The sequence below is a fragment of the Orussus abietinus genome, unplaced genomic scaffold (assembly GCF_000612105.2).
Source record: "Orussus abietinus isolate OABI.00-Male unplaced genomic scaffold, Oabi_2.0 scaffold57, whole genome shotgun sequence".
NCBI lineage: Eukaryota > Metazoa > Arthropoda > Insecta > Hymenoptera > Orussidae > Orussus > Orussus abietinus.
Genome location: NW_019394270.1, coordinates 162547 through 234635, shown reverse-complemented (window position 1 = coordinate 234635; position 72089 = coordinate 162547). Strand labels below are relative to the sequence as shown.

At 44.0% G+C, this 72089-nt stretch overlaps 1 protein-coding gene across 1 annotated transcript; it reads left to right on the top strand.

Annotated features, from left to right (window-relative positions):
• Window positions 1-12285: 12285 nt before the first annotated feature.
• LOC105697090 (B-cell lymphoma/leukemia 11A) lies at window positions 12286-67549 on the top strand. The gene is made up of 3 exons (XM_012420102.1): window positions 12286-12428; window positions 49036-49476; window positions 64782-67549. Exons 1-3 carry the CDS (start codon window positions 12392-12394, stop codon window positions 66905-66907), a joined length of 2604 nt encoding a protein of 867 aa, XP_012275525.1. The 5' UTR covers window positions 12286-12391; the 3' UTR covers window positions 66908-67549.
• The last annotated feature ends 4540 nt before the right edge of the window (window positions 67550-72089 follow it).

The following is a 72089-nucleotide window of genomic DNA, read 5'->3' as shown; positions in this document are numbered from 1 at the left end:
ATCAAAATCCTCTACTACCCAGCCTCCTAGAATCAATCCAAAGCCTTTCCCGAGTGATTTCACGAGGAATTAATGTAAATAGGAGCCATTACGATCAGACGAGGGACCAAGTCTGGATGGAAACGTCCAGTTTTTCCATTCCATTTCCCGAACATCCAGGAATTTTTCGGTAACCCAATTAATGCATGATACCTAAAAAAGAAGCACCATCATCACAGTATATCGAAGTTTCGGACGGGACAGAAGGAATAAAAATAACACCTCCATAGGAGCACCCGTTTATTTTGCCCCATGGTTATCTTCATAGTCAAGTCAGCATGCGGCGTCTATACATCCAGCTCTTCGATATTGAGCCAATCTCCAAAAAATCCTGCATCAAAAGCCTCTACTACCCAGCCTCCTAGAATCAATCCAAAGCCTTTCCCGAGTGATTTCACGAGGAATTAATGTAAATAGGAGCCATTACGATCAGACGAGGGACCGAGTCTGGATGGAAACGTCAACGGCGAGATCAGTAGCGACGTCTTGGGGCATTTTCTCGTTGGAGAAGGTTTCGGGCAGAGAGCACGATCTCCTGCGGACACGTAGTGGTCCAGAGTGGTCTATTTTGGGTGTCGGAAGCTCCGACGAAGTCAGTCGGGCCTGTTGGTTCGACACACCCCGGTACCGGCGCTCCAGGGTACATTTGGTTTATCGGCCCCTCCTCGTCCCCTGACCCCCCTGACTCCTCTGGTCCCCCTTCGGTCCTGGCAGAGGGGCCTCGCAAGTGATAAACTCCCACGACGCCTCCTGGCCGCTGCGACGCTGGACGCTGGAGCGCCCGGCAACGCTCGGCGTCGCTCACATGTGTTCGCCACCGAGTCGCCAGACAGATCTTTTTTGTCCCGAAGTAAAAATAATCTTTAAAATCCCGAACAGGATGCGTTCCTGGGACGGGGGCGCGAGGGGCCGAGGGCATCGTCACCAAGATGGTCCACGCTCCGTTTTTTCACCCTTTGGACGTTTGTCTCCCTCTAACGGGTGGACGGATTTAACGTGGACACGCTGGAAGCGACGGAGATCCGTGCCGGATGCGAGGCGGGCGATCTTGGCTGGGAAAACGCGGATGATCTGGAATAAAAAACCCAACTTCCTCGTCGAAATTTTCGGAATTTCACCCCAAATGATGCCCCATTTCTCCGGGATTCGTTTTCTTGCGTTTCCATATTTATGCAAATTATTTGCCATTCAAACTAGGGTACAATTTTATGGTCGAATAATGTAGGACTTGGGATTTTGTTAGGTATTTCCGAAAAGACCCTACGTTAGAGAGTGGGGTTAATTATTTAAAATATATACGAAGAAATAATGTATCATGGGTTATTTGATTAGGTACTTCAAAAAGAATTCGGTGTCGAGGTGAAAGAAAGTATCTCATACTCCGATGATTGAATGATATATGGTTGCATTTTTATTGGGTATTTTCAAAAATATGCAATAAAGGGTTGCGGGCAACAATAAACCCAACTTCCTCGTCGAAATTTCGGAATTTCACCCCAAATGATGCCCCAATTCTCCGGGATTCATTTTCTTGCGTTTCCATATTTATGCAAATTATTTTCCATTCAAACTAGGTTACAATTTTATGGTCGAATAATGTAGGACTTGGAATTTTGTTAGGTATTTCCGAAAAGACTCTACGTTAGAGAGTGAGGTTAATTATTTAAAATATATACGAAGAAATAATGTATCATGGGTTATTTGATTAGGTACTTCAAAAAGAATTCGGTGTCGAGGTGAAAGAAATTATTTTATACTTCTACGATTGAATGATATATGGTTGAATTTTTATTGGGTATTTTAGAAAATATGCAATAAAGGGTTGCGGCCAACAAATCGTGTGATTTCCGAGGTAGTCAGCTTCGGTTCTGCCACCCTTTTGACGTTTGTCTTTCCAGGAAGGGTGCACAGATTTACCGTGGACGTGTTGGGGAAACTGCACCCCTACCGAGTGTCGTCCGTTGCGTACACAAGTTCAAAGAATTACAACAAATGAATTTCCTCCCGACTTGGACCGGGTCGGAGGACGTTCTCCGAAATTGTAAACATCCTCTTCTCTTATAAACATCCCGATGGTCCAGAGAAAAAGGGGAACCCTAGGATTAGTGGAATACTTATCAGTTTATCTGCGAAAGGTCGGGTAGAGGGAAGGAGAGGAAGAGTTTATACAAGATAAGTTATCCCTGTTAAAAGTATCTTTCGTAATTAACTCTCACGCTCTTTCCCCGGAAATTTTTTTTTCTTCTCTACCTAATTTTAACTTCCGCAAAAAGCTGCGATATAGGAAGTGCATTCGTTTATTGAATGAGACGTTTCCTTTTTTTGCGGAAGAGTGCATTTACCGGAACCGTCAAGAGGCAGCGTGCGTCTTTTCACGCCTTGGACACGTACCCTCCTACGGATAAATGGTTTATGAATTTAAAGTGGACACGCTGGAAAAGCTTAACACTCGTGCCGGATGCAAGCCCGTAGATCTCACCAACGGATATTCAAACGAGGAACTAAAAAACTAATTTCATACTTGGAGGACCTAGGACCATTCAAAAGAAGTGCTTCGTGTCTTAAAACACCCTCGCCTCTGATAAACGTCTTCGTCGATGAGAAGAGACGGAAAGTACTCGGGATGAAAGAAGCTCGTTCCTAAATTCTTTGCGAAGGAACGACGAACAGAAATTCCAACGCAAGGACAAGGACGAAGCTCCAAGAATTTTCTTCAATTTTATTCATAAACACCGCAGCATATGATTCGGGATTTACATTTGTTTTCTTTGCTCGTGTCTGCGAAATTTCTGATTGGGGCGGTAATGGGATTGTCAATTAATTTGAAGGCAATTCATTGACCCCAACTCAGAGACTGAGCTGGAAACACCCGGCAGTACAGCTGAATGCCACTTGGTATCATTTCGCCTTCGCCAACAGTTCGGCTGCAGCAGTCTGCAGCGGTCTGCAACTCACAGCAGTGTAAGAAAAAGTTCTCGTAAAAGGGAATCGAAAGGTACTAAAAATCTGCATTTTTTTAGGTGATAATTCCAGGGATCGAATCTCCAGCGCGACACCTGATTAGCCACGAAATTTAGCGCGAATGCCTGCAAACAAATGCGATTTGAAGCGAATCTTTCCTCCAAGCAAGATCAAGATAGACTATGAACGCGGTGAATCAACTGAAACTGGGTAAAATATTCAGCTAAATTTGATGAAGGTTGCTGCGAGGAAGTAGTACACGACCCAAGGCGAGCTCCAGTCGCGCGGTGCATTAAAATTCCATACTCTCTGGTACCGTCGAAACTGTTTCCAGACTCCTTAAAATCCCCTATGTTCAGTGAACGTAACTATTCTCATAAACTGCGCTTCATACCGGATTCCTCGCTAAAGAAAATGAAGATTCTTTATTCAAAATCATTCCTCCCTACATTTCCACCGTTTCTATCGAACACCGGGATTAATTCCACACTGACGTTGGCCTCGTTTCGTTCGTAAGCAATTGAGAGTCCATGTGTAAACTCGGTTTAAAAATGAAATCTTTACCGCAAACTTAATTTAAAACAGCAAACTATATTACAAATGTATTTAAAAACTCAACATTTTCCGGGGCATTCGTTTAAAAATGCAAAATATATGCGAACGTATCTAAAAATTCAAAACTTACACGTGAATATATTTGAGGAAGGTAAAAGTCGTTGCGAACTTATACAGTTGAGAAAGGCCCTGCATNATCGGCTACTACCGGGTCGCGAGATATCTCGTCAAAAGCGTTAATCGGCCAGTATTGGGTCGCGAGATATCTCGTCCAAGGTAACGAAAGGGTTAAAATGAAATTCATCCCGGCAAAGATCCTCACGAGGAGCAGTGCGCGGGCCGAAGGCGCGCGCGGTAGTGCGGCTCGGCGCCGTGTGGCGTCGCTGCAGCAGCGAGTCGCGCGACCGCAGCGCCTCGCGGGAAACGGGGCGCGAGCCGAGTGGGGCCGAATGGGGCCGAGCCGAGCCGAGCCCAGGCCTAGCAGAGAAGTGAAAGGCAGAGGCTCGACGCTGACCACGTCTCACCGAGCCTGATGCGATTGTCGTAGCGCGGAGCGATCCCGGAAAACGGTCCAACGGGAGTAGCTGCGAGTTCCGTGGGAGTCCGAGTCGCTCGCGGCTTCGTTGAAACTAAAGTTTACGGGTGCGCCGCCCGCGAAGAATACAAATGACCTTTGACCGCGACCGAGCTTCTCCCGACAAAGAGACCGAGCCGAGCCGAGGGGGAGCCGGAGAAATTTCCAATCGGCGACCGGCCGACCTCTCGAGAATTAATCGACGCATGCAGGTCGAAACGCGGAATCGCTCGAGATGCACTCGAGGGAACGGAACTCGAGGCCTTAAGAAGAGCATTAGCGATCCGGTTACGATTTGCGAACGCGACCCCGGACCCTTTTTGTCGCGGAATCGATGACAGTCGTCGATAAGCCGATTGACAACGCGATGCATCGGTTGATTGGTAACGAGTAATGAGAAGTTCCTCGTGGGGATTTCGTCCAATCGGTGTCTCTTCTTTTTTAATGTCGCGAAAAAAACGTCATGTAAATATAGTCCGGGCCAAAAATCTGAAATATAAATTAAATTATCCCATATTTCGGGGTATATCGATTTAAATTAGAATAACGTGAGGTTAGTTTCGCAATGAAAAAAAGGACTTAGGCCTAATTTGCCTGCATAGATTGGAATCTTTGCCACTCCGTCAAGTATAGAGGTGAAAAGGAAGATAATAAATGCGGTTAAGAGAATAATTGAAGAAAATATTTTAACGGTAAGGTTATAGATGAAAGAGAAGGGATCGGACCTGGGACCTGATTCTCGAGTTCATGCCACTCTTTCCGCGTAGGAATAGATTCGGATGAAAAATTTGGTATTATTGCGAAGTCCCGTCATTGGTCAACTTTGAAAATTGTATACGAAGGTTTCAATTTCGCCTGCGAAAATTGATCGGGGGAACTCGAGAATCAGGATCCTGGTTGAACGATTGATGGTAACTAAAGGAATTATCTTAAGGGCGATGTTTTCTCGCAGAACCGTCGAAGCTTTTACCCCAAGACTGCCGGAGAATAGCTGGAATCGGTGAGCTCTCTTTTCAGTAGCGGGAAGAAGGGAAGGTTTTATTGCTGCTTTAGAGCCGCCTGAAACATGCACTTTTATTTGATTACATGCTGCCACTATTTGCTCCGAGTGAAGAGGCTAATGCACGATTACTGGATAAGGGTTCGGCATTAAACTCGAGACGCTGCAGTTCGTTGACGGAAGGAATTATGAAGTCTTCCGATACGCGTTTCAAACTTCGGAGTTTTACGTGGAGCCATGAATTATTAACACTCCGCCAAACGACCGTGTTCCACGAGTTGGATGAAATGAAAATTGACGCGTTTTTAAAGGACGACCTTGTACGCGATGCCTAATTTTTTAGGTGAACAATTTTAACGAACAATATCTTTATGATATAACTAAAAACGGATTAGAAATAAACATCAATTCGAATCGGATTGTTTTCTGGCATCAAACGATGAAAGTGTTGCTTTATGGAACGAAACAATGAAATTCAACAATAAGTTTTGAAGCAAAAGACGGACAATATCTTAAAAATATAACTAAAAACGGTTTAAAAATGAACATCAATTCGAATCGAATTGTTTTCTAGCATCAAACGATGAAAGTGTTGCTTTATGGAACAAAACAATGAAAATCAACAATAAGTTTAGAAGCACAAAACGGACAATATCTTAAAAATATAACTAAAAACGGTTTAAAAATAAACATCAATTTGAATCGGATTATTTTCTAGCATCAAACGATGAAAGTGTTGCTTAATGGAACAAAAAAATGAAAATCAACAATAAGTTTGGAAGCAAAAAACGGACAATATCTTAAAAATATAACTAGAAAGGGTTTAAAAATAAACATCAATTCGAATTGGATTATTTTCTAGCATCAAACGATGAAAGTGTTGCTTTATGGAACGAAACAATGAAATTCAACAATAATTTCTGAAGCAAATAAGACGGGTGAAATGAAAATTGGCGCATTTTTAGAGAACAACCTTGTACGCAATGCCTAATTTTGAAGAAAACAATTTCAACGGGCTTCTTAAAATTATAAATAAAGACGGATTAAAACTCAATTCGAATCGGATTATCTCCTAGAATTAAACAATGAAAGTGATGCCTTACGGAACGAAACAACAAGTTTCGATAATAAATTTCGAAGCGAATAACTTCAGCAGATAAGATCCTAAAAACAGAATCAGAAAAAAATCAAAGAAATTTAATTTTCGGCTTGTTTCATGAAACCAAGCAGTGATCCAATTAACAACGAAAATGGTGTTTCATGGAACTGAACGACAAAATGTGACAATAATTTTTCAAGTAAATAATTTCAAAGGATAACATACTAAAAACAAATTGAGATTGTTTCAGGAAACCAGACCATGATTAAGTTGACAGTGAAAACGTTAGACTATTGAACTAAACAACGAAGTATGACAACCACGGTTTTCCGTGTGACGTACCACATTCGCGGTAAATCTGGTCATTAAGTGCAATGACAGTGATGCTTTAACCGTTGTTAATTTCGCATTTAATTACGCAGCGCTTTCGGCGTAAATTCAACATGTTAGATATGTCGACCGGCCGCGAAGTTCCGACTCCTCGACCGACCACGGGAGAAATCGATGGGGCGGCAGAGCGACGAATCTCGATCGTAAATTGATCGCTGGTGCTCGATGCGAGAGCACCGGTTCGTAACAGTTTCGGTGCCCTCGTATCATTTGCCTCGGTTGGCGCAAGATCGCCGTTTTAGGTCCGCGAGAGATCGAATGCTCGCGATATCGAACTGCTCCAAAGAGACAATGTTTAGGTCCCCGCGTGGCGATTGATTTCACCGATTTCTTTTTTGCGAACCTTAAACACTAGCTACGATTTAATAAATTCCTAATTTTCTGCAAAATCAAGCTCCCAATGAAAGGGTATATCGAACAGATTCGAAATGTAGGGTCCAGACTGAAATTTCTTATGACGGAATTAGTCAAGGATACGACGATTTGTTCTTAGCGGGTATTTAGATCGTAGATCGGCATGACACAATAACTACGATTTAATAAATTCCTAAGTTTCCGCTGAATCAAGTTCCGAATAAAATGTAGCGTCCAGACTGAAATTTCTTATAACGAAATTAGTCAAGAATCCGACGATTTGTACTTCGCGGGTGTTTAAATCGTAGATCGGCATGACACAATAACTACGATTTAATAAATTCCTAAGTTTCCGCGAAATCAAGTTCCGAATAAAAGGGTATATCGAACAGATTCGAAATGTAGGGTCTAGACTGAAATTTCTTATGACGGAATTAGTCAAGGATACGACGATTTGTTCTTCGCGAGTATTTAAATCGTAGATCGGCATGGCACAATAACTACGATTTAATAAATTCCTAACTTTCTGCAAAATCAAGCTCCCAATGAAAGGGTATATCGAACAAATTCGAAATGTAGGGTCCAGACTGAAATTTCTTACGACGAAATTGATCAAGAACTCGACGACTTGTTCTTCGTGGATATTTAGATCGTAGATCTGCATGGCACCGTAAGTGCCCTTTTGATTTATCGAAGTGGAAGATATGTACACGTGTCCAAGAAGAAATTTCATACGACGAAATTGGTAAAGAATCCGATGATTTGTTCTTCATTGGTATTTAGATTGTTGTGCATGGCACGATAAGTGCCCTTTTGGTTGATCGAAATGGAAAATAGTGTCCATGAAGATATTATCCGGGCAGGGTCGTACCCTTCATGGCAACTCATTTCTGACCTCTGATTTGCAACATTTGCATCTGGGTCACGAGTTGATCGTTACACCCAACTTCGCATCTTCCGATTTGGGTCCATCGAGGTCATGCGCTGAAGACATCAAACGGACCTAGGATGGCAGTGCCCATTGTCCAAGATCAAACTCCTCCAATGGGTCTCTTTCTCAACGTACATAGGTCTCTTGGGTAAATCTCTCTTTCAACGATTTGCATTTCAATTATAGATTCGATATAGATAATTACAACAATGCAGGTTTCGCCCTTGAGCGAAAAAGTTACTTTCTATTAAAAAAAAAGGGGAATTCCTGGGACAAGTAGGTTTCTACTTGCTATTATCCACGAGATATGTTGGGGGGTGTACGTGCGATTGAATGAAATTTATACCAATTTAAAACGATTTTTAATTTTCTTCAGCTCGGCTTCGTCAACTTTTTATTATTCATCATTAGATTTTCAATATACAAACGTCTTGGAAAGAAAAATTTATTCGATTTATAAAGTAAAAGAATTCGAAAGAATTAATAATATTCTTGCACTAAAGTAGAATTTCATAGACTTACTAATCCATTTGAAATAATATTTATTCGCCATTAATAATTATTTATACCGAGAGTTAAATTGTTTCGCGGGAACAGGTTGTATCCAAAAAATTACCCGCCCTCCATTCATATTTCCAATGCCTGAAGTCCTTTGTACATGACGTTTTATTCCCGCATATCATTTCCACTCGATACAAAACTATCATCGCCGAACTTGCATTGCCGGTGATTCCTACAAACTTAATTTCACTGGAGCCAAGGAATTCCTTTATCAAGAAGCATTTAGATTGCCGCAAGTACTTAGTTTCGCCTTTGGAAATAAACATTTCGCTCATGATCGGTGCAAGTGTTCCAAAATCAAGCATTCAAAAAATTAAGAAACAAAGGACGTCACTTCCAGCACCCAGGATCTTCTCTCTTCAACAAACTAAAATAAGATGAGAATTCCCCCGAAAAGTGACCATTCCTTGTAACCAGAATTTTCCACCCTGAGTCAAGAGCAAGTATGGTGCAAACATCTTAAAATCAAGCATTCAGAAAATCAAGAAACCAGGGACACCTCCAGCATCCAGGATCTTCTCTCCACGACAAACTGAAACAGGATAAGAATTCCCCCGAAAAGTGACCATTCCTTATAACCAAAATTTTCGACCCCGAGTCAAGAGCAAGTATGGTGCAAGATTCTTAAAATCAAGCATTCAGAAAATTAATAAACCAGGGACGCCTCCGGCATCCAGGATCTCTCCACGACAAACTGAAATAGGATGAGGATTCCCCCGAAAAGTGACCATCCCTTGTAACCAGAATTTTCCACCCCAAGTCAAGAGCACGTGTCCGAAAATACAACGTTTCGTTTCGGTGCGGGACCGAATTCTTTGCGCCATTAATTGTTGGGGACCATCCGAAGATCCGCATCTTCCGAAACGCGATCGTAAATCGTCGTATCCCAAAGAACGGCACAGGTTCGTAACAGTTCCGACGACCCCGAACCGGTGTATCCGTGCATGCATACTGCTGTACCGTTTTAGGTTAGTTCGAGATCGAGCGCTCGAGATATCGGACAGGTCCAGGAAGACATTGTCCAGGCGCCCAGGGTCGAACTCTTCGCGGGAGATAATTTTCGAGACCATCGAAGGAGTCGTTTCGGCAAAGCCATGGCCACTTCGAGAAGCCGCATGGCCTGGGAAATATTTTTGGCGCCCCTGCCCCCCGTGCCCCTCCGCTCCAACCCCTACGGGCGACGCCCTTGTCGAGCACTGCTCCTACCCGTCACCCACGAAGATTAAAGGGCGCTAAGGGAAACGTCCGGTGGATCCAGAAGAGCCCTCTTCGACCTCCACTTCGACTTTCCTTCAAATTATATTCGAATTTTCGGGGACTCCGGTAATAGAGAGATAATTATTAGAAATTAAGAAAATAAAAATGAATTAAAGGGTTCCAAAACTACCGTGAACCATCATACATGGCTAATTGTCGGTATTTAAGGAAATGATTGTCCATTTGGACGCGTTCAATTTTTTGTACTCATGAAAATTCTTGTTAACCCGGGCGTGGGAGATTTTTAGGATTTTGCATCCTTGCTGATAATTATTAGAAATTAAAAAAATAAAAATGAATTAAAGGGTTCCAAAACTACCGTGTGCCATCATACATGGCTAATTGTCGGTATTTAAGGAAATGATTGTCCATTTGGACGTGTTCAATTTTTTGTACTCATGAAAATTCTTGTTAACCCGGGCGTGGGAGATTTTTAGGATTTTGCACTTCGACTTTCCTTCAAATTATATTCGAATTTTCGGGGACTCCGGTAATAGAGAGATAATTATTAGAAATTAAAAAAATAAAAATGAATTAAAGGGTTCCAAAACTACCGTGAACCATCATACATGGCTAATTGTCGGTATTTAGGGAAATTATTGTCCATTTGGACGTGTTCAATTTTTTGTACTCACGGAAATTCTTGTTAACTCGGGCGTGGGAGATTTTTAGAATTTTGCATCCTTGCCGACCATTGCTCTTACCCGTCACCAACGAAAATGAAAAGGTGCTGAAGAAAAACAAATTTAAAGAAAAAATGCCATAGGTGCTAGGACTTTCTTTGGGGGCTCCATATTAACACATTTTCGACCGATCACGAGTTAACTCGTGCCGGAACGACTAGCGTTCCATAATCGCCGATCAACAATGTGTTAACGTGGTAAAATTTCAAAAATTATTCGGTATACCCAGTTGGGAGAAACATTTCATATAAAAACTCCTCGGACGCCAATTTTAATATCACCTTAAGGGATTCCAAGGCTACTCCGCTTCATCTCCTCTTAATCCGAGTACGTTTTATTAACGGCAAATGAAGATTATCGTTAAACCGAACCTGTTAGATTTTTAGAATTTTCGTAATTGTGGAATTGTGTAGTATTTTGATTGGAGTCGTTCGTCGATCGACATGGTTTTATATCACGAAAAGGGGAGACAGGATATTATACGATTCTAACGATTTCTCGTTAATTTCAAACGGCACGTCGATCCATCGAGTGCAGTTTTCTCTGACCACTAATGATCTATCCGATCCATACGCGCACGAGTCGATGATTCGAATACCAGTGTCCGGAAATGGCGAAAAATTTTTGTTGAATTCCCTTAAATCCGCAGCACGTATATTCAGCTATTTCGATTATCGCTTCTCGCCCTCTCGAAGGAAAGAGGTGTTTATTATCGCGCGAAAGGAGTCGGCCGAAGCGACGAGCCTCGTTACCAAATACCGAAATTAGAAATTATCCCGATACTACTTTTACCTCAAATGAATGTAGTTCGAAGGGAGCAGATTCCTCCTGGAGTACATGGAGAACTGGAGTACGAACGTCGATTGCACCGAATCCGCGAACTTCCTTCTAGACCACCTCCGCAATATAATCAACCCCTGCAAAACAATGAACCCTTACGTCGTCATCGAGAAGAAACTCCGGCAACGGCTCTTCGATCGACTCCTCTCCTATCCTCGCGTCTTCGAACCGCTCATTCGAGAATAACGCATCCTATCCCCCGAATGTAAAGAAAAAAGAGGGCAACGAGAGTCGAGAGAGAAAGCTCGTCCGGGCGCCGCGGCGAAGCTCTGGTTTCCAAAAAGCGCGCTTTCCCCGCTCGGCGGCGGCGGAGGCGTCGGAGGCGTCGGCACCCCTCCCTGGCCGGCGACTCCCCTCCCTTGCGGCGGCGCTCCCTCCCGGCGCAGGCTCCCCCCTCCGGGCGGCCCGGCGTTCCCCCACCAGCCGGGGGTGAAAACCACCCCAGGACGCGTGGGGTGTCCGGCCTTGCCGAGGCCCGCCGAGGTTGTCCGAAGCGAGCGCAGTGCCCGCCACCAGGTCTCGAGCGGCGCGACTAGGCGCACGTCCGGCACAGTCCACTCGGAGATACGACCCATGCTGGACCATTGCTGGCGTCGCTCTTCCCCGAGCGGCCCCGTCCGAGAGCACCGGTCACCGGTCGTCGCGGCCCCGTCGCGCCGCGGACAATAGCGCGGCGAGCGCGAGGGCGAGCGAGAGAGCGAGAGAGCGAGCGAGCGAGCGAGAGGAGGAGGACCGAGAGAGCCAGAGGAGGACGTAGCTCGGAGCGGCGGGCCCAGTGGAGCCGGAGCGGTCGCAGCGCGCCAAAGGGCGGCCCGGTGATGAGGGACCGCGCGTGACCGACCGCGAGGGAGTGCGCGACCCATGGGCCCGACCCTCGGAGGGGCCCGCGGCGGCCAGCCGCGCCGCGCCGAGTGAGATAACGGATTGACGGCCGCCCGGCCGGCTGTCACCGTCGCGTGCGTTCTCGCGCGTCCTCGCGCGTCCTCGCGCGTCCTCGCGCGGGCGCGCGCCACCGGCGCGAGTCACCCGCGAGCGGCCACCGAGCCCGGACGTCCGTTGCGACGACATGGCCGGACCCGGCACCTGACCCGCCGGCGCCCACGAGGACTCCTCCGCCCGCCCGAGTCGAGATCTCGACCTCGCAACCATGAGGATCAAAATGCCCGCCGTCAGGATCGCCCAAGGTGAGTCCTTCGCCCAAAGGCCCACGTGGCGTTGTTTCGCGACGATGGGGGTTGCGCTCTTGGATTGCGACGGTCGTAGGGCGAGATTGTGAACGACTGTGTGGTGCGATGGACACGGATCGCGGGGTGATGTGCCGAGGAGACCGGTGTCGGGAAGTGGAGCCCCTGCCCTGGCCCTAGGGTTTGTGGACGGGATTTTGTTTATCGCGGGGAACGCGTTGTCGCCTTTATCGTCGTTTGTCCCGGGTCGCTGTTTTCTGCCCGTCGCGATTCACCGGCCGCGGTGGTCCGCATTTCGCTGATGTAAATGGTCCCGGGAGTGTTGCCTTGTCCTCCAAATTTTCTTCGCGAGGGGTGGGTTTATTAGGAAAATTGGAAATAATTATTCGCGAGGGATCGCCCGGTTCCTTTATTTCATTGTTGGGGCACGCGGGGAAGTTTAGGAAGCGCAAAGTTCGAAGCCGATCGCCTTGATCGCATCCAACCGGTCGTGTTCGTTAAATGTCACTTCGTACTTTGCATTGTGCCCGTTGGAAAGTCCGGGGACTGAAAGAAATTGCGCTGGAAAAGTTACATCCTCCTTCTGCTTGCCGCTGGTTCTTCGGTTGAAAGGTTCAATGATTTTTTTCCCTTTTGCTTCCTTCCTTCGATTGTCCCGGGGAATCATTTCGGTCGGAGGAAACCGGAATGATCGCTGTTTTATTGAATATCGCGGATTCTCTTGGAAATGTTCCTTGATACGTCTCAAAATAATAAAATGTGTCGCGGATTCTTTGCAATGCCTTGGAATATCGCGAAGGAAAACGATAAAATATATTTTTTCCTGCAAATGTCACTCGACAGATTTCAAAACGATAACGGAAGCCGAAAGCATGATCGCAATATAAAAATTCTTAAAGCTCGCGAGCAATTAACGGAAGTAACGATTACGTTAATGGAGTCAACGAAGAAATGTCAATAAATTAAATATTAAAAGGAAATTGTTTTCGTTGTAGCTGAAAAATTTTGTCCGTTCCATTTCATTGTTTAGACCCTCCATAACGGCTGAAAACATGCTTTCACATAAAAAACGCGAGCAATGTTGGGAACAACGAACGTTTCTTTTATAAATAGAAATTTGGTGCTTCGTGACTTTGTCGTGACTTATACAAGTATCTATTTTTGTTGAAACTCGGCAACTATCTACATTTGAATTGCTATTTCTTCTGCGCATTGTTGCATTAAATGAACCGTTTGTAACAATTTCGATGACCGTTGACCCCGAGGTACTGTAAACCAAAAAAGAATCACAGATTCTACTTTAACACCGCATAAATAGAATTTTTGAAACAAAATGTGCGACTTTCACCTTCGAAATCCGTGCTGTATTATTTCCACTCATAAACTAGATAAATATATTACAAAGAAGTATTAAATGAAGTATGGAGCAACTATTGTAATTAATCGGTATGAGTTGCTATTAGTATTCTTACATAGCGCTAATAAATGGTAAAAAGAAATAAAACTAAATATTATATGTATTGAATAAAGCCACGATAAGAAAATATTGTAACCAAAAATATTGCCGGGAAAATCTGATAAAAAGAACCGTGCTTCTAGAAATGTTAAATCAAGAAAAGATTGTCAAGAGAAACAATTGATGCATTTCGCGTCGCAGAAAAGCAAGTCCTTACAAACACTAAAAATCACAACATTTCTTTGTCTTTGTCCAGTGGCAGGGGAAAAGCGAAACTTTGGTTTCCCGTTTCCACTTTTTCCTGCAAAAGGCCCGCAGCAATTTCTTCGGAAAGATAAAAAAGCGAAACAAGAAGTTGAAAGAAAAAGTTCTAGAATCTCGACATATTCTTACAAACCAAGTCTTCTACCATTAAAAGACTCGACCCCGCTTAGAATCCATCTGAGGGTCCCATCAAATCAAAATGGGAACATCCTTTGCAGCCCATTCCGCATGATTCCCTAAATTCGACTCTTTCCGACCATAAATTATTTCACTAGTGTCCAATCTTTTGAAAGGCCCGACTCCAAGTCGCGAGAAATCCAACGTAACCTCAGAAACCAACTCTTCTCACATTAATGGAATTGACATTGCTTAGAATCCAGCTACGTATCCAATCAAGCCAACCAATTGGACCATCCCTTGCACTCAATCCCGCACAATTCCCTGAACCCCACAGATTCCGACCGTAAATCCTTATTTCCCACCCACAGACTTTTCAGAAGAACCGAAGAAGTCGCAAAGAACGGTTCATAACTGCAGGAACCAATTCTTCTTACATTAAAAGAACAGATAAAGCTTAGAATCCAGCTACGTGTCGACCAATCGGAACACCCCATGCCCCCGATTCCGTATAATTTCCTGGCCTCCACTTTTTACCAACATAAATCCACTCCGCGTATAAACTCTTTAGAGGAAGCAGTCCAGAAGTCGCTCGGAGATCTCGAAGAGCGCGTTTCTAAAAAGGAGTCACCCCAGAAATAAAGGACGTGGGGTCTTGTCGCGATTTGGGGTCCCCAGGCCACCGTGCAACCGGCGTCGCGTGCGTGCAGCGTGTAATATATGTAGCGTGCAGCGTGAGGTTCTCCGCGGTGGTCGGTCGGCAGTCGCGAGGGTCGGTAATCGTCCAAATAAGCGAAAAGAAGCGAGAAGAGGCGCGAGGGATGTCTTAGGAAGAATTTGTTTAATTAGTCCCCAGCATCCCCACCGCGGGCGGAGTCGTCGGGGGTAGGTGGTCGAGGGAGGGGGCCGTCGGCGGAGAATGGGGGGAAGGGGGTCGAGCATTGTCATGCGCGCGTTTTTCAGAGACTTTTCCACCCCCGAGCACCCCCGAGCACCCCCGCCGGCCCTCACCCTCTTCGCCGCGGCGCCGACGACGGCGGCGGCTCCGTTTTCTTAATTACAACTGCGATATTCTTTAGTTCGCGCGATGACGCCGCCGCGAAAAGATACCGGGAACATTTGCGCGATTACCGCCCCCGAGTTTCCTATCGGCGCCGATCAAGGGAACGGTTCTATGGGGTCAAACGGACCCATGGGGTCCCTCGCGGACGCTAGCACACGGGGATGCTGGAGAGTGATCAGTGATCAGCACAGTCAGGCTCGGTCTTGGTCTTGCGGAGAGGGCGAGATGAAGACCAAGACCTATTTTGATCATCACCGACGATGGATCTTCTTGGTGGCTTGATCCGTGGAGGATGTCTTAGAGGGAACGTGGAGGTAGGGTTCAAGACCTCCACCAATCGCGTCTTCGGATGCGAAAATCTCGACCAATTAGAACAGGGGGGAACACCTGCCCCTGAGGTATCGGCGATACGACACCGGCGATTAGGATCGCGAGAGTGGGAGACGTGATCTGCACCCTTAGGGTCGTGTGGATGGTAAGTGGTCACGTACGGCTGGCACCGTGGGCTCTTGTCGGGAAATATCGGAAGACCGATAGTCGAAGGCTCCTTTCTACGAAAGTTATCCCTGGACCCTGAAGTGCAGGTGAACGACGCCACTTCCGCTCTGCGACGGAAACGGAACGGGGAACGTGCTGCCGGGTTTTGGGGCATCCTGCCGTGTTCCAGGATTTCGGGGTACGCAAATCTTGACCGTGGTGGGATAGGGTGGACTTCCTGCCTGGTGGTGATGGTGATCGTGATTGAGATCTCGACAATGGGAGATGCGATCTGCACCCTTCGAGGGGTGCAGATGGTAAGTGGTCACGTACGCTTGACCTGCCGCATCTCTCGGGTCTCCCCTCTACTGAAAAATATTTTTTTCACAATTCTTGTTTCCGGCAAAGTCGGACCTGTGCTTTTTTACGATCATTGGGTTTATGGACCGCGATGGAAACTGTAGAAGAATTGGGCAGAAGCGATCGCGTTTGGCGAAGATTCCTTCTTTCGCTGGACAAAATTCCTCCTCCTTTTTTATGAATGTTTTACGAGATTTTTATTAATGCGGGCCTACACAATGCCGGAAACGTCAAATGTCAAGGAGGAAAGGGATTGCCACAGCATCGGGATTTGACGTTATGGGAGGAAAGTCAAACTCGTATGGATCGTTCGCAATGAAGTGTAGTTTCGTTTAGAAGTGGCTCTCGATCTGCACTCTCATCGTTCACTTTCTTCCAGTGATTATCGTTTACATTTTAATAGAATACGCTATGCCTGTCCGAAGCATGACGAATGTCTAAACTTGACAAGTGCTCATCTCTTTCTTTCATTCTGGGCGGGGTTCGTATAATTCGAGTGAGGAAAGTAACGGGACGTTTTTGGTGACTCCAATCCGTGCTATTTCTTTTCTTTTTTTCTTTTTCATTTTCAACCGTCTCCTTCAATTGTACAATGTTACATTTTTTTATATCTTTAATGTCAAATTTAGTGTTACCAAATTTCTCGTAACACTAGTTCGCATTGAAACTGTGGTTGCGGATTGTTACTTGTATTTTTTTAAGAAATATTAACTGAAGAGTTTTGATGGCACGATTTCTTGCAAAACTCGTTTAGGTTAAAACGTTAATTGTATCGTGTTACGATTTTTAATAATCTTAATTTGAGACTTGTTATCATGATTCCTTGCAAAACTGGATAGCAGGAAAGGTAATAGTCGTCTTCAGGGTGTTTGTCGCGATACGACTTACTAAACATTTCGAGTTTCCGGAACCTAATTTAATCGGACACGTAACTTCCTTATCACGTATCCCAGATATATCTGTACATTTAGAGTTTACGTATACATCCGCACGTGTCATTCCTAAGGGTGGTGTAAGCAGCTACTATTACGATCGTTTATGATTACGTCGCCATGCATAATCCCAGAACTAGGCGAGTTACAACATTACAGAAGTAAAATTAATTAATTATTGCGACCTGGTAACGTCGGCGATGCAATTCCGCGTAAACACTTTTAACTGATAAACAAAGTAATACCGATTTGAAAAATCGCGACCAGATTTTTGGTCGAGGCAAAAAGAAATAACGTTACAGTTAATAGAAACTGTAATAAATTCATAAAACGCATACCAAATGTTTCATCCAGTTACGGGATACTAAACATACAATGCCCTACATGTATTAAACCTTCCTTTTAATTTTACGAGCCGGTTTAACAAATCTCCAATAAAATGTCATATAAGTCGGAACTTGTCCGGACGTTTGCAAGCATTGCTTACCAATTTAAATCGTATGCAAATTCGTCATTTTTGGTACACCTTTTATATTCGAAATGTGTGATATGTGTAAAAATGTTTTTACTCAGTCAAGACCAGAACTAAAATGGCGTCGAGCTCTCATATTTCGATCAATATACAATTATCGAAGGCTCTGATATGAGAATCGAAAGGGTCAGAACAATTTTACGACAATTTAGAACACTCTGGTAGTCGATAAACTCGCATTTGAACGGGATAAAGGCAACAAAAGTGTTGTATGCGCTTCTTTGCTAAAACGATGGGAATACGAGGTCTCGGAGTGAAAATTTAATTAACCTGGACATCACAGATGGCGCAGGGTGTCCCTCTGCAGTCAATTAGGGCTCCAAAAAGCATGAATCCAGAGGATTTCTGGAGTTTTACTTCGATTTCTTGATATTTATTGTACGTAAACGACAGGTGGAATATGCCATTTGGTACAATACCCAATATAATTCGACCCAGTTGTCAATATAAAAACAAACGTCGGCAACGTAGGCATTTAGAAAAATCTTCTTTATCGACGTTGATCAAGTTCCTCGACGTGTTTCACTTCACCTTAAACGGACGGGTAGCTTCCCTTAGCGAACATTCCGAGTAATCGTGTATGTACAGTTCACTATCCATACGTGTGCTCGGGTATGTTAATGGAAGCCATTACACGTTGTGGAAAACGAAGTGGGAACAATTGCATTTCTTTCATTTTCAAGCCGGATGACGGACTATATTATGGAATCCGTTGATAATGACTACGAGTGTCTGTCATAACGCAGAGTCAACTACATTCGGAGTTTTGGGATCCTAAGTTGGAATGGCTCCTTAAACGGACGGGTAGCTTCCCTTAGCGAACATTCCAAGTAATCGTGTATGTACAGTTCACTATCCATACGTGTGCTCGGGTATGTTAATGGAAGCCATTACACCGGGGTTCCTTAACGGCGGTGTTAATAACTGGTACGCGGATTCTGTTGATTACGAGCCGGAGATTGAATTAAAGACTATGTTCGAAAAAGGCGATTGCCATCTTCGATATCTTAAACCGAGGAGACTTTGTTGGAAATTATTTTGCGATAATCGATGCAACTGGTTCGAGGGAGTAAATAAGGAACGACCAGATATTGAGATCGAAATTGAAAATAATCAACCGGTTGTATGAAAGGTCCGTCGAGGCACATTCTGCGATGTTTCGCACTTTTTCAAACGCAAAATGGCATATTACGGGCGGAATGTTAATAACGTTCGTATATTTCATGCATTCCTTATACACAAAGTTGGACGAAGATTATTCATTTGGTACACAATATTGCAATTTTATGAAATTTTATTGGAAATTATTTAAAACAAATTGTAGAATTATGAAGTCTTGCGTTTAATAGGCTTACGGGGGTGTTATAAATTTTGTGTTCCTGGACGAAACTTGCAATATGTGTTTCCCGAATTACTAACTGTTATTGTAAGAGGGTGCGTTTCGGAACCCAAACGAATTGGATGAATATATTCGGAGACAGTTGCGAGAAGGTCGGATGTTGAAAATTAATCGGAATTAGAATGCGGAGTCGGATTTCGTGGAACGAAGAGGGTGGAAGCGAGGAAAGTGAAGCGAGGGTGTTTATTGTTCTCTGGAAACGAATCATCCGACGGGGATGCTGCACAAAGGTCGGCATTCTTAACCGAAGGCAGCAAAAGAGCGAACGACAAGTTCCATGTCGAGTATTTGGTAACTTTCAAGGCCTAAGTTTGAAGGTTCAAAAGTTCATTAGACGAAAGTCACGAAGAAAATTCGTAACCATTTCCTATATTGTCCCCATATATTTACAAAAATATTTATTTATTCGCATAAACGACGTTTTACAAGTGCATCGCTAACTGTCCAGCAAAGTATCGCCATTCTTGCGACGAAGAACGTCTTTTGAGAGTGAAATAAAAACCGGCGTTCGTAACTTAACGTTTTCCTAACTCCGTCGAAATAATTTGTGCAAAGTTCATTAATAACTAGTATCCAAAGGAGAGGCATACATTCACATGGTAATTTTTCAAAATACAATCCTATCCGGTGGTTTCCTTTAAAATTCTCCTTTCTCACCCCCATCCGAAAAATTCTCTCCAATGTTCTCCTTCTTCGTCCTTGTCCACTTGACATCTTGGAGCACCGCGGACATAATTCCCCGCACACCTCCACCGCCATCAAAGAGTTCTTTTCCTGAAATATGTATGCAGGAGGCCCCAAAACGGAACATTCCCCTAATTCATACCGCTACCCACCAACAGTTTGCCACAACCGTCCACCATCGAACATTCGTCCTAGGATTCATTAAAATAATCCTACCCATCCGAAAAATTCCCTTCAATGTTCTCCTTCTTCGTCCTTGTCCACTTGACATCTTGGAGCACCGCGGACATAATTCCCCGCACACCTCCACCGCCATCAAAGAGTTCTCTTCCTGAAATATGTATGCAGAAGGCCCCAAAAAGGAACATTCCCCTAACTCATACCGCTACCAACCAACAGTTTGCCACAACCGTCCACCATCGAACATTCGTCCTGGCATTCATTAAAATAATCCTACCTATCCGAAAAATTCCCTCCGATGTTCTCCTTCTTCGTCCTTGTCCATTTGACATCTTGGAGCACCGCGGACATAATTCCCCACACACCTCCACCGCCATCAAAGAGTTCGTTTCCTGAAATATGTATGCAGAAGGCCCCAAAAAGGAACATTCCCCTAACTCATACCGTTACCCACCAGCAGTTCGCCACAACCGTCCACCATCGAACATTCGTCCTAGGATTCATTAAAATAATCCTACCTATCCGAAAAATTCCCTTCAATGTTCTCCTTCTTCGTCCTTGTCCACTTGACATCTTGGAGCACCGCGGACATAATTCCCCACACACACCTCCACCGCCATCAAAGAGTTCGTTTCCTGAAATATGTATGCAGGAGGCCCCAAAACGGAACATTCCCCTAATTCATACCGTTACCCACCAACAGTTCGCCACAACCGTCCACCATCGAACATTCGTCCTGGCATTCATTAAAATTCCATAACCGTTCATTGCGCTACTGGCGCCGCGATCGTCGCAGCAGCCTCTCTTGGTTGCTTCCCCCTCGCTCTCGCGACATCTCCATGAGCGTTATCCTTGTCCTTTCCTCATTTAGCGGGAATTAAACAATATTTTAGCCCGGAGGCGCATCCGAACCCTCGGGATTCCGTCATCTGCTGCAACGCCGGCACTCCGATCGGCCCGCTGGTCTCTCGCAAGTGCGTCAGGTACTTCGAGGACGTTATTTAGCAAACAAAGTGCGTTTTACGCGCCCCTGCCGGCACGTGCGCGGCATATGCGTGGCACGCATGCACCGTATCCGTTAAATATTGTCTTTGAGCCGATCCGTCGGAACCCTTCTTGCTCTCTTGCGTGCCCAGAGCTCTTCCCCGAAACCGGGCGGGTGCAAAAAACTACTTTGATTTGATTTCTTGGATTAACCTTGGGGCCCTGGGCGCGTGTCGAACCCCTTTTTTCACAGTCCAGCACGCGACCAGGTAAGGCCCAGGTGGACCCTGCCCCAGTTTCCGGGTCCGGTAAAAAACACGAGGAAAATTAGGATTCATGCGTGGACCAAGTGGGAGAGGTCGAGAATCGGTCTTGGAATATCCTTGGAATGTCTTTCCTCTAATATGTTTCTACGAAATTGAAGGGAATCCCAGAATCATCGGAGATAATAGCCAGTTCCTGGGAATAGTATTCGTTGATAACGTTGATACACGTGGAAAGGAATTTTAAACTATCATTGGGAAACAGCTTTTCATCCGTTTTGTTTGGTTTCCATCGGAAAGTGTTTCGAGCATCGTTAAGGTTATTTAAAACTTAAATCTCGAGTATTGCTAAGGTAAAATGTTCAGGCTTTCGCTAATTTTCCCTTGAAAATGTATGTTCTTGTAACTTGTGAAATAAATACCGGAGGTTTGAGGATGTCCGCAGGTGAAGTGGCGCTTATTTAAACGTTAATATTCTCGGATGATTAAGAACGGTGCCTCGTCTTATTATGAACTGAAAATTTGGATAAATTCAAAATTATTTTGGGCAAGTTTTGGTGTCGTTTAATTCTCGGCGTCCTCGGGAGATGGCGCCACTTGTCAACGTCCAACACCGCGTGGGTGAGGGCTGACTTTCTTTGAATTGCAGATTTGTTTCGGTTAAATCATTCTATTGAAATTTATTATACTGCGTGTAGCGAGCGTATGATCTTGCATTTATGATAATGATAGCGAGATGCACGTAAAATGGTATCCAGAAACATTCGGAACGCCTCTTCGATGATAAAACCGAGCGTCGCGGACTCCGTCAGAAGTCGCTTCGAAGGGACGCATCTTTGTCGGGAAGTACTGGGAAAACTAAGGATGCACCTGCACAAGTTATTTATCGAATGAAGTGCAGCTGGAAAGTGCAACGATGCGATGGACGAGGATATACGGGCGGAAGTAACAAGGCCCTTCGTAAATGCTGATGGAGCGCAGTGCTATATCGTTCATTCGATTTTCAAACCAGATAATCTATTGTCCGTAAAAGTGAGCGGGAAAATCGAAAATCTTTTAACGAAGAACCTTTTGAAAGATTGCAAGAGAACGCTCCGAAAATATTTATAAATATTTGAAATCCAAGGTGAGCGGGAAAATCGAAAATCTTTTAACGAAGAACCTTTTGAAAGATTGCAAGAGAACGCTCCGAAAATATTTATAAATATTTGAAATCCAAGTTAATGCCATCGTGCGGTATCGTGCCGGTAGAAATAGGAATCCGAAAATCGACCGATGCCGCAGAGCTAATAAATTTATTGATATCGCACGTACACATTATTATTATTAATACTGCACTTCAAGAACCTAAGATATTAATAATTCCATGAGTACAGATTCATAAGTAACATTTATACCATTTATACCATGCAGATAAGAAATACTAAGAAATCAAACCACAAATGAAACAATAATTCCATATTAGCAAAAGATAGGACCGTTTATCTCTACTATACAAATGTTAATCATTTTATTTCCACAGGTTATATACATTGATTCCTTGAACGTATATATTTTAATGTAAAATGCAAGGGTCATTTTCTTTGTATCGGGGTTTTACAACTTAATGGATCGTTCTCGTTCTTACGATATATATATGTTACCGTGAATGACCGAAATTGGAGAATGTCGACTTTCACCGGTGAATGTCAACAGATGCCAAATACGTCGGTGAAAGATCGAATATTTCATTACATTGTTGTACATTCGGACCCTCTCCAGTGTGTGTCGACAATCACACACCGGTGAATGTCAACATTTACCGGTGTAAGTCAGAAATAAGGGCATTTAGCAAATATTTCGGACATACACGAAGCGACTATGTGAATGTTGACATTCACCGGTGAAAGTCGGCATCCTCCAGATTTCGGTGTTTCACTGTAACATATATATTATAAATATGAAGCAGTGCGAGCGTTCTCTAAGACCTAGATCGAAGGTCGATAATCGATCACGGGATCCATGATGAACCTTTCGGTCTCCGGTCTCCTCGTTCGACCGGAGAGTCCATTTGGTCTTTCCATCGGTGTCTCGGTATCCCTTTCCTTCAGCCATTGGCTGTATATCGTCCTTCCAATCTGGCGCTGGGCAATTTCGCCTGAAATACGATGTCATCGGGTTCATTCGGCGAGGATAGGTTATCCGCCTTCGAAAGGAACTTCCTCAAAAAGGGGTTAAGCTCGACGAAAGGACCCACGACGAGTTTATGTGCCACTCGCAAAAAGAAATTGACCTGGCAGCGAATTAAAGAAATCCCATTATCGGCTCTTGAAATCCGAGTAATCTCATCCTTGACATGTATACTCGGATGTATATATGGAGCTGTACCTGCGTGGATACATGCGCGCCCCCCCTGTATGCCACGTGGGCGGGTGTATCGAATTAAAAGAGAGTTTCTAGACGCATCAACGTCCCTGTCCGTGGGATGAATTTGTCCTGTCATATAAGAATCGGTTTATGCTAAGTTATCGAATTTACATTCAATGAAATGAACCGGCCCCGGGCGATTTCCTTTCAAGTTTCCCTGGACGTTCGACCGCGTCGAAGTTCCGGCCCGAAGGACGCGGTTCGCTTTGCTTTTCTCTTTTTTTTCGTTTCCCGAAAACTTGGTCATTTAAGGTGATGCGAAAGTGGCGTCGAAGAGGTTTTGTTTATAAAACTTTTCCCCCAACTCGGTTTACCGAATAGTTTCAGACTTTACAACGTGAATAGGGAGACTATAAGGAAGGTCCTGAAACTCATGAAATTTCTATTCTTTTCAAATTTGTTTATAAGTATTTTAAAAACAGTTTATAAAAAATTTAATTTCGCGAGTTTCAGAACCTACTTTAGGATCTACATATTCACGTTTTAAAGTACGAAACGATTTGAGACACCCAGTTCGTAGAAAAGTTTTATGAACGATTGAGCTTTCGGGTGACACTTTCACATCCCCTTAAGGTGAACCGAAATCTATCCAGGAACTTGTCGGTTAAAACAAATTCTTCCGACCGATTTACCACCCGAAACAGCGCGCCGCTTTACCGACGTTTACGGTCATTCTGTCAGCTGTGTCGTCCTACGTTGAGGATTGCACGAAATGGCATACTCCATGTTTCTTTTCGGCGATATGATTACGAAGATATGGAAGTAAAACTCAAGAATTACCTTGAATTCTTCATTTTTAATGTTTATTCGACGGCCATCCGGTGCTTTTGGCGCAAAACCATTGTCTTCTTTGAATTGATTCGTTTGCGGCGGGTTTCACTTCACTTCAATTCATACCTTGAAATATCGATTTTCTCTGGGAAGACGAATTAAATGGGAATGATACCGGTACTTATTCTAAAAGTCGAAATCGATTTAAATTGGATCAACGATGGCCAAAGAAGACTGCAAATGGTCGGAAAACTTGTATTTAAGAAATTATCCATTTGTCCATTAATTTCCATAAAAATGAATGAAACTACAATTTACTTAATTAAGTTAGATGTTCGTTTCATTAAGAAATCAGGTCTGTTTTGTTAAAAAAAAAATGGCGTTTAATATTGATCAAGGTACAGCCGCTCGTATAGGCATTCCGAACGGATGCGAAGTCGGCCGGAAGTTAAAAGGACCTTCTTTCTCCGGTTGCGGGAAAAGAGCGAAATCCGTGCTCGCAATAATGGTTTTACGAGCTCTTCGGCAGGTTTCCCTAAACACCGTGGCGATCCCACAGGAACTGGGGATCCCAGCGAAACTCTCTCGCCAGGAAGAATGAGAAGGGAATAGAGGAGGCATCGTCCTCGAGGATGGTCCGGCGAGAGAAATTTATGTTGTTTGCAGTGTCGGTTTCCCGACCCATTGTCGACCATTGTCCAGGACCCTCCTTCGAAGGTGCGAACACCTTTCGAGTAGTAATCTACCGGCATTATAGGCTTTGTCGCCCATTCACTTGCCCGGGACTGGTCGGTCTACCTGACCAGGGGTCACTCGGCCCTTCTCTTCGAGGTAAGGTGCCCCGAAACTGCCTCCAAAGTGCCCGAAGCTGCCCCCCAGGTAACCCTCTGGACCAATGATCTGTCGGTACCGACGGATACAGACGTTCGCTTTTTTTTAGCCCTTTTTTGCCCCCTGGGTCAAGAGTCGAAGGCAGGGCATAGGTCTCCCCCATGGTTCGTCGATAATTCCACCTGTTATATCACTTACACCTGTAAGTACCTGAAATCTATTCCAGGAAGGGTTCGATAAGCTATGGAAATCGATCCCAATTTTGAGAAAAACTGTTATTTCTCTCAAATTTTCCCTCTTAACACTAGGTTTACGGGCGTTTTATATATACCTGTTTCTACGAGCATCCGTCAAATTGACGGGTAACGAAAACACGCATTTTCTATAAAAAATCGATTTATTCAAATTAAGTCTGAATTAAACGACACTAGGCTTTACGTTTAAATGAATTATTAATAAGTAAAAAGTCCTTTTTTAAAAATTATCACGGAAATGATTGGAATGCTCGTCCTCTCATCCTCGGAGTCGGAACAAGAAAAAATGCGCATCCTTTTCTTGCTACGACACCCTTTCAAGAAGTTTTCCTCTTCACTATCCGAAGATCCTTCTATCTTTCCACTTTCAATGCTAACTTTCACTCTCATCTTTGCCTTACACTCACTGCAACGAAGCAAATATATATGGATTGTTTATGAAATTAGTTAGTCCGTCAATTTGACGGGTTTCGTAGAGATAGGTATACTACATACAGATTTTAATAATTAGAAGGCTTAGGAAAAAATAATTGTGTGTACAAATTCTTTGGATGAAATGATTAATTTACGATACAAAAATGGTTAAAATGAATGCTATGGTTTTTTCGGTATTTCTTTTCGAAGTTTGAATTCCGTCAAATTGACGGGTCCCGTAAACCTAGTGTTAAATGTTAGAGGGCTTACATATAAGAGCGTATGTTGATATGCTGCTGGAATGCTTTTTTATTTTTCATGATAAGAAATCGTCGCAATCTATTTGTGAATATTTTGGGGGTTTTCTGAACGGTGTACGGAATTATTGAAGAGGGACACGTGAAATTTAGTACAATTCCCCTGACGATCGTATCAGTAAGAAATATTAACCTTGTAAGTGTTCGTGAGGTTTTTACTTTGCATGATTGATGCATTCGAGCTATTCTAGCAGCGAGACATGTAATCAACAATTTACTACCAGCTGGTAATTAGTTACACGTATAAAACCAGTTATATTATACGGAATCTGAATTGCCGATATGTTTGATGCGTTTAAAAAAATAATTACGATAGGAATCGTGGCATCCTAATTCAGGCATTATAAATTAATTATTTCGGGAATGGTTAAACATTTTAATCATACGTCTCGGCAAAAATGTAGCGTTCATAAATTTACAAATTTCCCGCAAAAGTAATTCAGTATTCCGCGCTGTAAATAATGCTTGCGTGGGTAGAATCGGTAAAACCGTATTTGGCACATGGCGGATCTTGAGTATAAAATATTTGCAACGCGTAATCATCCGCGATAAGTTTTGCAACATCAACGGCACCCAAAACCAAAGTGATAAACGCCAGTCCTGATGACAAGTTATTTGAAACATTCGGAAAGAAAAAATAAAACTGCCTTACGTTACGATTATTGCTCGCAGGACGCGAGTCTCGCAAGAAAAATTATTTGTATCGTTATTATAATTATTACCAAAAAGTTATTCACGTAGTCATTTTTTCAATGAAATCCCTCGCTGGGTACTGGCCCTGATCTAAAATAAAATTATTTATAAATACTTCGATTTTAATAAATCATACGTTATTGGAGCGTGTACCCGACACGTGCAACCCTTGTAGTCCAAAATATTTGTCTCATATTTTCTATACATTTGACGAAAATCGTACTTTTTGTCAATATTTAGCAGACATTTGAAATATTTGCAAAACATTTACTTGAGAATATTATTTTCATAATATTTGTATAATATTAGCTTCATGTGTTTTCGTAACATTTTTCTTGTAGACATACAAAACATTTCGTTTCATTTTAATATAAGTATCTTTTGAATAATACCTGCCGAATACATTATAAACGCTTTAAAAATATTTAAAATCAAAATCACACGTTTCATTCCCATAATGAAATATCGGAACGGAGATATTGCAAAACTTTGTCGTGTTTTTCAATACCAAATGAAATGTCCGATAATAAACGTAACGTAAAAAATGTATTTTTATTATACATTGATAAATTAGAAAATATAATTTTGATATATGCTTATAAATTATTAAAACCAAATATGTCATTGAGATTTTCAAGAAATATTTTAGATATCAGAATAAAATCTACGAGACATCTTAAAAAATCTGTCGCTTGAGATATTTAACAAAGATTACAAAAAAAAAAAATATGTAGAAATTATGCTGCGCTACTAGGGAATCATTGGACGAAACCATTGTACAGAATTTGGTATAAATTACTCCAAGCCGTACGGAATGCAATTTCGTTTTCGGTGAAATATTTACCGAGACACGTGGTTTACATGTGAAAGAAGCGTCTCCGAGAAAGGAGCATTTTCCCTTCGCCCGTTCGTGGGGTTCGTCACGTGCATGTGTCACTCGAATGAAAAGGTTCACTTATGGAGATGATCCTCCTTTCTGGCTACATCTACCTGACCACGGGTCACTGCGGTCTTTCAGAGGAAGTAAAGTGATCCCAAGGCCTGCCGGCCTCTCCAAACGAATTAGGCGCATTTTAGTTTAGTTTTTTTCCCCGCTTTTTGTCCCCTCGACCATGGACAAGGTCCGTGAAATTTTCCCGTCCTCGACACTTGACCATGCAGCGCACCTCTGGAGACCATCGTGATTCATCTCCGCCTATTATGTCACGCTTTACATATAAAAGAAGTAACTTAAGCAGTCGATCCTTTTCCTGGTCGCCTGGACGAGGGTCGAGTTGGTCATCGGGGTCGCAAGGAGTTAAGTATCATGAAAGTGACCCGAGGGTCCTGCTAATACATTCTCGATGAACACTCGTGTACCCGTCTTTTGCTTATACATTTTCACATCTTCGAGTCACGGTTGAAATTACTGCATTAATTCAATTTCTTCTTCTCAGTTCAATATAAATATTTAAGGTGATATGAAAGGGTCATTCTATATATATATAAATTAATACAAAATTATGAAACTGACCCGAGGGTCCTGCTAATACATTCTCGATGAACACTCGTGTACACACGCAGAAAAATAATACCGTAATCATTAGATATGCTCGCGTGTAAAAGTATTGTTGTAACCTTAACAACAATTACTGTAGATGTAATACCAATTTTTTGTCCTTTTAACCATTGCGGCTGCAGCAACAACTGCAGGATTCTTGTAAATAAATTGTAGGTATATTTGCATCTGTCAGTGTGACATATACAACATTGCAGAGTAAAAATGACACGTTTAAAGGCACGTGTAAAAATGATCGTCACAGTTGTAAAATTTAAAAGCTAGAACTTTATCGAAAAAGTAAAATATGCAGGTCTTTTGCTTATACATTTTCACATCTTCGCGTCACAGTTGAAATTACTGCATTAATTCAATTTCTTCTTCTGAGTTCAATATAAGTATTTAAGGTGATATGAAAGGGTCATTCTATATATATATGAATTAATACAAAATCATGAAAGTGACCCGAGGGTCCTGCTAATACATTCTCGATGAACACTCGTGTACCCGTCTTTTGCTTATACATTTTCACATCTTCGAGTCACAGTTGAAATTACTGCATTAATTCAGTTTCCTCTTCTCAGTTCAATATAAATATTTAAGGTGATATGAAAGGGTCATTCTATATATATATAAATTAATACAAAATTATGAAAGTGGCCCGAAAGTCCTGCTAATACACTCTCAATGAACACTGAAAGTAAGAAGCTCCGGTTAATATTGTACAAAGGTACCATAAAGACAGTAGTGAATGAACGTTTAACCGCCTAGCGGTATAAGATATTACGTCATTTTATCATACTTGTCGGTACCAGACTTTGTTTCAATGAACCAGTCGTTCGGGACTTTTCATTAAGTGATTACGGAGTACGCAACTGCGAGGACAGCCTGCATTTACTTTAAATCAAGTGTAAGCCAATAATGTCGACGCGCCGACAATTAGCCGCCATCATAGATGAACAAATTACTTACCACGGTATTACTGAAAAATTCTAGTGGGATAACATTCCAGCCACTGATTCTCTAGTATCTATTTCAGTTGCCAGAAAGAACTGACAGCGGGGTGAATTAGATCATTTTCTCAGAAAACAGTCATTTACGAAGTATCGCGTTACGGGCTTCTCTACATCACCCTTGACATAGCTTTGAAAACAAATTCCACTATAACCTACCAGTCCTACATCATCATTTTATCCCCTGTTTAATATAAACGTGACTTGAGAATTGATTATCGCAAAATCAATGTAAAAGTTACTTCAAAAGATCGTACCGCCGAAGTCAGCATTTCTTACACTCTTCAAAATGTTTGTAAATTTCATACGACTTCGGAATATAAAGTTGCACTAAAATTACAAACTTTACGTTATGATTTAAGTTGGGACGCAATGTTGCAATTTTATGTAATTTCATCAGAAAGTTTATACTCTAGTTTGCAACATCAAAAAGCGAGTATATTAAATACATCTACTACGGTATTATAAGTTTAGTATACCATAGTTGAATAAATTCTCCAATACATAATTCATGAATCTATTATGTCCTTTTTAATGATGTCATTCATTGTCAGTAATATTGCAGTGCTAACATAATTTTAACTCGAGAGTAATCGGTTCATCGATTTTTCTTTTTAAGTCAGAAGGCATATGTCCGTTCTTGCAAAATTATATCAAAAACGATCTCTGAATTTAAAAGTAATGAAAATAATAACTACATCTTGAAAATTATCGATTTATCGACGTTCAATTCGTTTTTAAGTTAGACAAGCTTTTCACCCACGTCGTTACGTTTCCAAAACGAGGTCGAAAGTACCGTTTTCGTGTTAACGCGGTATCAATGAGCCGCCAGTATTTCACGGCGATCACCCGTTAGATTTGACGCCCGGGTAACACGCACGTGCACGCGAGTTTGGTGCGTGCAGGGTAGGGACATCGCGGATCTCTATAAATAGGTTTCGGTTCGGAGACACCAAGTTCAGGGGAACACGAGGAGAGGGCCGGGTGTTTTTAGATTTTTCTGCCCTTCCCGCTTGTCCTGGCTCGGCTCGGCTCGGCTCGGCCCGGCCCGGCCCGGCACGGCTCGACTCGGCTCGACTCGGCCCGGCCCGGCCCGGCCCGACTCGGCTCGGCCCAGCTCGGCTCGGCTCGGCCCAGCACGGCTCGACTCGGCTCGACTCGGCCCGGCCCGGCCCGGCCCGGCCCGGCCCGGCACGGCTCGACTCGGCTCGACTCGGCTCGACTCGGCTCGACTCGGCCCGACTCGGCCCGACTCGGCCCGACTCGGCTCGGCCCAGCTCGGCTCGGCCCAGCTCGGCTCGGCGCGGCCCGGCCCGGCTCGGCTCGGCTCGGCTCGGCTCGACTCGGCCCGGCTCGGCCCGGCTCGGCCCAGCTCAGCTCGGCGCGGGCGGTGCGTACGGAAACGCGCGGACACGCGCCTTTATGGGAACCAGTGTGCAATTAAAAAACCATATAATCCGCCGTCCTTGGGGATTCTGGGACACGCGTGAGCCGAGCTCCTAAGGATATGGCGAAGACTTCTCAAGGCCGCCTCGGAGGCCAAGAAATTCGCCAAAAGCACGCGTGCCAGCGGGAGGGAACAAGAATCCGAGAAAATCGGCCATTCTTCAACGGTTCTAAGTCCCATGAAGTAATGCATGTAATAGGTATGTAATGACCGGCATCAAATTTACATATTGGTTCGCTTGGATTAAATGGAGCAGATATCCCAATTGTCGGTTATTTTAATTGTCCGATTACGAGACGACTATGAAGCGTGGATTGTGAAGTATGAGACTTGTAATGTTGAATTTTGGGAAAGTTCGACCGCAGTTTTTGCGGGGGTAGGGAAAATCGGAGAGAACGTTCGGCACTTTCACGTGATCCTCGTCAACGTTTCAGGCTGGATAAAACATTAAGAAATTAGTGGAAATGAAAAGGTTTTACATGGCTGGTGAGCGAACATTTATGAGCAATTACCCCGAAGCAAGATGTCGATCTGTCATACATTGTGCGTCTTGTAGGACGTTAGGAAATCATTACAAGGAAACGAAGATTCCATGATAGATCTACGTTTCGTCATCGGTTACTCTGAAGCAAAGTGTCGTCCACTAGGACCGGAAGTGTCCTTTTTGTAACGGAGCACCCTTGTATATCGGTTTATCGGGTAATGCGTGCAGACGGGATTGCCACAAAACGATGATTGCGCAGGCCCCGACGCGCGTTTAACTTTTATCACTTCCCCTGAAGAGGGTTATTCCATCGGAATCGGAAGCGAATCTTTTTCTAACGGAGAAGGCAAAGGGAGACCGATCCACGGTCCATCGGCGTTCGCCATCGACTTTCCTTCCGACGACGTCGAGAGCGTCGTCGGGGGTAACCTAACCTAGCCTAAGCGTAACGAGCTCCGTCCATGGATCGCTGTTTGACTTGCAGACACCGGAACCGGAAGTGACGATTTTCAACGCGATCGGGCCCAGCGGGTAGGCCAGCAGGATATTTGCTTTAATGAGCCGAGCCGAGAAACGCAAATCGAAAGCGAGTAGACGCGACATTTAAGAAATCACGTCCGGCCATTGCGAGGCTGACCCAGAAGAAGAAGAGGAGGGCCGGAGACGGACTCGATCCAGAAATCGCGACTGCGATTCGAGGACCGATTGGTACCCGGTTTTCATTGGCCCTAGGGGCAACAATGGCCTGGCTTGAATGGATTTTTTGAAAATTCATAATTGCTCGGGAATTGAAATACGGAGGCCTGGTGGGCATTCAAGGGGCAGGGCCTGGACCAATCGCGGCCCTGGGGCTGTCCTGTCCGCGGGGGGCAATCCTGGGGATGTTGAGTCGGAATGAGTGGGTTTGACCGTTCAAAGCCGAATTAAATCGATTCGCGTGGCATGGGCTTTGCCGCCATGTCTAGTTCGGAAAATGGCGGAATGTGGCGACCAAAACCAGATCGAGGAGGGTTATTAGTTATCCGTTTCATTGTCGAATAACCAAGACTATTTTACCGTAAATTGTGTATTAAAATAGCGAATTAAGGCAGTCCTAGGGATGTTGATCCGGAATGAGTGGATTTGACCGTTCAGAAACGAATAAAATCGATTCATGAGGCATGCGGACATGTCCAATTCGGAAAATGGCGTCTCCGCCATTTTCCGCGACCCAAACTCAATTGTATGATGGGTGGGACAAGTACATGTAGTTCGGTTGTGGGTGCAGCTGTGATGTTCATCAGTTATCCGTTTCATTGGCGAATAACAAAAACTTTTATACCGTAAGTTATGTATTAAAATGAGGAATTAGGGCAATCCTGGGGATGTTGATCCGGAATGAGGAGGTCTGATCGTCCAAAGCCGAATTAAATCGATTCACGCGGCATAGGCCGTGCCGCCATGTCTGATTCGCAAAATGGTGGAAAGCGGCGACCAAAACCAGATCATACGATGGATAGGGCAAGTATATGTAGTTGGGTTTTGAATGCAGCTTTGATCATCAGTAATCCGCTTGATTGTCGAATAACCAAAACTTTGATACCATAAACTGTGAATGAAAACGCTGACGTCGGTGCAACTTGTCGATAAATGACGCGTTTAATAACACGATAACGTGTAGCATTCTATACCTCGCGATACGTGGAAAGAGACTGGTATTCATGAAAGTTCAAAATCAAAGAATTAAACCTCTTACGACGTAAACTCAGAATGGTGGATCCAATCTTTAAACCCACAACCGATGGACTGCACCAGTTGGATCATCCAGCATCATACCGACTGGTCCTTTGGCATTTAATAAACAGGAGACCCGATTCAATTTCTCAAGAAATCCGAAAAGTAGCTTATATTCTCAACCTAGAAATGTCACCCCTTAATCAGCGAACAGCTGATATCGCTCAAGAGAGGTCCGAGGTCCCCGTATCATCCGATGGTGATGCAGCCTTTTTTCGTCACATGGCTCCTGGGATTCAATGAGATTCTCGGTACCAACTGCCCCCGATGTGGACTCGCCCACGTTTGTCGCCACTCTTGAGGTGATTGACAAGTCGGCCGATCGAAAGGAGCAGATTAGCCGGAGTTCCCGGATCCCAAAGCCCGTTCCCCATAAAGGGCGAGATCGGCGAACAATGTACGACGAGATGGGCGAGATCGTACCTCGGATCCATTGACCCAGGGCATTCCGGCGAACCCTGTGTCGGTCCCACTCTCGAGTGCCATCAGCCTGGAAAACTTGCGAGCCGTGGTTCCCGGGAAAATTCGAAATTCGTTAATTATTTCACGGCTACATGGCTCGGCACTTTCGACGCGTTGTCAAAAGTTGGTTGTGTTTCCCGGTGTTTTGCTGCCCGGGCCTCGGCGAGCCGGCGAACCGCGAGTTTCGCGGGATATGTTTTGAATAATGTAACGAACCCCACGGCGAATAGAAGTTTCTAATTAACCGATGTGCGCTCGGCTGGCGATGCTGGACAACACAATGCGCGAGCTGCCTCGCGACTCGCTGCCTCCCCATTGGTCGAGAGACGCTCCGAAGCCTTTTTTTTCCTTCTGCCAGTCGCGAGCATTGTGGCTTTGCGACAAAAAAAAAAGGGAAAAGGAAAAAAGTCGACGAACCAACGACTGCAGCCACCCCACTAACTTCGCGTATCTCGCGTTACTTCGACGCCGAATGGCTCCGACCTGACACACGCAAATTACGCTTTCCTTGACCGCAACTATCGTTTTGGCCCCAGGACTCCGTGTCCGCCATTTTGAGTGCACATGTTGATACTTAACGATGCATCCGATGGTTACCACTTTGTATCCTGATCGATGACTGGTTACGTTCAAGAGGAAGTGATGATCAAACTCACCAGCATCATATCTAAATGGAGTCTTAAAATCCTGGTTCTTGGAGCAATTTTTGAAAAATAATTCTTTGGTTTTGGAGAGAGGCTCGTTGGTTGGAGAAGTTAACGGTTTAATGTTTTGTGACGGATCTTTATTCACGTTAAACTGCGAGTAGCGGAGATAGCATCCCCATCGGTCCATGGGGAGGCCTTTGGGCTTTCTTCTCTTTTTGCCCGTGGCGACCATTGTGGCTTTGCGATAACAGGGAAAGGTAGAAATAGCGAGGAGGAACTCTGCTACTGCTTCCACGATTCAGAGAAACCGACGTGGAACTTTTTGGAATTAAAAATGAAAAGTTGTGGGTCATCCCTGAGTGTCGGGATTGTTCGTGGGTGTGCAACGATGCCGGAAGTCAATGTGAATAAGAATCTGTTTAAACTTCTTTTCTGCTTATCCACCAAAGACATCTTCATATGAAATGAAAGGAGCAAAACGTACCTTTTTAGACATATCTGTTCGAAATGTAGTGTATACACGTAGTCAAAGTGTTTATCAACCAATTAGCTGTTTTTGACGCAAATGCTAGCCATGAAGATACACGTTTCAAAGAGGTCGCAACAGCTAACTGGTTAAAATAAACTATTTTGAACTTTCGTACATAACTGTGTTCGTGATTTTCATATACAAGTATACACAAATGTCAAGGGACACGTATACTAGATTTCGGAATATTTTGCCTACTAATCCTCGATCCTTTCTGTGAGAATTTAAAGGCAATTGCGTATGAAGATATGTGCTTAGAGAAAAACGCATTGTAGTGTCATTATTAACATTTGTTCCAATTTCTTTCCTCATCTCATTGTTCTATTCAAGGTTTTGAATACTTTTCTATGAATTCTCACGTGCAAACGTTCTTCAAAATGCCGCATCCATTTGTTCAGTTTTCATTTCGAGATTCCCTGTTTCTGGATTTAGTATTCACTTAATTCGACCATATTCGTAGTTTCGCAATATTTTTAACGGTGTACAAAATTAAGAATCACAATCATTAATTTAACCTACGGTTGTTATTACAATTTCTCTGATGCCAATAATTGTACTGAAATGTACCTAGACTTTCAATCATGGCATTTCAGATACTTAAAAGAAGTATCTCCTCTTTCCTAGACGATCATTCCGCACGATACATCGAAAATTCATGATATTGATTTACTTCGTCTGACAATATGTCTAAATTCTATGTACATCTTTCCCTATATACCATCCTCTTTAACAGACCATTTCCGTATACTAGGGATTTTATTAACGCGAAGATCCACCTGATTCCGACGTTTACGAAGATCTCAGGGAGACAGTAGCACTCGGGCGCCAAAGGAAGGAGAGAAAATGATTTCCGGCGGTATTCCGTGACAGGAGAAATTTCGTGGGAGAGTTTCGCGGTGAGAGCGCGAGGAAGGCGTCTTTGGGGTTTTTCTCAGTAGTCCAGTAATTCCGGAGCACGTACACCTGGACTTTCGTAGCCGCGGCCCATATGATTTATTTTGATCGAAAAATCAACGAAAGGGTTTCTCCCGAGGCCGGATGAAAAGGTAGGGACAGGTCAGCTCTCTAGGACCTGTTTGGTCGTTCCCAATGGACAATGTCCTGCCGGCACAATGGGCCTAGCTAGATCCTCCCACGATACGCGGGTGGACTCGGAGGGGTCTCCATTGGGCTCGGGTCGTGAGAACCAGATTTCATATTTTTCATAACTCGCCGAGACGAGAGACGCGCTATTTTTCTTTAAAGGAGCAGTTGTCGCGATCGGCCGAGCGATGGTCAACCCGATTTCACCCTGTCTCGGGATTTCTCGGTCCCACAAGGAGACCCGTCTGGACCACCCGCTCCAGCATCCCATACGCACCCGACGATTCCCATGCTCGCGGTTAACCGAGGACCGGGTTCCTCCGAGGGACCCCATCATCCTCTCGAGAAAGCCGCCTCTCTGGACCGATCGGGATCACTCGAAACATCCGACTCGCACCTGTTGTTCCGAGTGCCAATGCGAATTCGATGGGCGCTTTCGCTCCACATTTCCTGAATCCTAAGCCAGGCCGATAAAGGTTTCGATCTTTTAACGAAAATCTGACATATAAAGAAATGTAGTTCTTATGTAAAAACGCATATATCGAGGAATATAAACCGTTCAATTTTATAATCCTTTACAATTTGGTCAACTCATAAAAATCTTACATGGAAAACATGAATACAGGTAAATTATATGTCACGTTACCCTACGCTAGTGTTGTCGTCTCGCTGAACAATTCTTGTGGACCTTGTCTCTTTTTTTATCTTCAGGAGCCCAACATTTAGATTAAGACGATGCGACGGTTTCAGAGAGGCCTCGTTTATGAAACTTCTTCGAACTGGGTGTATCGAATCATTTCAGACTTTACAACGCGAATATGAAGGCTATAGGGAAGGTCCTGCCGCCCATGAAATTTCATTTTATTTTAAATTTGTTTATTGTTATTCTCAAGATTTTTATAAAAATGAAACTTCATGGGCGTCAGGACCTTCCTTATAGCCTTCGCATTCACGTTGTAAAATTTGAAACGATTCGATACACCTAGTTTGGAGAAAAGTTACATGAACGACTGACCCCTCAGATTTCACATCCCCTTAATTCCTTGTAGAAATAAACGCTTCCGAGATTCAAGGATATCCATTACAAATATTATTGCGCCCAAATAATCGGATAAGGTAACGGCGCCATCGGAGAAAGAGAAGAGCCGAAGGACAAGGGCCAGAAAAGGAGGCCACCACGTTGCCCTGGTGCAGGTCTACTTTTTTCAACCCTTGAACTCTTTCCCTGCCCCTTGTGAAAGCTTCCGCACCTAAGCTGGTCCATCTGTAAAAAAAGTCCTGCCCCAGCAGGACTCTGTCTCTCTCCCTTTCCCAAAAAGGACCCTCTTTCTCTCTCTGATCCGACATCCTTTCGCGGCCGGTACGTTTCGGAGGTAGCCTCCGTTACCGTAGGGGTTGACCGGCAAAAAGTGCTCACCCCTGGAGAAAAGTCCGAGGGGGTTGAGTAAAAAGTGGGGGTTTTCAATAAAAATCGGTGCCTCGTCGTCTCCCCTCTGGGCCGGCCTCCCCCCGCAGGGCCCTCGTGGCCCTTCGAGGGTCCTTTCTATTCTTTTGATATCCTGTCGGGCCCTCGGGACTCTACGGATCTCCAGTCAGCATCCGAGCATGGACCAAACCAGATCCGAGGTCGCAGCGCCGCACCAACGTACTCGCGCGGCCTGTCGATTAATCCGCCGATTCGTCTGATATCTCCCCACATATGTCATTTGTTAACCAATATTGAGGGTGAACCATGTACCGAGTTCGCGAGTAATTTGTTCGTGCCGACTCGTTATCGGTGGACCATTTCCTGCGATTACGATGCAACGTAAGCCGGAAACGCCGAACGTGGCGACGGATGGCCCTTCGGAGAGGAAGCGGTTCAGAAAGAGGAAGACCGTTTTTAAAGGTTGGTTAATGGGATTTTAATTATGGGGAACTGGAAACCGAAGCAGAATTAATCGGATTTTTTGTAGTTGCCTTGATATCCGTTAATACGAAACTCAAATCACCTATGGTGCGGTAGGCGTCTAGACAATATTTGTGCCCATAATTATGAAAGTGGTCTAAGTCAAAATTAAAAAAAAAAAAAATGAGTTTGTCAGTTATTTCACGCCATATTATTTCAAACGAAATTAATTCAATGTAATTTCGAAACAAAAAATATATGACTTAGAACACTTTCATAATTATGGGCACATTTATTCGTTTAATAATTTTTCGTCCATCTTTTCTCAATCCTCTGTTGTTACGGTGCTGAAGATCGAGTTGTGCGGTATTTACACATCACGCGGTCATGAATATCACTTTATTAGTCTATGTGTCACAGAGTTGTATCATTTCATTGTTTCTAAAAAACGGTACACGTATTTCAAATATTTCGTGATATATGGAATTATCCAGGAAGAAATCAATTCCAATTGAATGGTATCGCCCCATCGAACTCGCATAGTTGTCTATGGGTCTCCTATCACCGTAGTACTTCCCCTTATCATCTCGTGGGTGCGTTCGAATCCAGGTCTTTATCTTGTGTGCCCGTCTTCCAAGGAAAGCCGTTTCGTGATTGGTGGAGATTTTTCTCGAGATTAGAATGCAACGGAAACGCGAAACTCTCGCCGTGTCCGCGGAACAAGTCCTCGGAGTTATGGTTTAAACATCAGGATTCGAGGATCCTTCCCATTGTTGTTGGTGCCGGAGATAGGATTGAGACGTGTCCACTTCTGGGCTCTTCATGCATCGAAATAAGTTGCATAAACTTTGGACGTGTCGCCCCGAAATGAAATAAATGCTGCGTCTTGTCCGACAACCTCCTTGTCTCTCGAGGTTTTAAGATGAACAATGCGATGCCCAATTTTAATGTCTAGCTAGATCTACACGACGCTACGCACCTATCGATAAATCCGTGCAAACCAATCTGTGCAGATTTAACTGCTGTGCAGATATTATGGGGAACTCGATTTAATTCAACACATTACACGTCGATGTTATTTATTGCGTGGCGAGCGCATCACCACCAACGGCGTTTGGATCTCTGTTCTTTTCCTTTCCTCCTTTCGTAAAATGTCTTCACATTTTTTTCCTGCCTTAATTTTGTCTCTCTTGTGAGACTACTTAAGACGTCGCCTCATGGCTTGGTCCTCGAGAAGGCCCAGGATTTATCCTGGCCTGGAAAATGTCCACATTTGGACATTTATAGCTGGTGCAACCCTCGAGCGTCCTCGGGAGAGTTTTTCCCAAATATCTGAAGCATACAGTAAACGACGCACGCATCGCTCTCAAGGCCTACGAATAAATATCGACTTTGTTACGACAATCTCCGGGTAATTATTCCTACACGGTACCTTGGACATCTCAACTGTTACGTGTGTCGCTGCCTTGAAGGTAACACGGGCGTAACAATGAACGAATTTAAAAAACCACTTGGGGTGAATCTGTGTTCCGAGTTAAACACATCATCATAAAAAATATTGCAATTTTATGATGTTTTATTTATATATTTCCTCAACATATGCTGTAAATTTAGAACGTAAATATGCGAATTTCTCCTAGTTTCATTATAAGACGATATTATACAATTATAAATCTGTTTAGGAATGCGTAATGAATTTGTTGAATTTGAATTTATAATTTTGTTACAACCGTAAATGCTGAAAGGGGGCAAACTCCATGAACATTTAGTACAGGGAATCGATGCAAATATTTGCACCGTGTAGACGTTGTAGAAATCGATTTGTCTGCACAGATTACAAGTCGCTATGATTTACTATTGCATGTGTAGCAACCTTTAGGGTGCACAACAAGTATACTTGTAATTAGTAAAAAAAAAGAAATGTCGCGTTTCAGAGGATGTTATTTAACGTTGTCCCATTGGGCGTGCGGGCAATCCCAAATCTGGTATTGTCCGTTCATGTTCACGACAACGTAATTGCGGTTGTACTGCCAATTACCCCACCAATCAACGTCGTGGTTCCTCTCGTCGTCGCGTGAGCTCTGCACAGGGCAGGGACTAACAGGCTCGTGATTGGTGGACACTTCACTGGGTAATGTGTACACATTGAATCGTATTTCAATGCAGTGAACACCGAACGTTGCTCCGCACTTTGCATGTCAATGAAAAAACAACGAGTGATGGACACTTCCTCTGTTTTTGTGATCCAACACCCAACAGAGTATACTTTACACTTTACAGCGACTTCTTTTATTCAATTCTACTTACACGTGATTGCTCATTAGTGTTTTTACACGTAATTGCGAGCAACGATTACGTCAATAAAAATTGTGATCCAACACCCAACAGAATATACTTTACACTTTACAACGACTTTTTTTATTCAATTCTACTTACACGTGATTGCTCATTAGTGTTTTTACACGTAATTGCGAGCAACGATTACGTTAATAAAAATTGTGACCCAACACCCAACAGGGTATACTTTACACTTCACAGCGACTCTTTTTATTCAATTCTACTTACACGTGATTGCCCATTAGTGTTTTTACACGTAATTGCGAGCAACGATTACGTTAATGAAAATTAGGGAGGATGAGAATGTCTCAGTTTTGCGTCCATTTTGGTGGAAAGGAAAGCATTGAAGAGGAGAAGCTGACCAAGAAATTGTTCTCGGGGTTATTTTATTTATATTGATGGTATTAATTATAAGTCATGTGGATTTTTAAATGTTATTGCATGAAGTAACTCTGCCTTAACTCTTAAGGTATCATTCAGTTGGACACGAGGAAGGACGAGAGAAAGGAAAAGGATAAAAGTTCCCTTTTAATAAATCTGCCCTCAGAGTTGATTTGGAGTCCTTGACGTCAATTCATTCTCTTCGGAATTGTTTCAATTAACACGTCCACCGCTGATTCGATTTCCCCTGGGATTTTAAGGGGATTACGTGTATTGCAATGAGCATTTCATGTCGATGGCTTACTCGAAACGTCACTTCCCATCAAATGTATCAACCCTCTGAAGCACCAAAGACCAAATGTTAACAAAAAACCGAAATCAATCCACTAATCGCAATTGTCCCCAAAAATAAACGCGCAATCAGGCAAACAATTTTACATTCCTCGCAATACCATTCCATTTAATCGCTTTCCAAAAACTCTTTATTACACAGTTCATAACGTCCATCAGCATTAATGATATTTCCATAAATTACCCACATACGTATATAAACTAAACAACTTTATCAAGCACGTGTTTCCATAAATTATCAATGTATTCTTGATATTAAGGTGAAGTGAAACCCCCTTCAAATCAGTCGACTTGAACACAACACTTTTTTTTAAGGGTATTAGACCAAACTGTCCGAAACTTCGACACATTACTCCTGATCATCTAAGAATTGTCCTGACACATTGAAAATTTGGATCTTTGGATAAAATTTTTTAACTTAGCCCAGACCAGAACCAAAATGGCGTCGAGCTCTCATATTTCGATCAATATACAATTATCGAAGGATCTGATGAGAAACTAAAGGGTCAGGACAATTTCGCAACAATTTAGAATACTCTGGTAGTCGCTAAACTCGCATTTGAACGGGATAAAGGCAAAAAAAGTGTTGTACGCGCTTCTATGCTAAAACGATGGGAATACGAGGTCCCGGAGTGAAAATTTAATTGATCTGGAAATCACAGATGGCGCAAGGAGTCCCTCTGCAGTCAATTAGGGCCCCAGAAATCATGAATCCAGAGGATTTCTGGAGTTTTACTTCGATTTCTTGATATTTATTGTACGAAAACGACAGGTGGATTATGCTATTTAGTACAATACCCAATATAATTCGACACAGCTGTCAATATAAAAACGAACGTCGGCAAAGTAGGCATTTAGAAAAATCTTCTTTATCGACGTCGATCAAGTTCCTCAACGTGTTTCACTTCACCTTTAGGACAACATCCTTCCGGAAAAGAAGCCATGATAATGCCTGCAATTTTTCGTAAATAAATTCCAGGGCGAATAAAATGGCTAGTAAAACAGTTCCCTTTGAGTCCGAAGCCTGGAGGAAGTGAAATCGGATAAACTGTGCTAATTCCACCAGTTAGGCTTTGATGTCCTGTCAAAGGAGCCGTTTTCCCTCGCAGGACTGCATCGCGTCCTCACGTAGAAGTCTCGAGCGTCCCGACGCCTCGCGCCGCGAGGCCGCCAGGAAATTGGCGCGACCCAATAATGGATAATGGAATTATTGGTTTCGGTCGAGGCCTCGCCCTGGGGATGATCGTAATTCGATTGTTTCGATGTGTCCTCTGGACGTTTTGACGGGACGTATGTCCTAACAAGAACATCGCCTCGGGTTATCCTCGCGTTATCCTTCGTAAGGGTGCCACGCCGTTCCCGCTCGGCCGTCAGGGAAATTCTCGGCAAAAAGAGGGACAAAGAAAAGGTCCTTCCGAAACTTGAAACACCTCCATATATATCTCTATTCAGTAGACGTACTGTCGAAACGATGTTTTTTCCCGTAACAATCACGCGGATGGAGGCAATAGGACTTCAATTTAAATCTTAACGTTTGAATTTTAACAAATTTTACAAAGAAAAATGTAATTCAAAATTTATCCTGTGGCTTTTGTCAAAGTGGTATAAGTCAATTTTTTGGCTGTTGAAATATTAACTTCACATTAATGAAATTTAAATGTATGTAATAGAAAGTGTGGGATATATTCTTTTTTCTTTAGGATTTGGCTTAGACCATTTTCATAATTACGGGGTGAGATAAGAATCGCGTTACGACTTCGGAGGAATAATTAACAATGGAAAGAGGCGAACTTTAAATTGCCATGGTTTTTATAAATGTAGAATATCCATGGATAAAATCATTATTTTTTTATTCAAAGAAATTGTAGTTTCTTTTTCTGAAAATTATTACCGTTTTTCGTTGTTATTTTCGGTAAATCATGTAATGGGCTTTTCTTTTTCTAGTCAAATGACTTCTATCTGAACCCGAGTCTAAAGATACACACAATTTTCATAATTACAGGTACAAGAGATATCATAGAATTACGTTACGATTTCGGAAGGATATGTAACAACGGAAAACGACAAACTTTAATTTAACACAATTTTCATAAACGGATAAATTCCTTATTTCTTTTCATTTACAGAAAATGTAAAAATTGTAGTTCCTTTTTGTGAAACGCGTTACCGATTTTCGTTGTTATTTTTGTTTTGTAAATCTTGTATTGTAAAAATTGTAGTTCCTTTTTGTGAAAATCGTTACCGATTTTCGTTGTTATTTTTGTTAGGTAAATCTTGTATTATAAAAATTGTAGTTCCTTTTTGTGAAAAGCGCTACCGCTTTTCGTTGTCATTTTTGTTAGGTAAATCTTGTATTGCAAAAATTGTAATTCCTTTTTGTGAAAATCGTTACCGATTTTCGTTGTTATTTTTGTTAGGTAAATCTTGTAATGGGCTTTCCTTCTCGGCAAATGACTCCTATCTGACACCGAGTCGAAAGATACACACGGAGTAGGAGGGAGGCACACGGACCATTATGCAGATTTTATTCGCAAGCTTAACTGATTCCGGGAATTGAGTCCTTTGCCTCTGTGGGAGATTGTTTCGGCGATTCTTCCGAAATTCCCGCAAAGGGGACAGGAATTAGTCTCGGTTGTAATATTAGAGAAGAGCGACGGGAAATCGATGGGACATCCTTGACGTCCACGCATCGTTCCTCGCACATTATTCCGCTGGAGAATTATTCGGGGACGCAAATAAACGAGCCACCCGGTACGTGATCGAAGGCATTACGGATGTATGGGCCAATTTGTAAGCAATCCAAGTTACATTCGCGCGACGATATTGTATTTTTATGTTATCTTTCCCGAAGTATACTTGTTTCACGTGCGCGCCCCACCTTTCTTGTTAGCGCAACGGCGTCGCGACATTTTGTCGAACGTCGGGCAATTCGACTCAAAAGTCAAGCATTTTTTGTTTGGAATTAATATTCTACCGTTGTGTATTACATACAGACTAGTATATTTAAAAAAATTCAATCGATTATAAATAATGAATGAAATCAATCGCACCAATGTCAGAGCACCGTAAGCACTTTTGAAAACGGCGCGGGACTTTTAATCATTTTTATTAAAATAGCAAAATAGCAAATAGCAAAATGTCGCAACGGCGCCGCGACATTTTGTCGAACGTCGGGCAATTCGACTCAAAAGTCAAGCATTTATTGTTTGAAATTAATATTCTACCGTTGTGTATTACATACGGTGAGACTAGTATATTTAAAAAAATTCAATCAATTATAAATACTGAATGAAATCAATCGCACCGATGTCAGGGCACTGTAAGTGCTTTTGAAAACGGCGCGGGACTTTTAATCATTTTTAATAAAATAGGTATTCATACGCGTGGCAAAAAGTTAACGAACGGTTTTGATGACGTATGTCATTATTAAAATTTCTTCTGGAATACTTTCCTTGTTAGTTGCTTCGCTTTCCGCTACACAGTATCTTGCACAGAGATGGTCTTGGCCTTCCTCGACGTGTGGCAAACGCGAGGGTCCATCCTTGAAAAAAAAGGTTTCATCTCAGAGTCTCGTCTCTCATCCCCAATAATTCTTTCGTATCACTTTAAACTCGCGATTTATCGCGCATAAAAAATTCCTGTCCCTTCGTATTATTTTCCGACGAACCACAGCATCGGAACCAAGAGATCGACAACCTGTGAGGTACAGCTGGAGTACTTTCCTTGTTAGTTGCTTCGCTTTCCGCTACACAGTATCTTGCACAGAGATGGTCTTGGCCTTTCTCGACGCGTGGCAAACAAACGCGAGGGTCCATCCTCGAAGAAAAAGGTTTCATCTCGGAGTCTCGTCTCTCATCCCCATTGACCCCTCAGACCTGTCGCCGGACCTCCTCCTTGGGATGGTCGTGCTACCCCGTGCTGTCCCCGTGCTACCCCGACACTACCCTGGGGTACGTGGACCGGAGTCTGGTCCAACATCTGCCCCCGAAAAAACAAAAGCCTATTGTCGCTAACGACCGGTCGCGGGTCTCTTGTTTCTAACCGAGCGCTTTTCAATCGTAGGCGAATAACGGACTCGAGGTCCATTCAACGACTCTCTTCTCGGCTTCTTCTCCGTCCCAAGTCCTTCTTGCTCTCTTTTCCGTCATCTTTCTCGTCCCTGCTTTTCGCCTCTCCTTCTGCCCACCTCGATGGAGTTGCGGCGAGGGAATGAATTTCTGCCTTTCGCGGATTCTATCGCGGTTTCCAAGGCCGAGGGTTCTTTTTTTTTTTCTCTTATTTATACAGTTTTCTTTCTCTTCATTTCGACGTCTTGCCGGAATTTCGGTTCTCAGGGGAAACATCGGCGGGACACTTCGTTTTTAAGGCGCTTCTTTGCCGGGGAGTTTATTTGGGTAAATGCTGCATTCGTGATGATGACTTGGGTCTCGCCATTTTTGTATGTTCTATCTTCGGCTCTTTTTTAAGGTGCATTTTAGAAGGGACGGACACTTCATCGAAAGTAGTTAGAACCGAATTTCAAATTATAATTCATGCACCTTCGTTTCAGGAAAAATATCCTACCCGCTGAAAAAAAAATCACAAGACTCGAAAGTAAAAATCACATAAATCAGGAAATAACATATATCTCTTAAGATAACGTAAAGAGACAATTATTCAATTTTGGTTTAACACGTTGATTGCCATGCGCATTTTATTTGACTGGTATGTCACCCGAATATGGGTGACGTGGCAGTCAACGTTTTAAAGACACTTGCAATCCCCAAGATATGGTTATAGTCTCCTTTTCACTATACTAACCAATGCGTACAATTATCGGATATGCCCAGCCTTGACTTTTAAGTACTGCATATTTTTTGTCGAGGGCACAGCTCGCATAGAAATATTAGTGATCCTTTTCTCTAATCTTACTCAAGTTTGCATTATCTCTTTTATCGATTTTCATTATTACCGCTTAACTTTATTCAGTAAAAAATCTTCTGGTAAGCAGGAAAAGTGAAATTAACTCTCGAACCGCCATGTCGGTCCCATGTGATCGACATGGCGTCAATAATTCTACGTAAAAGAACTATGTCGCTCAATTGAAAAGTGTAACAAAATTATCTTCGCGTTCGACGCGTTAAAATCCAATCTCCAGCTCAAGTCTCCAAAACTGCGTTCGGAAATAAATAGTAACAAAAAATGTGGGGTCCGATGCCATATCAGTCCTATTTCCTTCATTGATAACCGATTGCCTTTGATTTCATATGATAAACAGCAATGCGATTCGGTAACAGCTGACGTCCGACTTCAAAATTGTGAGAACGTGTCGGGAATGTTCAACGATTTCCAATGACTTCCAGCATTAAAATCCATTGTTTCCTGAGTGAATAACCCCTCGATTGCATCTATTCGTACTCGGCGTGCACACCACGCGCAAAGAACTTGCACCGGAATTCGGCCTGACACCTCGAGTGTCTCCACCTTGGGCCGAAGGCCGACATGGCGAGTGCGCAGTCGGCCCCTTTGAGGCACCCCCTCTACTCGGTTCTCATCCCTCTCTGGAAGGGGTTTAAAACTCGTGCGAGCCAAAGGAGTGGCCTGGACGTCGAGTTTGCGCCCTGGCCAGTGGTCAAGCCCTCGGGACCCGCCCCGAAAGAATCGAACCGCGTCCTCGGCGCACCGGAAGCACCTGTAAATAACGAAAGAGCGGGAGAGCTTCGGTCGAGGAAAGGGGGAAAACGGACGGGATGTGGGCACGGGGCGGAACGACACGAGAGTCGCGGAAATAAAAGCGGAAGAGGGCAGAGGGATGCGCGCCACCCCTGGCGAGTCCCGCGAGTAGGAGAGAGACCCGCCTATCGCGCTCCCCACCGGGGCGAGAGAGAGGAGGCGAACCTGTGCGGGCCGACACACAGGCAGCCACGAGGAGGACCTCGGGGTAGACGGACTTGTTTTCCCGAACTGGCAGGCCAGCCAACGGATGAATATGGCGCTCTCGAGTGCCGGGGAAAAAGATCGATATATGAACTCCTGCCAATCTCTATGTTAATGTCGGCGCGGTCGAGGGGATACGCCGAGGCGGCGATGCTTGCCAGGAATGCTCCTGGAGGACCCTAAAAGTGAATTGTGACGTCTGCGGGTGACCTCAGGACCTCTCTTGTGGCCGAATCGTCTTTACGGTGAATTATGCGTCCTGGCGACGGCCGAACCGACGCGTATTCGACGCCGACGCGGGGAGAACGAAACATTGGAAAGGACTTTTCGCGACTTTTATCAATATTTAACGGACCTAGGGCACCGAGTGCGATTAGCAGGGAACTTATTAACTTTGTTTCGTTAACCCTCCGTCGCCCCTCTGGGTCTTTTTGGGTGATATACAGAAACTTCTTTCTCGAGTTGCCCTTGTAAATGTTTGTGTTGTTATTAAATGTTAGGTATTGGAAAGGTTTTGGGGGGTAGATTTAAAGGCTTTTGCCCGGGGTAGCGAAGATTTTGGACGATAAATGAGGGTTTTAGTTTTCAGACGCGTGCATGGAAATAAAAATGACGTCAAACGTGGTATAATTTATATTAAGGCCCTTGTCCATGTGTTCGGACCGGTCTGTGCGTTTTCTCTGGTATTATTTTATTGCTTACCGTTGTAGGATGTGTACCTTTTGCTCTGGCCTTGACCCCCTTGCCAAACACAAAAGATACTTAGCGTCTACGTACATAATGAGCGCCTTTCACGGCGGGATGTGTATAGAACTAAAGATCCACCCTGGCCATCCGCGAATCGTCCAGTTGCTCCGGATGTAATCATAACATGGCAATTTCCCTAACTTCTAATGACGAGGTCCGGGCATTAATGCAAATTACCGTGCACGAACGGTCATTAAAAGCTCCCATTTAAAATTAAATCCCATGCTACCTTGGGGAATCTTCTCCCGTGAGTCAACTGGCGCTCGCTCCTTGTATTCGCCGAGTCGCATAAATTTAAGTCGGGAATTAATGTTGTTATACATACTCCGCAAGAGGTACTTCACCTCACAATGCTGAGAACGAAATTCTTCCTGCCATGCGTTTATGAGTGAGTAAATATACAAGGAAAGCGAACTAAGGCTGCATTGTTGCGCAGCTTTTTTTCCGAAATAATCCCAAGAGAAAAGGTTCTTCCGAGAGAAAAGACACTTTTCGGGGGTACTTTAGCCCCGTAACCATTCCACATAGTCGTACCCTATTTACAGAGGAGGGACAAATATGGTAGTCCCACGACTGTTGACGAAACCACGTAGAAAACTGTCCGACAATTAGCGGAATTTTCATTTTTCCTCCGGAATTAAAACATTCTAACGTCATTTTCAAACAAATCACTGAATGCGAATTATAATCTACTGCATTGAATGCAACCCTCGGTGCATCCACAAGACAGCAGATGTTTGACCCCCTATTTTACGGACGGTACCACACTTTGACGTAACCTGCTCTTCCCAAACAATGATACTCGCTATTACGTTAAATAATGAGCAATATACCCCGCCTATTACGTTAAATAATGAACATCATTGATTTTGGAATCAAGGTAATTCAAATTTTAGCACCTATACGTGTATCTCGATTTCATTCAGAGTGTCACTATTTTCGGTATTAACGTTCACTTGTATTCAAAAGTGTTCGAAATATAGACACCTTTTTAAGGTGATATAAAAGGATCATTCTATACATATAAATCTTTTCTCCAAACTGGGTGCACCGAATCATTTTAAACTTTAGCGCGTGATTATGGAGATCCTAAGAAAGAACGCGATGCATGCGAAATTTCATTTTCCAAACGAAATGTTGTATTTATCTCGAACAAGAATTAAAAAAACATTTTTTTTCGGAAAATGAAATTTCACTAGCATCGCGTTCTTCCTTAGGGCCCCCATACTCACGTGCTGAAGTTTCCAATTATTCGGTGCATCCTATTTGGAGAAAAGTTGTATAAATATTTTGACGTATATACGTTTGTTGTTCCCAGTTTTTGTGTTACATCCCGGGTCTGCCTGTGGACTCGTAGGTAAGGTTTATCAGGCAAATCCTGCCTTAGACCCTAAAAAATCTCTCCTGAGCGGGATTCGAACCCGAGAGACTTTGCGGCACAAGCGATGAGCGTACTGCTGGTCTATCGAAGGCCCGTGAAGTGAGGAACTTCTAATACATATATATTATATGACCGTCACACAGCGTATACAAGACTAGAGCAAAGACGCAATTTTCCGTCGATACATGTCCTAAATACTCGAATAATAAGTTTGGCTCCGTTTGTCTGTTGCAGCGGAAACTTCGCAAGGCTCTTCGCCTGACACCGTCCAATGCGGAGGCTGCAGAGCCTCCTACCCCCTAGCCGATATCGTGCGGTTTATCGAGCACAAGGTTAACCACTGTCGGAGCTCCCTTCAGGGCTGCCACAGCCCTCCGCCGGCAGCGGCTCCGGAGGACTCCGACCCCGAAGACGCCCTGGCCCTGAAAGCGGAGCAGGAGAAGGTGAGCTCGGTGCCGAGCATATCTGCCCCCATCAACAAGAGGGGTAGTCGCCTCGAGAGTCCACCTACCCCCCAGGGCTCCGGCCCGGACGGCGGCAGCCCCATAGAGCTCAGGGCCAACGCCAGCTCCACCCCCAAGAGGCGGACGGAGGGCCAGGAGGAGGACAAGGAGGACCTCCCCAAGAAGCAGAAGACCGAGTCCGTCAACGCCGACACCAACACCGTCAACTCCGGTAAGGACCACATTTGGTTTAGTTTCTGGATTTTAGATTTCGGTCCTTTTATAAGGGCCTGGGACTATTGGTTGTCCAACGCCTCCCTGACAGTCATCTATCTAGGATAACTTTGGTTTTGATTAACTATTTCGCTTAACTTTGGATATCTTACGGGATGTATCGGTGCATCGGTGTATAGAGTTGACAGCGAGGACCTCATAAGCACTTCTTTTCTGAATCTAGCAGAAATCTTGGCGATCTAAATTCTGGAATGTTGAGGGCTGCCGGAAGGAGAAGGGTTCCGTTTTCTTTCTCAGATTATTTTCCGTTCAGGATCCCTTGGCGCGATGTAGGGTTGTTTTGGGTTTTGTCAATCGGTGTTTGGCTGAGGAGGAAGTTCGGGGGGGCTTTTGTCTTAAGGTGATGTGAAAGTGGTGGCAAAGAGGTCTTACGAAACTTTTCTCCGAACTAGACGTACCGAATGGCTTGAAACCGTAGAATGTGAATATGGTGGCTGCAATGGAGGTTCTGCCATCCATGAAATTTTAATTTCTTTAAATTTGTTTATAGACATTTTTAAACCATTTCAATAGAACCTGAAATTGTATGGGTGTCAGGACCTTCCTTAGTCTTCGTGTTCACTTTGCAGAGTTAGACGCGATTCGAAACATCCAGACGGGTTCTCGCGTTTTGCGACTTTTTAACAACTGTCAGGACACGTTCTTCGTGAAAAGTGGGAAGTTTCTCGTTGACGAGTTATTTGTTGTTCAGTGGCAGATGGTTGAAGCAACGGCGATAAAAAGTTAACGCCACAAAAGGAGAACATATCATTTAATTTATTTTACAAAAAACGTCACGTGGTTTATCATCATCTCGAGGCCGTTAATCTGCAGGGGGACGCGTTTCCGTTTTGTTTTTATCTTTCGGGAGCTCGACAGCAGAGAGACGGACCACATGAAATCATCGCAACCGAGTCCACCCGGTGATCGAAAGTGGTGCATCGATCGTGAATAAAAAAGGGAGTTTAAAGTACTGTTACCTCGCTGCCATGTGATGTCCGACATGGGCCAACGATCGCGAACAATGGCGTTCGGGGGATTCGATTTTTGAATTTAAAGCGCTCCGCTTTCGGGGGTGCGGCCTGAAACTCACCCTTTGTCGCAGCCACATTGTCAGATTTCGAAAGGGGTTAACGCGCGGGTGTCGCCAGAATGCCCGTTAACGCGTGTGAAAAGTGTAACGCTTTCCCCCCTTTTTCTGGAGCGTTTTCTGCCCCGCCTTTTCTGCCTCTCTTGGGAAAAGGAGCGCAACGCTCGATGAATACCCTCGTAATAAGGAATGAGTTGGGAGTAGGGTCGATTCGGAGTTCATAAATTCGCAATCGCTCGAAAACGTGCCAGTTGTGCACGTACGAGGATTGAAAATGGTCAAGAAGGTTACTTTTCACCCGAAGAAACGTTTAACTGTCGAAGAAACTTTTAACTCACTTCCTTGTTCCAATCAAAAATGTCTTTCGATTATTCTTAGACGTTGAAGTCTCGATAGAGAGCCTCGAATTCCCGTACTTTACGTTCTTTTTCTAAATATTATACGCTACTGAAAAGTCCCCCTTTCTGATCCTAACATCGGATCTAATATGTGGCATAAAACTTGCAAAATTCCTCCTGCACAATTCCGCAACAAAAAACCTTTCACGTTATCGCATTTACCACTTCACCGGACACCACTAAACCAGCCCCCACCTCATCAACGGTTGCACCAGGTGTATCTCTACCATCCCCCAAATATCGCATCATTTCACGGGTACCGGATCCAACCAAATGACACCAACTAGTTTCTGAAAGACAGAAAAAACTAGGATAAATAAATCATTTCTCGACCCCCACTATAAAGATTGGCGTACATTCTACCGAAGAAGAAGAATCGCGGTTCCAGCGTCCTTAATCGAGATTTCAGGATGGCTTAATCGGTTCTTGAATCACCGAATATTCCTATAACAAAACTTGGAAAATTCAACAAAAAATCTATCATACTTTTGCATTTACCATTTCACCAGACACCACTGCCCCAGCCCCCACCTCATCAACAGTAGCACTAGGTGTATCTTTACCATCCCCCAAACATCGCATCATTTCATAGCTACCAGATCCAACCAAATGACACCAACTAGTTTCTGAAAGGCAGAAAAAACTAGGATAAATAAATCATTTCTCGACCCCCACTAGAAAGACGCGTACATTCTACCGAAGAAGAAGAATCGCGGTTCCAGCGTCCTTAATCGAGATTTCAGGATGCCGCAGGATATTCCTATAACAAAACTTGGAAAATTCAACAAAAAATCTATCATACTTTTGCATTTACCATTTCACTAAACACCACTGCCCCAGCCCCCACCTCATCAACAGTAGCACCAGGTGTATCTTTACCATCCCCCAACCATCGCATCATTTTACAGCTACCAGATCCAACCAAATGAAACCAACTAGTTTCTGAGAGACAGAAAACACTACGATAAATAAATCATTTCTCGACCCTCACCAGAAAGACAGGTTTCCATTCTACCGAAGAAAAGGAACCGCGATTCCAGCGTCCTTAATCGAGATTTCAGGATGGCTTAATCGGTTCTTAAATCACCGGATATTCCTATAACAAAACTTGGAAAATTCAACAAAAAATCTATCATACTTTTGACTTTACCATTTCACCAGACACCACTGCCCTAGCCCCCACCTCATCAATGGTAGCACCAGGTGTATCTTTACCATCCCCCAAACATCGCATCATTTCATAGCTACCGGATCCAACCAAATGAAACCAACTAGTTTCTGAAAGACAGAAAAAACTAGGATAAATAAATCATTTCTCGACCCCTACCAGAAAGACAGGCTTCCATTCTACCGAAGAAAAGGAACCGCGATTCCAGCGTCCTTAATCGAGATTTCAGGATGGCTTAATCGGTTCTTGAATCACCGGATATTCCTATAACAAAACTTGGAAAATTCAACAAAAAATCTATCATACTTTTGCATTTACCATTTCACCAGACACCACTGCCCCAGCCCCCACCTCATCAACAGTAGCACCAGGTGTATCTTTACCATCCCCCAACCATCGCATCATTTTACAGCTACCAGATCCAACCAAATGAAACCAACTAGTTTCTGAAAGACAGAAAAAACTAGGATAAATAAATCATTTCTCGACCCTCACCAGAAAGACTGGCTTCCATTCTACCGAAGAAAAGGAACCGCGGTTCCAGCGTCCTTAATCGAGATTTCAGGATGCCGCAGCCGGTCTCGAGCCACCGGATGTCCCTGTAGAGTTGGAGGAGTCCTTTCTCGGGCGACTCTTGTCCTTCGACCCTCCCCCAAAAATCCGAGTTAACCCTTCGCTCGCTCGTGCTCATCCCGCTCCCGCCGGCCATACGGCCCCGCTCCCCAAGCCCTTTTCGACGCGTTTTTGTCGGATTTTTTGTTGCCGGACGAGTCGCAGCCCAATTAGAATCGTCCCATTGTCCGGCCACGTGGTGCGCACGAGCCAACCGCTGCTCCGCGTGCGTGCGATCAGGTAAAACGCGTGCGATGATGGCCCGCACGCACAGGGGTGCCCGATCGCTCGCCCGGTAAACGAGATGCATCCCCGTAATGTATCCACGTGTCCGGAACGTGTCCCTGCTTCTTCTGAATTCTGTAGCGGTGTCCGATGCACCTGTTCTTCGTTCTTGTAATCGGTTAATTGTCAAGGGATCGGGATAAGACCAGGGTCTTAATGTGGGATTGGAGACGTGGGCTGAGGATCTAAAAAGTGATCGAAAAGGTAAATTACATTAATTGCGCTACTGTGGGGCTTTGGATGCTGATGAGCATTAAATAGAGATGATATCAAAGGGTGATAGAAGGGACCAGCTGGGTTTTTTATGTTTTGGGCGTCTGAAAGAGTTTCATGGTTTTATTTTTCAAGGGTTTAGAGTGAATTTAATTAAGAGTTTAAAGTAAAGTGGAAGAAATTTGCAGGTTAGGACTGATAGAGGGGAGGATACCAAAGGGTGAGAGGTGGATCAAGTTAGGTTTGTGGTATCTTGCTGGTCTTACGTTACGATCGGTATTACGATTTCTTCATTGCGCGATACAAGAGTTTGCAGAGAATTTCAATTCAAGGAGGTTAAAATGGAGGGAAAAGGGGATGCATGGTTTTTAAGGTTACGTCTCAACCATTCGTTTTAAGGGATGATGTTCTGAAACTCCAGAAGTGTTAGATCGTATTTTTAACACTAATCGTTACTAATTCCGGTGTTATCGAGGTATTCGGCTGCATCCTAGAGGGTGGAGGAAGAAATATGACATAATAAGGGATAATTATTTTGAATCTCCAGCCGAAAGAACAGACTTCGCAATCAACCCACTTCCTTCTAGTGATATCGGAATATTTAAGCGAATTAGTTAACGCCTCGCAAATATCATTCAAGGGATGGTCTTCGAGGGTGGAGAATACGTTTTCCGAGGAAAAAGATTTCGGCTTGGAGGAAGGAAAAGGGAGAGACGCGCACCTCCGGAAGGCAGATTGGAGGAACCGTCGGAGACGTCGCCGGGGACACGCGCGAGGGTGGGAAACGGTAATCCCCCGAAATTGACACCCGGTCGGTCCCGGTGAGATGCAGATTTGATCTATCTGTCACGTTTGTCTGGAATATTAATTTTCACGGCATGTTTCCCCGGTTTCCTGCCTCTTTATGGTTTCTTTCCGACCCCTCGGCCGAGGACCACCCGAGGATCGCCGGAGGCGAGCGGAGAATTGCTTGCGAATTGCCCTGCTCCGATCCCTGCTTTCCTCTCAACTTTTCCACCCTTCCTCCACGTCCGTCCTACCACTTCGTGCATACTGTCGATTTGTCGGAATCACTCGTCCCGGTCAAGTTGCAACAATTTTTTATTCGATTAGACGGTACACCTCCGTAATCTAAAATCAAACCGAGGGCATCCGAGTTTGCTCCACAATTTCTGTCGCAAAGTTTCCCACTTCAAAGGGTGAAATTTAGCAGGAGGTGAACAAGCATTCTTCATTCGATTAACCAGTACTTCACCATTATGGAGATAAAAAGCCTTACCTCGAAATTAAATAATTACACCGAACTTTGCTTGCCAGTTTTCTTGTATAAAATATTTTGAACCAAGTGAAATTTAATTGCGGATTGATACTTTATAATCTGATTAACGAAGACACCGTCATTACGACGATAAAAATCCCGGCCTCGAAATGAACGATGCACTCGACTCTGCTTCACAATTTACTTTCATAAAATTTCCCACGTAAAGTGGTGAAATTTAGCAGTAGACGCACAATTTTTAATTTGAATAGCGAGTACATCGCCACTATGACGATAAGAATCCTAACTTCGGAATAAATATTACATTGGTCTTACTGTCTACAATTTTCATTCATAAAATCTCCCACGTCAAGTAGCGAAATTTAGCAGGAGGTGCACGAGAATTCCTTTGATTAGCGAGTACGTCGCCATTACAGCGATAAAAATCTTAATCTCTAAATGAATATTAAACAGAACTCTCCTGCTCAATTATCTTCAATAAAATATTCTCCTCAAAGTAGCGAAATTTATCAGTCCATGCCCAAGAAATACCCTTACTCCGCGAAATATGATTTCTGTGCAATTGCTAATTGCACTTTGTTGTTGCATTGAAGCGGCCTTATTAAACTCATGCTTGCAGGTTATGTTCCTCGAGGAGAGTAATGATAAATCATTGAGAACGTATAAATCATTTTACTTTAATTGTTACCCGACCTTCTATTCACGTATCATCCGTGACACAGAATGTGAGGGGCTTGAACCATTAATCACTGTAATAAACCCTGGATTAAAAACCCCCATTTTATTATTCTAAAATTTAAGTTTGTTTCAGTAAACCCCCTTATTAATAATTATTTCTCCAGTAAATATAAAGCATGGCTTATATTTACATCCTACGAAAATGCTAGGGAACTCTTCCTCCGAATTCCTTTTTAAGTTTCCGCCGACGCGCCTCGTAGTGCAGCCTTCACTTCACTTCAACGTTTAATAATTATTTCTCTAGTAAATATAAATCATAGCTTACAATTATGTTCAACGAAAATGCTAAGGATCTATTCATTCGAATTCCTTTTTAATTTCCGCCGACGCGCCTCGTGGTGCAGCCTTCACTTCACCGTTTAATAATTATTTCTCTAGTAAATGTAAATCATGACTTATATTTATATCCTACAAAAATGGTAGGGATCTGTTCATTCAAATTCTTTTTTAAGTTCCCGCCGACGCGCCTCGTAGTGCAGCCTTCACTTCACATCAATGTTTAATAATTATTTCTCTAGTAAATATAAATCATGACTTACATTTATGTTCAACGAATATGCTAGGGATCTGTTCATTCGAATTCCTTTTTAATTTCCGCCGATGCGCCTCGTGGTGCACCCTTCACTTCACTTCAACGTTTAATAAATATTTCCCTAGTAAATATAAATCATAGCTTACAATTATATTCAACGAAAATGCTAGGGATCTGTTCATTCGAATTCCTTTTTAAGTTCCCGCCAACGCGCCTCGTGGTGCAGCCTTCACTTCACTTCAACGTTTAGCACGTGAATAACTTCAACATGCTAACAAGTCGATCCCCAGCAGTGTCACCCAGTAACGCAATATGGTCCTTCCTGAAGGTTTATAAGCGAAATAAGGCAAAGGGACTGTCTTTTACACATATTGCCCACGACGTGGCCCGACAGAACATCGAAGTTCGATTCCGAGTTGGCTTGTGGTCAGGAGAGCTCGACATAAGGGATTCCAAGAGCCGCTTGACCAATCGCGAGACACCAACTTTGACCACAAAGGAGAACGTTATGTCGGGCCTAGACTATTTGTCCGTCTCGCAGAAAAAGAAAATCGGATGCATTATGTATATTCGCGGTGCATACGTATTGCTGTTCCTTCGAGGCGCCATTCATTTCAAGTACGTAGGTGCACCGGATGCTCGGAGCACAAAATGAACATACTGACGTGCAAGACAAAAGTGTCCTCAAAACGCACCATCCATATTTCTGAGATGATCCGAAGTGCAATCTGATTCCAAAATCCGGAGCCGGAAATTGTTATCACTTTTGAGATGGCATAGTCTTACACCTACATTTTTTTCAATTAATCTCACTTCATAATCTTGTTAAGGTGATATGAAAGTGGGGTCTAAAAGGTCTCGTTTATAAAAATTTCCCCCAAACTGGATATCTCGAATCGTTTGATATTTTACCTCGTGAACATCAACGCCTTAAGGAAGGTCCTGATCTCCATGAAATAACAAATTTTTTATTTCTTTACATATACTTTTGTAAGTTTTATACAAAATTAAATTTCAGGCATGTTAGGACCTTTTCTAGAGTCCTGATATTCATGTGGCAAAATTTCAAACGATTCGATACATCCAGTGCGGAGAAAATTTGCATAAATGATTGGCCCCTCGGATGCCACTTTCATGTCACCTTAACCAAAATAAAATAGAGTTGCAGAAAAATAACGGTTGAAAAAAAAACAGCACGGTTAGACGAATGGACGAACGATTTTGGAATAAGTACTTAATATATACATTTTTGTGAAGGATATTAATATTTTTATTTATTCTTCCAATGAAGTTAATAGAGAATAGCCGTGTCCGCGTTGCGCGATATTATGGAGGTATCTGTACAAAACTTGAAAAGTCAGTAACTAACCAATTACTCGATCGGCTCAAAAACAAATCACGGTTCAAACGCCGATTGAACCTCGTATCAAAAATCCCGGATTGAAAATCTCCCGCGAGTTACCTGGTCGGATGATGCATGCCGCATGTTCCCTTTTAACTGCAACCCTTCCCGGACACAAAGTGCATACGTCGCATACGTTAGCTAATCGATATTTTAATATTGTCACGTCAACGGATTAAAGGCCTTTGTCGTAAATGGTCACGGGACCGAAATCCGAAGCTCGCCGAGCCGTTTGTGATAATGCGCGTCCACCGCATGAATTCTGATAATGCCGACAGGTAGGCAGGAATTACACTAAAAAATCCATAACATCGGAAACTGCAAGTACTCCTACCTCGAGCATAAACATAAAATGCAGAAAGCCAATACCGCTCCGTTTATAAATCCTTTAATATTCCAAGTAACTCAATTCTTTTAATTTTAAACCCGCTACATTGTTATATCGAAATTCGATTTTGGTGAATAAAGTACTGCATTGATAAAATCGTAAATAAATTCGTCGATTTAGGGTCGAAGTGTCGTGATATTTATCCGCGGAAAGAATGCTACCTGAAGTTATACAAATTGCCGGGTAAAATCTACGGTTTTATCGGCGCGATCCATCGAAACGCGGATGCATTCGATTTAACTTGGCCGACAAAGTTGTCTCTGAAAAGCGTCACGCTACTTTGTCTAATCTAAAATTGCTGCGAGGTAGCTCGAAACTAGTTGAAAACGCAGGGCCGTTTATGTATTATTGGAAAAGTTTAGACATTCTGGTAGAGCGGTTTGCAAGGGCGAGGGTCGAGTTATACGAGTCGTCGAACTGCCCCCGGAAACCGGCCACTTGAGAACTACCCCTTCGGCGCCGCGAAGGGGTACGAAGTCTTGCGTGAAGAAGATCCAAAAGGAGTATCCGGAAGATGACCAGGGCCCGATTCACTGTTAAACAATGCCCTTCCGAGCGATTTCATCGTAAACGCCGAGGAGCGCCAATTTGTCGGGCAATTTCTGGGGAAGATCGGTCGGTCACTTTTGCGACTGCAGCCCTCAAAATGAGCACGTTAGAATGTCTGAAGGATGCTGCCTTTTTTCACCCCAAACTGCCTTTCGAGTTTCAAGGATCTGGTGTCGCCGGTTTCTGAGTTTCACCTTGTTGATAGGATTTTTTCTTCCTTTCCCAGATTTCACTTTATTTCAATTAATATTCGCTTCATCTATTTGGAGCTGAATCTGCAGATTTCACGAGAATCGCCAAGAGACTTGTCATGGACGCTGGTTTATTCTAATAACGCCAGAAAATTACCACTTTCTGTGGCTATCTGAATTCTTTTTATTCTCCAGTATAAACTCTCGAGTGAGATTTATCGAACGATTTTTGCTGAACGTAAGTTGTGTTCTTCACTTCGGCCTTGAGGATAGGAACGTAAGAATGGTCTGTGAAGTACTAGTTTTTCATCGCCAAGTATTTTCCCACATTTCAGGTCGGTAGACTCACCTCGTCAAGGAAAAGTTCATTACTGCGATTGAGTTCTTTTCTTAGCACTGGGGAATTAAGTCAGTTTACGTCGACGTCTTACTAAGGTGCATACCCACAATGTCTATACGTGGACTATAAATGAACTGAAAGACACGAATCAAAATGTAGTGTTCACGGTCATTGTAATTTCTAAGACCTTACATACATCCAAGACCTCATGTTGTTGTAACCGTACTTCAATTTTGTAAAAATTGCCTTGGAAAGTACCTCATTGGAAATTACAAACTCCAACGATAGGGAGAAGTCAGGGATAAACCCTGATCTCTTATAAACCAGCTCTGTAAAATATCGATATTACAACTCTATATTTTTAATAACATACACGCAACGCGATACAAAACACTTGTACTTCCCCAGGATTTATTAAACGATACAGAAAGTTATTGCGGTTTTTGCTATTTAAGATTTGACACTTTACCTTTAAATAAAGTCGTTGCTTCTTTAAATCATTGTTACGTACCATTTTAAGGCGCAAGCTTCGCTCTCCATTTCCATAACAATTATTGTATTCTAAATGTTATAATAACACCTTTAAGTAGTCGTTGTCAATGGTCGTTCAGAACGCTCTTGATCTTCAAGACTCTCGTCTCCACCATGGAACTTTTGAAACCATCATTGCGCTGTATATTTGTTAACGGTCCCCAGACCAAGTGAATTGTTAATACTTTGAGCCACTACAACTGCCTTAGGGTCCATTTTCAACTGGTACGAGAACGTTAAGCTTGTGTTGAATTAGCTCCCCCCCACCCATCTCTCATTAAACGGTATAAATAAAACAGAAAATAATATCTAAACCATAGTTACTGCCATCAAAGTATCAAAGTCTGCGCTTTAAACTAATATATAACATGAACACTCTGATAAAAATCGATGGAAATTTACGTATTATACATTATAACATATCTCATAACTGAAGCTTTACCCAGAAAAACGTAAAATGTAAAAATTGCGAAAATGAATTTTTACTTGAATTAAATGTAATGTGATATTACAGAGACGATGGAATTTTCCTGCAATTTATTGTGGCACCGAGATAACCAGCGATTGAGTACGTAAATTGACATGAGCATTTTTATCAGGGCATAGAAGAGATACGTCATTATTTGAAACCACCGTGTCAAATCTAAGACAGCGAAAAGTGCAATAACTTTCCGTACAACCTAGGGGAATTCTTTGGAAGGCACTTTATCAGAAATGACGAACTTGAATGATATAGTGCGAAGTCAGGGATGAGCACTGATCCCCCAAAGACCAGCTCTTGGGCACCATCAGCGGGACCATCTCGCAGCCCGCAATCGGTTATAAAATACTGCCCTGTGGCTGGAAATATTTTTTACCATGGACTTTCTCGGTGGAATGAGTCAACTCCTCGTAGGATGATTTTCCACGGGGCGTCCACGTCGCGGTGCCCCCAAGAAGTAATCCTAACGGATGGCCACCCGCGCAGTTTGCATATGAAAAGCCGCCCGGCTGTGAATCAATATACCTTTATGTGGGTACTTGGCTTATCTTCTCGCACCCTTCGACGCCCTTACGACTCCAGGGCACGGAAGTCGACAATATTTTCGACTTCCTGGCAAAAACCGGGGTCGAGCCCAGCAAGGAGTCCAACGGGAAGCGACGATGGTCCCGGAAAGGGCGATGGTCACGCCTCGAAATTCGACCAAACTCGTTTTCGAGCTGACTCGCAGCTTCGAGACGAGAAGTCGGTCTAAGGACTATTTGTGGTTTCTTACTTGGTCGGCAGAAACTGTCTTTACTGACTCATGACAGACCTATGGTCCTCCCGAATCAGTGAGTCATCTCCCCCTGGAAGGTGATGGGCTCTTTCGAAACGGTTTCCGAAACGGCCCGAGGAAGTTCCTACGCCTCTTTTTCGAACCACTCGTGGGAATCCCGAAAGATGACGGCCCACTTTTCGGCTTTTGCGGGGGAATGAGAAGAAACCGAGTTAATTGGGGAGAGCACTTTTAACCGCGAATTCTTGAGAATGTGGCCAACTTTCTGGGAGCTTTCGGTAGATTCGGTTCTTTTCTGTTTCGGGGAGAGACGATGAAGCTCGTGGGCGAAGCAGAGGTAAAAGTACAAAATTATACAAAAATGAAATTAGGGAATGTCTTGCTTTCTGTAAGCGTCACGAAGTACGCGTAAGGTCCAAATTGTCATAGTAATGGATATTAGAAAAAAACATTTCTGCACACTGTTTACGTTACATAAATGTTCAAACTGTGTCGAAATTAAAGCTTCCTTTAATCGTGACCTTACGTAAAACTGAAACGAAATCTCTATCGACTAAACATCTAATTTCAATTAATATTAAATAGGCTCAAGTACGTTTCAAGAAGAGAAACATACCGATCAAAGATGTACTCAAAATTGACTGTACTCCCTGATGCCATAAAAGCCGGAAAACTTGAAATAGTCGAATAAACACCCTGTTTACAGCTTAACGTACCTAAAAGCGAGCTTCCTTTTATATTTGAATCGACCTCCAGAAACCAAATCTTAATTAGAAATATCTTAACATAATTTTTCCTCGGATGAGGGCCAAATTTCTGCTTTTACCATGTTACTCTTTTATTTCCCCGTCCAGAGGGTGCAATGAAATTGATAACTAGCCGAAAGCACCCCTTTTCGCAGATTAATTCCGCCAGGGGTGGGACTCGGGGGAAAAAGCGCGTCTTCTTCTTTAAGTCCCGCGAGATCGAAGCTTTCCTTTCGCCGCGGTGACGATAAATCCTCCTCGAAACATCCCGACGAAATTCCCGTAGAGTTGCGTCTTAGTGATGCCTCGGCTTTAAGGCCATCTCAGACAACAAAGATTTTTTATCCGCCTACAGTCAGCCTCCGACTGCCATTTAATTAGGATCGCTTTATTTCGTTACAGCCCTTTGTCTCCTATGGACTCTTTTCTCCCTCCACCTTTCGGCTCTCCTCTTCTCCCTCTCGTTCGCGACCATAAAATGTCCTGCGATATGCGACGTATGCGTGTAATCAGCATGACCAGATTTTTCCATCACTCGTGATAAACTCACTTTGTTAATCATTTCCATCATTTCAAATCTTTCGATGTTTCCACTTACGGAATTAAATATTTTCCGAAATTCTTCCCCAAAAAACCCCCGAATAAAGTGTCTCTGTTTTCATTACGGTATTAATTCTAATTGAATATTTTGTCAGAATTCCTTCGAGGGTCTGAGAAAAGTGGACATTGCCCAGATAGACAAAGTGATGCTAAATTTGCATCAAATTTTTCCTCATAAGAGATCATTAAGTAAGTCACGAGGGTGTCGCTTATGAGTTTTGGAACTCATATCTGCAGTCCACAATGACGAACGAAAAGTACTTAAGTATGAAACAAAGTTAAGTACACGCAATGTTTCTACGCATATGTCCAGCTGAATTTATCTGACACATTGCCGGTAAATAATTGCAGCTTCTGTAGCTCATATTTGAGCCATGGCGTGACAAGTGTACCGCAAATTTTTCTTCATACTTACTGTGCAATATGCGTAAACATATTGCAGACATTTCATGTAGCAAATGGTCTGCAAATTGTTTGTAAATCGATTTTCCTCGCTATACGATGATCACGAATTTCAATCTAAGATTCACCCGAAATCCTTTGTTCCGCCTCGAGGGATGCTTAAAGTAATAGTTTACGCTCCGAACTTAATAAATTCTAACGCCATCGTGATAGTCCGTATCTTAACTGCCTAGATAATATTTGGCTGAATAACTTAGGCTCACTTTTTACGCGATAGGCTGATTTTCCGGCGAGATTGCCCCGTTCGATACGTCATTCCCCATGAAAACGCGACCGGAGTGCGTCGAGGTCGAATCGAAAAGCGGCCGACAAAAGAAAACGCCGGCAGTAAGTAACCTCGACGACTCTGGCTATTCCTCGGAGGGTTTATGAACGGCTAGTTTTTCACTCGGAGTGCATCTCTTTTCGCCTTTGGCTTATCGACGATCTCATCGATAATCGGTCGGCCGTGTTTACTTTGCCGGGATATTTTTTGTGCCATCCTGCATAATCGACGTTTACGATTTAACAATCGGGGAAAATGATACGCTCGACCGTTAAGTTAAAAATCGAGGACGTCGACTCGGCACTTTCTTGCGGCTCTTTTTTGCAATGCGAGGGTGCAATTATCATATTGGTGATGTAGCTTTGTCTGACAGACTCAAGATGTTCATAGTGACTGGGTTAATCGGTGATTGATTCGAGCTGGGAGTATATATTTGATGTGTCAATGGAAATAGAGATCAAAATTGTGCCTGAAGAGAACACTTGGAGCGCGCGGATGACTTCGTTTCGATTCTCCGTAATGGTTAATAGGTACTTTATATCTTACATTTACGAATGCATGCGAAATAAATCGAGGTCGAATCGAAAAGCGGCCGACAAAAGAAAGCGCCGGCAGTAAGTAACCTCGGCGACTCTGGCTATTCCTCGGAGGGTTTATGACTCCCGCAATGGCGAAAATCAGGGCGCGAGGGGACACGCTGGTCGAGAATTACGAGGCGTCGAGAATATGCTCCTCGCGGTCCTCTCGAGGCGAAGAGGGTGGCCAGAGAACACATGGCGGCGTCTCGCTCCTTTCCGGCGTCCAGGGGAGCCTCGGCGGAATTAATAAAATCCCGGGGAACCGCCACCCCGGGGTCCATGGGGCGTGAAAAATGGCTCCGAGGATCCGATATTCCGGGATTAAAAACATTGAAATTCAAAACCAAGCTCCCCGGCCAAGGCACGGGAAGTCGTTAAGGGTCAGTTTCGGGAGCCACCCCTCGATTATCGGCGGACGATATTATTTTTTTTTTTTTTCTCTTTTCTGAGCCACCCCTCCGCAGATCGCGGCCGCAATTTGACGCAGGCGTGCCGTTTGAATTCGAAATTCCGCCCGCGGACGGAGAAATCCGGGGACCGGGGACAGAGACAAAGGATCGGACCGAGGGGGAGGAAAAGTCTCGGGGACGTGGAAATTGAAAATTAAGGGGCTGGACGCCCGGAGGGGCGCGATACGTTTTTACGACTTGCGCACCCCCCGACGTATGCTCGACGACGCCGCGACGAATCGCGACGCTCCTCTTCGGCCGATTAATCTCGCCGATTTTCAACGGGACGACCGATGCCCAATATCGACGTGTTATCGCCCTAATCGCCGGCTCGTTATGAGCACGCGGGATTTGCGGGTTCAGCGAGTCCGGGAAATGAAACGCTGCGTTACGTTGGATTCATTGTCTAACATCTAGCACCTTGGAACAAGTTGCACCGTGGAGGTGAAGATTAGGCGACGTGGATTGACTACCCTGACCTGGATAACCCTGGCCACTTTATACCGTCCACGTTTCTTGTTTATGAAACTTTAGGGGTGGAAGCGCAACGTACATCTGGGAAACGGACGCGACAGCTGCCCTTTAAATCTTTCTTTCGTGCATTTCGTTTTCTGCGATTTTTCTTCAAGCACCGTTTTTGAGCCTCGCTTTGTTTAACATGAATTAAGTTCTAGTCTAGACCTATAAGTGGAAGAAATATTTTATATCTGCCACTTTTAAGGTGACATGAAAGCGGCATCGACATAGTATCGTTTATGAAACTTCTCTCCGAACTGGGTGTACCGAATCGTTCCAAATGTTACAATGTAAATATGGAGGCGTTAAGGAGTTCCTGACAGCCATGAAATTTAAATTTTATCACATTTCTTTATAGATAATTTTAACACTGTAAGAAATGAAATCACATGGGTGTCGGGATCTTCCTTACAGCCTTTAAGTTCGCGTTGTCAAGTTTGAAACGATTCGGTACACCCACTTCGGAGAAAAGTTCCATAAACGATTGACTCCTCAGATGCCACTTTCACATCCCCCTTAAGGTCTGAAGAAACTGCAATTGTATCAAAGTTACCCTTCTTTGTATTACTTCGGAACGAATTTATTAAATGATAAGATGCACTTTAATGGAGAATGCATCGAAATGACAAAACGTCAACCCAGCTAAACTCTTCGTCCGCGGTTTCTGTTTCAGAACCAAGATGGCTGCAATGCTCCCAATGCTCGCGTCGACCAACCTCGGCCTGGGAGCTGCTGCAACACGTGCAGAGCGTGCACGGGGCGCGGCTCTATACCTCGTCCTCGTCCTCGGGGAACTCGACGTCGAACACGCCGGCGCCGAGTCCGCCGACGCCGACGCCGACGCACGTCCACCACCTGAGTCCGCCGAACCACCTGAACCTGAGCGGCAAGTCGACCGGGAGTTCCTCGGCGGCGAACTCCTCGGGAGGGACGAATTCGAGCGGGAGCAGCGGAGGACGACAACTGCAGTCCTCGGCGACGCTGGTCGGAGACCCTCTGCACAGTTTCCTGAGAGTGCCGCCACACCTGGAGCGGACATTTCCACCCATGTTCAGGCCAGACTTCCTGGCACTGAACCCCCTGGCGGCTAGTTATCGGGGTCTACAGGACCTGCAAACCGCCACCAGGAGCCTCCAGAACCTGGGGGACCCACTGCGCGGCATGGACGGCCTAAACCTGGGGGACTCGCTAGTCAGGAGTTCTCTGGACTCGCTGAACAACGCGCGGAACCTGGCCAACCTGGCGGAGCTGTCCCATGGTCGTGGACTGCCCACCCAGGGCCATCCGCCACTCCCTCTAGAAGCTAATCTGGATTTTTACTCGGCGCGCCTAAGGAGCCTCGCTAACCCGTCCTTAGGCGCGGCTCCGAATCCCAACCCCACAAACCCTGGTCCTCAAGGCGTCCCTGGTGTCCCCGGGGTCCCCCCAGAACCACCCAGTCCGGTCGCGAACCCCCCAGCGAGCGCAGCCGCGGCGACCGTTGTCGCGTCTACCCTGGTCCATCCCCATCAGAAGGAGAACTCACCGCCCTGCTATACGCAGAGCCCCGTTGGCCACCACAACAACAACAACAACAATTCCACCGACAGTGAGAAAACTAGCCCACCCGTTGCATCGACCCCCATCATCGTGGACTCCGAGACGGTCTTTACCTGCGAGGTCTGCGACAAGAAGTTCCGCTTCCAGTCGAACCTGATGAACCACAGACGGAGCCACCAGGACAAGGACCGAGTGGCCTACCAGGAGACGGCACAGGACGCTTCCTCCCAGAGGTGCGAGGTGTGCGAGTTGGAGCTATCGAGTTTCGCGGAGCTGCGAAAGCACATGAGGAAGGAGCACCAGGATAACGTCAACGTGGCGGCCAGCCCTCAAGGTAGCGTGGAGACCGTCCCAGACGACGGCAGCAGCTGCGACGAGAACATGGACCTGGACGAGGCAGATGAAGGGGACCCGAAGGGCGGCGATGACGCCGAAGAAAACACCCCCGAGGATCTCAGCACCACCCAAGGCCAGAACAGCGAAGACGGAGGTGGCGGAGGTGGCGGTGGCGGTGGAGGCAGGTCCGAACAGAAACCCAGCCTCGTCGGGGACCTCATGGAGAAGTTCGGCCTCAGCAACATCGCGCAGTACTCCGAGGCCTACAGGCAGGCTCTTCAGGAAAACCATCGCGGGGGCTTCATCAAGACGGAGTCCCCGGCAAACAGTCTGACCAACTCTCTAAACAACAACAAGGAGAAGGACAGTGCCCTCTCGCCCACGAACTTCAACTCCGGTGCTACCCCGAACATCTTCTCCGGCCAGGGGTTCCCCAGGTCGGCAGGGCCAGACTTTGGAGGCCTCTGGTTGCCGAACCCACACTACCTGGAGAACAACGAGTTCCGAAAGGCCTCCAAAGCCACCACCTCCAGTCTCTCCCTGCAAGGTCTACCCAGCCCGCTCCTGAAGAAGGAACGCAGCGGGCGAAACGACACTTGCGAGTTCTGCGGCAAGGTTTTCAAGAACTGCTCCAACCTGACGGTCCACCGAAGGTCCCACACTGGTGAAAAGCCCTACAAATGCGACCTGTGCACCTATGCTTGTGCCCAGAGCTCGAAGTTGACGAGGCACATGAAGACGCACGGTCGCGTGGGTAAGGACACCTATAAGTGTCGGTTCTGCGAGATGCCCTTCTCTGTGCCCAGCACCCTAGAAAAGCACATGCGGAAGTGCGTGGTGGTGGTGCAGCAGGGCCCGAAGCTGGGCATCCCGTACCCGGGAAGTCAGGACGAGGACTCGTCGGTCAGTACCAAGGATACTTGATCGTGGAACGGCAGCCTGCCGCCTATACCACCGTTATGGCCGCACAGGCCGCCCTATCCGGTGTACTAGACACGTACAGCCCGGTGTACCGAGAGGACCGAGGTCCCTGAAGAAGACCCGGAAGAAGGTTCCTGAACGGCGGAAGCACGGACTCTTCAAGGAAGGCCGGGGCGGAGCCGGAACGGAAGGAGCACCAGGAAGGACCCGACCTCGTCTCCGATGGTGGAGGCGAGAGTCCTGCGGGACCAGCGACCCTGAAATGGTCAACTCAGCTGAACACTCACGGACACAGGGTCCCGATGGAGGAGCACGAAGACTTTCGTCCAAGAGACGATAACCCGGAGCCCCCCGTGGCTCCGCCTTCTCCACCCCCTGTGGGTGGGGAACCTAACCTCAAAAGATCTGCGGTCACCCCGACCGTGTATTCACACACAAAGAGACGCACTCTCGCGGCCGGGCCGAGAATCGAGTCCGGCGCGACGCCACTGTAAATCTCCTTGTACACATACCGATATACATACTATACATAGCTCCGACGGCATAGCGACTTTATTATCACATTTGAAGATTATTTATTTAATAACGACGTAACGTACCGTAATATATACATATAAATACGTGAATATACGGAGATATAAATATATAAATATTATAAATATGAACATATATATATATACATATAAATAATTATGTGTATAGGCAGCGGTCGGGCGCATCGCGGCTCGGTCGCAACTTTTCTTGTACAGTCTTTTATTTCCGTCTCACGGACCCCGCGGAAATCGATGCGATTTTTGCTGGGATCCTTCACGCTTTCCTTCCGTTCTTTTTCCAGGGAAAGCCGAGGGGAAGACGAGGAAGAGGGTGGATAGGGAGTGCGCAACCGGCGTTACACTTTTGTATATAATTAGGCTTACGTAACGTGTGTACACTCGACTGTATTGCACATCGATATTTAGACGTCGCGAGGCTCGACAAGACACATCCTATGGTCCCGGATTCTCGATGCCCACTAGCTCCTTCCCCGTTGTATAATAATAGCCTGTCGTCATTGTCATTATCGCTGTCACCCTTTCATTTTCATCGATCATCGACTCGCCGTGACTCTTCGTCGTTTCCAACTTTCTTACCGACCGTCGCGTTCTCGCCTTCCGACGATTATTCCAATTCCTGGTGTCCTTATCAACGTCATCGTCATTATCGCGAGGATCGCGGCCGTGTACAAAGCTGTACAGAGTTCACGACTTTATCGAGGCGATTGTAAGTTATTATTGGAGATGTTTTTCGTTCTGAGATTTAGGAGAATGCCAAAGTTGTCTAGGTTTATCGCGTTTATTGTCACATTCATTATTGCCACTATTATTGCTATTTGATTATTATTAATATTATAACGATTGTCATGATTATTGTAATTATTATTACGCATTATTGCTATTATTATTGATAGTTTCGTGCAGGGTAAGGACTGTTGGTGGGTTACTGCTTTCCAATTACACCGAATTCCTGGGATTCACGTCGTTTATTAATGATCTTTTGCAGTCCGTTTATTATTCGGCGAGTCGAGAAACGTTTGTACTTCCTTGTTTTACAGAGATTATTAAGAAAATAAAGAAAGTGAATTTTATCTCGATATGGTAGGAACGATCATTTTGGTCCTTACACGAATTATTTAAATATATATTTATATATCGATGATGTTCCGTGTTTTATTTAAAATCGATGCGTTTTTGGATGGAAAACTTGAAGAATTTGTTGGAAAAAATACGGATGTTGAAAAGGAAGGTATCCCACGTCCGAGCCCTGCATGTTGATCGGTCATTGTCACCGCTGTAATTCGTTCTTCGTTGATCGTATTTATTACTGCCGAGGGCCCGTCAATTACGACACTGATCGATCCGTTCGATCCGATCGAATCGCGATTCGAGGATTGGAAATCGGAATTTTGCGGATTTCCGGGATTACACGCGTGATTTGTGGGGTGCGGATCTCCTAGGGACGTCCCAAAAGACCATCCTCACCTGCAGGTGCCATTTGACGGCGTCTCGGGGGAACACGCCCGACTCGAAATTTTATTTTGAACCTGTTTAACCTAAATGAGACCTCTTTTGGCCCTATTTCACTGATTACTTACTTTCAAATTTACGTGTCCTACTTAATGCGAATTAAATTCTACTTTAGGTCTACGAGCAGATAAAATTAAAATTTGTATTTGTCGCGAAACTCTGCCAAATTTATTTATACCTCCTACTTTTAAGGGGATGTAAAAGTGGTACCCGAAAGGTTAATCGTTCATGAAACTTTTCTACGAACTGGGTTTACCGAATCGTTTTAAACTTTACAACGTGAACATGGAGGCTAAGGAAGATCATGAAATTTCATTTTTAATAACGAATTTTGAAGATATCAATAAAGAAATTTTATAAAATGTGTTTTTTTGGTTGTGCGACCTTCCTTATAGCCTCCATATTCACAATATTAAATTTGAAGCGATTCCGTATACCCAGTTCGGAGAAAAGTTTCATAAACGAGACCTCTTTGACGCCACTTTCATATCACCTTAAAGCCTGAAATGGGGTCTCTATGAGTATAGAAGTTATTTTATGTTATCTTAAGACTCATTTAAAAAATAAAAGACGGACAATTAGAGGTTCTAGGTAGGATAAAAATGTCGAGTCGGTCACCCAGGGAGTTCGCCCTCGCCCAAGACTGAGGTTTTTCTTCTTTGAGTTGGTTATTTTCTCGGGGGCTCGCCATTAATTTCCTTTCGTTCCTCCCTTCTCGCTCTTGTTGTAATCGTTTTCGAAGAGAACTGTTCCTAAAAAATGATCTAGGCAATAAGGTTGATGATGCGTCGCGCGGCGAATCGAGCGGGACATGAGAGAGAGTGAGAGTGCGGATGCATGAATGCGAATAAGGAAGAGAGACCGAGTTATAAATAAATAAATATATATACATACATAAAATCTATACATAAGGAAGCAAGTCATATCAGATAGTTTTCAGTGTTAGACGTGTGTACGGCTCTAGATACAAAATCTCGTTATCTAGTTACAAAGTGAGGGGCGGCGACGGGGCGAAAGTGATAAGCAAAATTGTATTTGATCTTACATTCTTGATCTTGGTCTCGTTCAAACAAGACCAGGAGTTGGTCTTGGTCCTCGTTGCACGTTTCGCGAGGCCAAGACCAAGACTGGGAGACCAAGACCGATTTTGCTCGTCACTAGGCGAGAACACTTGTTAGATATTTCGGAAATACGTACACGCCAGGCCCTGTTCATACATATACGTTCGTACGTGTGTACATAATGGCACTGCCCGTAGCTAAAGGTGAGGAAGAGGGAAATTGCGAGAGGAATACCTGTCAGACAAAAGCGACAACGAACGACCCCGAAAATGGCGATGGCGAGAATGGAGGACTGCTCCTTGACTATTTATTAGCTATCACCGATCATCCAACGAAACTTCCGAGATACGACGGAACTCGAGCCCAATTGGTCTACATATCCCTCAGATTTGGAAGTGCCGGCCCCTTTTTTTCCAGTAAAACGTGAAAATGAAATCGAAAAGGAGCACGGTTGCCCCTCGATTCGCTGCCAGGAATCGATCGCGGAGTGCGGATTTGCGGGAGCGTGCAGCTGCGGCGGCTGTGCAGTTGAGGGCGAAATAAACCGGCGAAACGATACCACGCTCGAGGAACGTTTCCTTGGTCGGCTTTCCCTTCTTCCTTTTCCGAGACACATCGCGCAGGACCAATGTCTCCTTCGGATGACAAACGTAGACTCGCGCGTGCGCGCGCCATGCGGCCATCCCTGAAAAGTGCGTCCTTTCACCCCGACCGTATAAGATATATCGAGATAACCTGGGTTATTAATTTCCTACAAAATAACTTAAGACGCTAGTAACCGTATGGTCATTTTCAATTATATCACGTGATAGGAAATCGCATGAATTCTTGCGAAACGAATGACATTTTCCAGGAGAAACTAGCATTGAAAGAAATTACCCTGAGAAAAAATTTACCCAAGAAATGTTTGTTTGAATAGTACTAAAGAAATAGGTTGTTAAGGGGATGCGAAAGTGACATCCGAGGGGTCAATCGTTAATCAAACTTTTCTCCGCTCTGAGTGTACTAAATCGTTTCAAACTTCACAAAGTGAACATGGAGGCTATAAAGAAGGTCCTGATACTCATGAAATTACATTTTTTTATGAAAAATGTTAAGAATACCTATTAACAAATTATTAAAAAATTTTAATTTCATAGATGTCAGGACCTTCCTTAAAGCCTCCATACGTCACATTGTAAAGTTTGAAACGATTCGGTTCACCCAATTCGGAGAAAAATTTCATAAACGAGACCTCTTTGACGCCAGTTTCACATCGCCCTAATTAAAAAAATAATTATTTCACTCGAAGAGTCGTTGCATCCTATTTATTCGAATTTATTTGAGGGAAATAATTATTCCTGGAATTAATAAAAGATGTCTTGGGTACCATTCAAAGAAGTAGTTCCTTGGTTCAATGACATTTTTTTTCAAGGTAGAAATTCTCGAAATGTGTCAATGGGTTAATTTTTTACGAATCGTGCACTAGATGACCAGATATCCATTTTTTAAAATCAATCTGAAAAGGTCAGGAACGATTTTGGGCACTGGTCACAAGATGGACACAATGTCATTACAAACACGGGACCTTTCGACACATTTTGCAGATTCACTCATTATTTTGTCAGTCATACCTTGGCGAACAAAATTGTTTTGAAGAATACTGGAAGGGAATTTCATGCGATTTCCTGCAGTCTGATGTCATAATTCATGGTTTCTAAAACCTTGAAAAGTTCTGCTTAAAGATTCGACTTCACGTTCTCTAAAAAGATCAGGTGAATTTGTCTCGGCATTTCTGTCAAAGCGAAATGTAGGGGAAGATGTAAAACTTGTTGCGTGATTAATATTTTCCGTTCGGTTGTTGTCACGGACAACTGGGACGTTGTTGAAATCGGTGGAACTAGTTCGTGTTTGAGTTAAATGTTTTGAAAAAAAAGACCTGCAACTGGTTGGTATGAAGTTGAAGAGAGGTTAAATTTAATTTCGTGGAGAAATTCCGGATAGAAATTCTTGGTGTTATTGTCCTTACACTTGTCTAATTGTAGGAACGCGAATAAATTGAGTTCGTTGATTATTATTTCA

Bases quoted from the DNA above. Each gene is read 5' to 3' on its own strand.
- LOC105697090 (XM_012420102.1), top strand. From the start codon at position 12,392: ATGAGGATCAAAATGCCCGCCGTCAGGATCGCCCAAG. The intron at 12,429-49,035 runs GTGAGTCCTTCG...TGTCTGTTGCAG, and splicing joins CGCCGTCAGGATCGCCCAAG to CGGAAACTTCGCAAGGCTCT. The intron at 49,477-64,781 runs GTAAGGACCACA...TTTCTGTTTCAG, and splicing joins CACCAACACCGTCAACTCCG to AACCAAGATGGCTGCAATGC.